The sequence below is a fragment of the Vanacampus margaritifer genome, chromosome 9 (assembly GCF_051991255.1).
Source record: "Vanacampus margaritifer isolate UIUO_Vmar chromosome 9, RoL_Vmar_1.0, whole genome shotgun sequence".
Classification (NCBI taxonomy): domain Eukaryota; kingdom Metazoa; phylum Chordata; class Actinopteri; order Syngnathiformes; family Syngnathidae; genus Vanacampus; species Vanacampus margaritifer.
The window spans coordinates 4,853,804-4,925,892 of record NC_135440.1 but is presented as its reverse complement, the minus strand read 5'-3'; the positions used below and the strand labels follow the sequence as shown (position 1 = coordinate 4,925,892).

The following is a 72,089-nucleotide window of genomic DNA, read 5'->3' as shown; positions in this document are numbered from 1 at the left end:
AGAAAATGTTTTGTTCCGTTCTACAAAGGCCCACTACTGCGCAAACGGCTGTTACGCCCAATTCCACCGGCGCAGTCTATGAAAATATCAAAACAAAGAAAAGTCCGCCTATGCTCAGTTTAACTGCACTTTGCACTAGACTTGCACTGAGAACGAAAATAGGGCCCAGAGTCTTCAGTGTTGCCAACTTAGCGATATTGTTCCTGTATTTATTTAAATGATAAATGGTACTTCATTTATATAGCACATTTCCACCCTGCAAAGCCCTCAAAGCCCTTTATATTCAATTACTCATTCACCCACTAATGATGCAGCATCAGGAGGAACTAGGGGTTCAGTATCTTGCTCAAGGACACTTTGACATGGTCACAATGCCGAGAGATGGAGTTGCGAGATGACCACTCTAGCCATGCCACCCCCAGTGAGTTAGTGAGTTTTCTGACCATTCCAGGAACTTCTTTTTTAAATTAATAGCTCCAACGCCAACTGTGGTCTACATGTTAGCAACATTCTTATTTACTGCACAGTGGAGAAAAGAGGGGAATCTTTTAGGACTGATTTGGGAATCCTAACAAGTAGGCCCAGTTCCATGATTCTTCTGGCAAACTTCTGACATTCAGCCTACCATCAATTTCTTTCTTTTCATGATATGCAGCAAATATTGGCTAGAATTTATACACTAATGCACAGTGACAAATAAAATGGCGCACATGTCCATATTTTATGTGCGCAAGTGTACCTGAGTACCACTTATGTGCACCCAGGATTATCCATCGTTCATCCTGTGGCATAAGATCAAGTGGATTTTCTCCTCCTCTGGGTTCCGTTATCCTTTTGTTTGTATTCACCCTCATATCAAACCACGTTTCCTTCACCTTTTTGTGTGCATGTGTAACACATTTTCCTTTTTGGCGGTGAATGTTTTTTGATGCCGTGGAAGCCTACAATTATTTAACGCGTGGTGGCGCCAAGCCCATTGTTTTTTTTTCTTGCTTCTTAATCAATTGAATCAGTGGACTGCCAGTCCTTTTGTTGCTCTACTTTTTTTTTTTTTTTTTGCTGTCCCGCTCCACCATCCATGGCCGATCAGCCCGCGCGTGTTACAAGATTTAAACCCAAGTTCAGAAATATTAGGTAGACATTCTAACCACTATTGCACATGACTACCACTACACTGTTGTGTCTATTTATATTAACAAATTATAATATAATAATAGCTAGTTGTTATCAATTAAATTACATAATATATAGTCAACCATCTGTTAAAAAATACTTTATTATCCAAGGGTATTAGCATTTGATTTATTAAAACCAAGCAGCAGTGATTAATTCATGTGTTAACTGTTTTTGCTTTTTTCAAAACAATGTGAAGCAAGGGGGCGATGTGGTCTGAATTACACCCCCACAACAGTAGGGGGAGCCCTAGAGAAAAATTAATATACATAATGTATTGTTTACAGAAACATTATATTTATTATATTAATATATTATTTATTAATATAATAATAATAATAATGATAATAATAATAATAATTTTAAAAAAAAATTGAATGGGCATCTCATGTGTCGGCCTCCTGATGCTGTATTCATATATAAGAGTTAGTTTTTCCCAGTTCCGACATGAAAGCGTTCGAGGCGAAAGTAAACAACCAAAATGGCGTATCGGATCGAAATTGTTTTTTATTTCGGTCCTCAAAACCCATTTTGACCTCCAGCAAACTTACTTTCTCACAAATTTGCTTAATTTATTGTTTTTATCTTATTTCATTAGCATTCCTTAAAGTTCAGTAGTTCATCGTATAATTTCATGCAGGGAGATAGCGGCATACTGTCACATACGTTGTGTTACGAGAAGTTATGTTGGATATTTATGAATGAAGACAGCTCGAGTAAATTGTGTTTTACCATTCAAGGTCGCCATTGTAGAGTGACGTCACTTGTAGTCCGTCGGTGAAGTTGGGGTACTTTTTTTCCCCCGACTTCACAAGTGGAATTTCCGAGTTCAAGGGGGCGTTCCCATACACACTTCCTGGTTTGAACTCGGAAAAGTCCGACTTTCGACCAGCCTCGAATGCAGCATTATACACACTACATTATATTTGTGAAGTGGCTTTTTTGTTTCCCTTTGGGTTTTATGTATATTGATTCCTATACAGAGCAGCCTTCCAAATTAAAAGCATGGATTTCAAAAAGATATAATTAAACATCACACACTAAACAGTTTGAGGATTTTTTAACATGGTTGATATTACTAAATTACTTGAAGCCCTATTGTATTGAATTTAATTATTTGCACTTCACACTATTCCTTAAAAAGAAGCCAACCACATATTTTGATTGGGACTTTTTTCCCTGGCCACTGGATTATTTGTTTCATCTTATTTAAGGATTTAAAACAAATAAAAATATTGTGGTCTCTAAACAAAATGACTTTTACGAGCAAATTGAAAAAATATAATTGCCATTAATTTCATTCAATTTTAAGGACATTTTCTATAGTTGGGATATATATCCACTTGGTGAGATATATATATCAGTGAGTACTGAAGATTTGAATATGGGTATCGATCTAAAAAAAAAAATGCTATCGAGCATCCCTATTATTTTCAATTAGTGGCAATGGAGTGGTGGAGGCCATAGTGGTATTATTTTTTTAGGCCCCAAATCCCTGTTAGCGCCCCCGACGATGAGACGGACAATGTGGACCGAGTACACGTAAAAGAAAGCGCTGATGTCTAGTGCGTACTAATGACTTCTGGTTCAGTTGGTCTGACAGTCTGATCTCTCTAACAGGCCGTCTGTCTGGACAGCATTGGGGGGAGGTTCCTCCCACACATAGACCAGATCAGATTCCTCCTACGCCTACACATGCACGCACGCAGACATGCACACGGATGAAAGTTTGCACACTGATGAACTTCCGTGCACAAATAAGTGGACACATGCGTGAACGTGCAGTCATACACACTTTACAGGATCTGCGATATAGATTAGCTGTCTAATGATCTCTGATTTTTACATTGATGAAAACAGATCAGCTGAGGGGCAGACAGCTGTTGCGTATTTCAGTGGGCGGTTTTGGACTAAGGTGAACCGGAGGTAGACGATTGGCAGGCTTCTGAACAATAAAACGGTCTCTGAAGAAGATGCCCTCATGGAAATTTGGCTGCTGAGGAAGTAAAATAGATGCTGGTAAGGTCATCGGAACAATGAAACAATATTACAAATGTGATGAATATGGAAAAACTGTTTCCCATCCAAATGATCACACATTAAACATATGACTGTGTTTTCTGGTAAGTAAAAGAATTAGATTGAATCTTTAATGCAGAATTGTGAGCTGTACACTGTAAAAAAAATGTGTAGGGGATTGTCCACCACCACTATGTCTGCTACACTTGTGGCTACTGACTGTTTAATTTTGACTTCTTGTAAAACTTTTTTTTTTTTAAAAGGCATTAAAAACAACAACAAATCTCTCCTTTGCTTGACATTTAATCCCATACAGAACGGCAATGTATAAATTGTCCAAAATCAAACAACAAAAAAACAACTAAATACAAGACAAAAGTACATTGAAAATTGTTTGCTTCTCTTAATCAGTAACACCTGTCAATGACAGTGGAAAATGTAATTATAACTGCCGACAATCCGCCCACATCTGGCTCAAGTCAGAAATAAAACAGACTGCCCCATAGTGGTCGGAGGCAGGGCCGGGCATAGGCAAACTAGGCACCATCTAGTGGAGGGGGTGCAAATTGCAGGGCATTTAAAAGAAAAAGAAGAAGATAAAAAAGGTTTTCCCCTCTCAGGTTTTCTCAAATTAAATATGTAAATGACCCTGCCATTATTTTTGTTTTTGCATTTTTGTATTGCAGAATTGCGTTGTTTTATTGTGCTATTATAATATAGTTGATACTATTATTTTGATGGATACAGGAAAACGTCTCATAAACTTAGTGGAGTAAATCAATACTTTTATAAACACTTTATTATCCTAAAAGTTAGAAATGCTATTGAGGAAACTTAATCCAAACAAAGGTGGAGACTTGGCAGAAGAACACACCAGATCAGTCTGCTATCTGCCGCTAATTGGGGGTGGAACAGTCAACTGCGTGGCCAGAAATCATACAGTTATGTTGGAACAATTTATGGACAATTGATAACTTTGTTGCTTCATTTGATTAAACAGACATTGGTGTATGCAAAGAATTCCAGAGAATCATTAGTGAATTTTTAACAAAGTCTTACATGCTCAATGACCTTTTTTTTTCTTTTTTTTTTACAGTGTCGGTCCAGTTTCTTTTTTCCTTTCCAACTATCGTCTGAAGCTCACAGAACTCGTCTTTGGAAAACCCTGTCAGTGTATTGAAGCCAGACAAGCAATAAACATAAATCTTTATTGTTCCAACAAAGAAATTGGAATTTTGATGGGTGAGCTGGAGCCTGTTCCAGCTGACTTTGGGTGAGAGGTGGGGTACAGCCTGGAATGGTTGCCAGCTAATCACATGGGCACAAACAACAATTCACACTGGCATTCACACCTAAGGACAGTTTAGAGCATCCAATGAAGCTAAGAAGCACATTTTTGGAACACGATTGGAGGCCTGGAGAAAACAAATAGAAGCACTGGGGCAACAACTCCAAACAGGCGGCCAGATTCAAACCCACAACCTCAGAACTGTAAAGCGGATGTGCGAACCACTTATTCACCATGACACTCCACTATGCACTCATCCCCAAAACAAACAATTTTTTTCTGAATAATCACAGCTAATTCAAATTTTCCCCATTTTTTCCATATCATGTTGGAATTAATTTTCGCCCACAAGATAAAACTGCAAGGCCTATTGATATAAAAAATATATACATATATATATATAAATACACAAATTTAAAAAAAGCAGCGTACAGTTAGTTCATTTCCAACTTGGTAAAATTGTGTGCGTGAACAGGAAACGTTTGTTGTCTGTCTTTACAGTGCTCTGTGACTGACTTTAAACCAGTCCAGGGTTTAGTCTAGCGATTTTTTTTTTCAACGCTGATAACAATACCGATTATTAGTCGCAAAGGAGGCCGATAACCGATATTTGGAGCGGATATTAATTTTAAGTGAAAGGGAAACAAATATTGGCTTGAATATTTCTAAAAAATACACATTCCAGTTCTTAATTTGAAATTATTGAACAACTTTTCAGAATTGCAAAAAGTTTTTTTTTAAATTATATATATTCTTTAATGAGACAATAGGCATATTCGTTTTAAAATTTGAACAAAAAGTTCAGGCAGTTCCCAGGGTCATCAGCGTGACTTTAAAAATGTAACTGAAAACTTAAATAAATAGCTCTGTATTAACTCTTTTACTGCCAAACGTTATCTAAAAAACAACCCCTACAGTGCCAGCTGATTTTGAGCATTTTCACTCATCTTTCAAGGCAAACTGAATATTGTGTGCTATGACTACATAAACATGGTGGATACCATATGAAAGATTGGATTCCATTCTTTCATTAGAAAAAAAAGTATGTTTCTACCTTATTCCATTCGTTAGTAATCATCATTTGAAAATAGGTAATTTGAGTGACACCAAGTGCAAATGAAAAAAATAAGGAGAAAACAAGCTTTTTGTGAAAAGTTACATTTTCTGCACAACAGTGACTTTGGCACTAATATTTTTTGTTTAGTGACGTTCTGTGAATTAGATTTAATGTGACAAATGCTTTGATCATTCACGTCATACTTGAAAACGTTCTAAGATCCTAAAATTCACTATGTTTTCATGTAATTTGATACACGGGAGCCCATTGAAAAGAGATATAATGCCGGCCATAGTTAGTGGCTGTTTTGGGATTTTTCCAGTTAATTCACAAACCATTCATTGCACAAGCCGTTGCACTGCGCAAAAATAGTTGACGTCAAATGACGTTGTTGGCGGTACACGGTGGGTGTGTCCTTAACGTCAATTGACATTTTTGGCAGTAAAGTAGTTTTAATTACTTTAGTAAATAAAGTTTTCCATCCATCCATCCATTTTCTTGACCGCTTTTCCTCACAAGGGTCGCGGGGGTGCTGGAGCCTATCCCAGCTGGCTTCGGGCAGTAGTGATTGGCTACCAGTTGAACTGGTTGCCAGCCAATCGCAGGGCACACAGAGACAAACAACCACCCACACTCACAATCACACCTATGGACAATTTGGAGTGTTCAATTAACCTGCCATGCATGTCTTTGGACCTTTGGTGCTTGCGTGGGTTTTCACCGGGTACTCCGGTTTCCTCCCACATTCCAAAGACATGCATGGCATAAAGTTTTCCAAAATTTTGAAATATCTGAAATGCTACATTTTTACTTATCTTTGTTTTAATTTCAAACAATCACAAAAAGTGCAGAGCGTACCAAGGGTCAGCAGCATCTCTTAAGTTAACTGAAAAATTAGCTCCCTGAGATTAACACGGTTTTAAATAGACCTTTTATCGGCCGTCACATTTTGAAAAAGCAGATACAGATATTCGCTAAAATGCCAACTATTATCAGACAGGCACGATAATCGGCCTGGCTGATAATCGGTCTATCCCTAGTTTAGTCTATCAACTGCTCAAAGTCAGTTGGGATGAGCGCCAGCTCCCGGTGGATTTGAACAGGATAAGGATATTTATTTATTTATGTTTATTTATCTTTGGCCTTCCTGGGTGGAGTTTGCATGTTCTTCCCGTGCTTGTGTGGGTTTTCCCCGGTTACTCCGGTTTCCTCCCACATTCCAAAGACATGCCATGGCAGGTTAATTGAACACTCCAAATTGTCCACAGGTGTGATTGAGAGTGTGGATGGTTGTTTATCTCTGTGTGCCCTGCGATTGGTTGGCAACCCAAAGCCAGCTGGGATAGGCTGCAGCGCCCCGCAACCCTTGTGAGGACAAGCGGTTAAGAAAATGGATGGATGGATGTTTATTTATAATTACATAATTGAAATGTATATGAATTGAAAGTACGGGAAATCACAATCACAAGAATTAAATAAAACTGACCATCAAAGACAGTGGAGCAGTGAGAATCCATTCTTGTTTTTGTTGTGAGACGGTACCCAGAGTTGAGTGAGATCTATTAATTAATGATGGACTGGCAGCAGGGATGTTCATGGAGCATAACCTTGTTGACTTTAGAGCATGCGTTTCCTCTGGTATACTCTCCTGCTCTGTCGGCTTGATGGCCAACTTCCTGCCTCTACTCAACCTGTCTCAATAAAACAAAAAGAACAAAGATATAAAACGTGCAGGAAGGAGGGAAATGCACCTTTAGGAGCATTCGTCTTTGTAGCCCAACTGGGATCAGAGCTATGCAAACACACCAACATGAAAACACACACTCAAGACACACGCGGGCTCTCTCGGCGGGAGTCTAACTGCTCCGAGTGGGAGCTGTGCTGCCGAGGGCCGGATGAAAGGAAACACTAAAGCTACAATGAGGCAAAGACAGGTGGCCAGTTTGGCCTCTACACACACACGCGCACACACACACACACACACACACAGCAACTCCTTCCTCTGCAACCCCCCTGATGTGCACACCTGCGAAAGTGCCGAATCCTGGACTCCACCTCCATCAGCACTCCATGTAGTTGGCCTGCTTTCCCCCAAATTACATTCACTCTTCTCTCTTTCCTCACCTTTTTTCTTTTCGTACCCTGAGCAAACATTGTGCCTGTTTGCTCGCAGCCTGTCTCACCTGTAATTGCTTTATAAAAAGCAGGGGTGTTTCAAAAATTTGATTCTCATAAAAATTGTGATTCTTATTTAGTACGATTTAAAATCGATTTTAAATGTAACCTAAATGTAATCCAACTCTGATTTTAAATGTCCCCAAATCGATTTTATTTCAATTATTTTATACTGTCTTGTTTTTGTTTGTATGTGCTTTTATTGGGAGCTCTGTTCATGTTGTACCTGATTTGGCTACTTAGGGGCAGTGTGGTTCAGCACGTTCTGATACTCTGTTAAGTTGTAGCCATATTAGAGAAGCTTCATTGCAGCGTAAGAAGAGCATATGCCGGTGAGTAATGTTAAGATGCTTCTCGGTATACGCGTTTTGTATGAATAGCCGTTCTTTTGAGTGATAGAAGTGCCGCGAGTAGCACGCTAATTAGCGTTACTGAGTCAGACTGGAGCAGATCATGATGATTCTTTGCAAATCTATAAATTGAAGCAGCAATCATTGTCTATCAAATCATTTGGAATTGAAAATCGATTCTGAATCAAATCGCAGACCCAAAAATCAGAATCGAATCGTAAGACAGTCAAAGATTCCCACCTCCTAATGAGCATACCACAGTTGGGACTTTGTGTGTGCGTGTTTATAGTCTGTTTGCATTGCAGTCCAGATTTATGCACACATACATTCCTGTTAGTGTTTCTGACTCATATTATCATCAATCATTGTAGTGAGCTTTGCAAGATGTCTTGTTCCCATTTTTTTTCTCCACTTGTAAAGAATCTTTTCACGCAGTTCAGCCTGTGGTTGAAGTTGATTTGGCCAAGAAGTATAAAAAAAAATTAAAAAGCGGCAAGCTGATGTTGTCAACGGCAGCCAGTGTCTTGATTCCTGATGTTCACATTCATTGTTATTCCGTTGGTTTTCCACATTCATTAGAATCCTCTTGATTGTCTAGACTCAGACTTAATGTCTGTCTGGAAAAGAGATTCCAGACAAAGTAAAGTCGTGTTTCAATCCAATAATTACTACCAATAATAGTTCTTTTAACTTTATTAATCCCCATGGGGGAATTCATGTGTACATTGATTTGAATTTTTTTTTTTAATTGGGGGCTACAGCATCCAGATGTCGCCGGGAGCCCTGGAATCTGACCCATCCAGTGTCACCAAAGTGCACAGACATATTTACAATCTCTTGAACTCTGAGGGGGTGTTCCACAACAGTTATTTTACCAAACACATCTAACCACAAGCCATTCTGTAGCAATGGTCGATTTGCGGTTTGGTTTATTTTGAAACATTTTGCAATGAGATCAATTGTATTTAGAATCATTGGTTCCAGTCATCATAATATGTTTATTTACTGTACAGGCAATGTTTTAAGTGCCATTTTGTGTTTTTGTCATTTGTTTTTCTAATATACACGTACATTATTTGCACATGTGTAGAGTATGGTTTTGTTTGTTTTTATTCAGGGATACATGACTATCTGAATAATCTACTAGTATTGGCATGATATGAGTAATAGTTTATAGAGAACAAAGGATTAGTCTAGATAAGTTTTTCCTACTCACTTTCAGGTAAACTGCACTGAACTAAGACTTCTTCAGAGGGTATTTTATTTTTTTGCTTTGTTGTGTGTTTATATTGTATAGAAATCAATGAAAAACTTGCTCAGACGTGATTACACTGTCTCAGCTGCTGCTCAGAAACTACATTAAAAAAAAACACATTGGCTTTCAACCTAGCATGAGATTTGTATCTGTTTTATTTTCAGATTCTTAACTCGTTTTGGTTGATTTTGTTACATGTCTCTTATATAACCACTTTTAGTACTCTTGTACAGCACTTGTTTTTAAGGTTCCTTGTTCATCATTTTTCATAGGTTAATTGATTGATATTAATTGTCATACAAGTAACTCTAGACATTAACCGGTTGAAATTGAAATTATTTATTGGTAATTGAATTAATAATGATTAACTTTGGGGGAAAAAACACCTCAACTTTAATCACAAATCAGGAGGGCTAATACAACTTCAAATTTTTTCATGTTAACTTTCACATACGTAAACATTTAAATAAACCAATAATCTAAGGGTTAAGGTGCAACACATGCACACTGTGTACAGTAACGCTAACTCTAACTTTTGATCTCAAGTGACAAGCATTTGGCAGCTAAACAGCTATCTACAAGTGCAAAAAACTACGTCTGACTCTGTGTTTTTTATATTTTTCTATGCCAGTATTTTTGTACAAATTTAGTACCATCGTTTTCTTCAATGTTTTTTTTGTTTTACTTGATATCCCAATTGTTTGGAAGTTTCACTATATATATTGTGTTATTCAACACAATACTGTAACAAAAGTGAGTAGTCAGAACAGGGAAGACTGAGAAAACAGAACATAAAGACCGATATCATTTGGAGCACATTGGTGATGTCACTGCCTGCTATGCTTTTACCACACGTTCTCATGTCCAGCTCCACATGTTCATAATTGTGAGGTAAAACCTGAGGGCACCGGTTCTTAAGCTGAACCAAATAGACATAATACAGCTGTATAAGTGTAACTTGAGCTACTTGTTCAGCAATTTCCCAAGACTAACAACATTAGTAAAAATAACTGAATTTATTTTGAATGGGGAAAAATAAAGAATGTATAATTCCATGAAATTTTGCAGGGTGCTATCGAGATTTACACTTAGAGAGCTATTACAGAATAACTCATTGATGTCTGGAATGGAAAGCAAAATCACACACTTTCTGATAATGGGAGCACCTCTGCCACCTACAGTAGTGGATGTGAAATTACACTTTATTGTAGTATGTCAACAAAATGTTTATAACATGTTCCCTGGGGTCACATGACCAAAGCATCACACCACGTGGTCCCCTATTTCAGAAGGGCTGTAATGACATGACTAAAATATTGTGCAGAGCACTACAGTTGTGTTTTGAAAGTCGAAGTTAGCTGTAACAAGTTTTGCCCTGACCAACCAATCAGAATACGGAAAAATGCTGAATAATTTGACGCCTGATTGCTAATTACATCAGCCAGCACTGTTGATGGCGAGATCCACTACATCGTGATAACTTACATTGATGTTTCTGCATTCGGCAATTTATTATTATATTATATTATTAGTATGGGATTTTTTTTAATGGGCTTTAGGTGAACTGATGAATACACACACGCTCGCACGCACGCACGCACACACACACGCACATACTCACCCACATACAAAAAAATATATATATATATACAGTATATATATATATGTGTGTGTGTGTATATATATATATATATATATATATATATATATATATATATATATATATATGTATATATATATTTTAAAAAATAAAAAAAAATAAAAATGAGAAAAAAAATTTAAAATAATAATAATTTTAAAAAGGAGAGCAATGATGATGTCAAATCGAATGAACAATACTGAGCTCTATTTAGAATTTTTTTATTTTTTATTATTATTTTTTTTAAACAGCACTGTTGATTCTGAAGGCCCTATCATATTATGGCAGCATATGGTGGCAGTGGATATTGGGGGGATTTTTTTTTTTTAATCAAACATTCCCATACTTTGCACACACTAAGAGCACTACAGCAAAGAGAAACGTTATACAAAGAAGAGAATAGCAAGTTGGCAATAAATTAATGTAATTATATTTAACAAATCATATATAAAATGAAATTTAAGTTGTAAACGTATGCCAGTGCTTCCAATAACGTTTTGGCCAGCAGAGAAGGCCTTGCTGGCTCAAACCGCCCACCGCTGTCACCGGGTGATTTTGCATGCGGGCACTATAATGTAAATGCGCAAAAAGAGTTGCACGTTTTACCTTATCCACAACTGACAGTTTGTATACATCAAAATACATTCCAAAGTTTGAATAACCTCCAAGCATGATTGTTCTAGCAAACTAATTGATACTGTGTTAACTAACGTGTTCATCTTTTTTTGTGTATCACAGAGCAAATAGTTGTGTGGAGAGCAGACCTGGGCGCAGGAACACAGAAAGTAGGAGAGCAAGACAAGAGAAATTAAGGAAAGGGGAGTAGGGGAGGATTGCAAGAGGGGCCAAGCCTTCCATCAGTAGCAACTTGTCAGAGAATTGCTGTGTTTCGCCAGGTCCCTCAGCTCTCCACTCTGTCCTCTCCAATAAGGCCCTTGGTTTAATGCTGGAAAATTCTCTCTGAGCTGTCAATCACCCCACTTTAATAAAAACAAAGTATAACATTGCGGTCCCTCTCGCTTGCTGGTCCCCTGGAGAATCAGAATGCGAGGTTTTGTCTGTGGAACTGTGAAAATCTCCCCTGCTTTTATTAGCAAGGCCCTAGTTTGACCAAAACGCTGGAACAATTTGGCCACTCTCCACTGTGTCTCATCCATCTGGACTGCATTAACACCAGCCACCTGGACCCAAACCAAACCTGAAATGAAGCGGGGGGTGTTATAAAAAAATAACTCCAGGTCGTCCATGTATACACGCACACAAGCACACCCATGCAGCTCACTTATCTTCACTTCAATTCTCTTGCACACACACACTTACTGTATATACATGTATCAGCCAATTGACTGATACTGTGCATATTTCAAGGCAAGAAAGTTGCACTAGCTGATGAGCTATGTATGTATTTTCCACTCAATTGTTGATCTTCTGATTGCTTAGTTGGGTGAGCTAATGATGACAGATGGCAGAATGAGGAATTGAGCAATTGATTGATGAGCAACACTTAGCAGCTAGCTGAGTGCCATGTGGCAGTCTACGCAACATTTGATATTAATGAGCTCCCTATTTCACCCTGAAAATGTTCCTTAAGAAGGTTTATAGGCATATTGTCTGTAACTAGTGGACTGACACCAAAGATTGGTCATCACATAATGTGGAAGCCAGATTTGTTAGCCAATGAATTTCTATTTTACTTCGACAAAATAAAAATATATTGCGCATGTGGCTTTAGAGCTCAACTGTTATCCCAAAAAAGCATTATAAATACATCTGGGACTCATTGTTTACCTGGGTGATATACAATATTCCATCATTATCTGTGGCAGGGCCACTGGTTTTATCCAGTCCTCAGGGAATGTTATGAGTGAGGTGTGCAGATGCCAGAAATGCAGACAATGATAAAGGTTTTACAAAAATGTATTTACAAAAAACAAACCCAACTGCACACAATGGAAAGGTAGGATCAGAAAACGCTGACCAAATGGCAAGAGCAAAAATGTAAACAAAAAAATGCACGGTAGAATAACGCTGTAATGATTTAACTTACAAAAAAACACTAGCAGAAAGAAGCAACTAGATAACTGTACTTCCAAAAATCCAAGATCGAGGCAAGGTAACAAGACAAGGTTGAAAGCGAGTTAAGAATCAGAGAGTCTAAGGCGAAAGCCAGTTTCAATGTATCCTCACAAATTTCTTACCATTTAGGCCGTTCATCCACACGATGGTGCGGTTTCGGAGCTTGAAACCGATCACTTTTGAAACCGGGCTCCAGAGTGGAAAGATTTCAAAACGCGCCCCGTATGCGTCCGTCTGAACACCATATGCAGGATATTCCTCTAGTGATGACGTAATGGTCGCGGCTCGATAATGACGCGTTGTCGCAGATTGATGACGTATGCTCCAATTCCAACAACAATGACAGATAGCGGTGTAGTAGTCGCTTTGCGCAGCCGCCTTAGCTTGCTTATACTTTTGCAGCAAAATATTTTGCTTCTTTATTCCCACGTCAAACAAGCGGTGTTGTACTTGAATCACCCGCCATTGTCACTTCTCCTGTGTTCGTCTGTTTCATGTTGTTTTGATACATATGCAAAGCCATGTTTGTTCTGTAGATTGCAATAAAGTTAGAAAAAAAAGTGTTTGTCTTCGTTGCTGACTCTTCTTCTACGCTTTTCGTTAACTCCCTGTGGCTGCGCTATGGCGCCACTCCAGACTTGGCATATACATTACAGCCGTCCTCAGCGTCTTCTTTTGGACACACGCAAGTCTTGAAATGCTCCTGTGTCTGCGAGATTTGTTTGAGGAACAAAGCCGGCTTTCCTTCTGTCTGGACGGGGCCTGGACTAAGTGTTGGTACCCAGAGGTGAGCAAGCTAATAGCCCAACAGCTGACGAGCAGGTTCAGTTCTCTTATAAAGCAGCCTGATTACTAAAGGCCTAGAATAGATACACCTAGATACACCAATCTGACGTTAGCTACTCCCTTAGGCGTCGGCCTAGACGTCGGCACGTCGCGTAGAAAAATTCCGTAAATACACACCGCATCGACCAAAATACCTAAATATGTTTACAAAAAAATATTTTAACTGCACACACCCGCTTACCAAATGGTAAGGGGAAAAAATGTCAAAAAAAAGTGCATGCAAAATAAACGCAGAAGTGATTTAGCTAACAAAAAACACATGCAGAAAAATGTGCAAGGAACTAGACAACAAATACTTTCAAAAATATAAGCTAACTGTTGTTACACAGAGGTGCGCAATCATGAATGGACTATATGCCATGGAGGAGGCAGGACTTCCCTCCGACTTCCGGGTTTTCACCCATCAACTTTGTCTCCGTTTCCGGTTTGCGACGTGTGGGTCGCGTCCCAGTACTTGCGCTTCCAGCCTTTGTGCCCCTCGGTTGCGTGTTCCCATTTACGGGTGTGAGGTGTGTAGTGTCTGTCTCAGTGTCCGAAGCATTTCAGATAGCCGAGACGCCCTCCCGCCGATGATGGTTCAGCGTCCTTATGAAGCAGCCTGCTATAATTACTAACACGCCGCAGCTGCGTTGTATGAGGATCCGCCCACCGTCAATCAAACTGGGCTGAAACACAGTACAAGCCTGAGCGATGCTATTTTATTTTATTGATTTATTTTTGCTGTACTGGAATACAGTGTAACTGCACTATCTACTATGGTAGGTGGGAGTCACACTTCCGTTATCAGAATGTGTTAGACAGGTGGGAATCTACAGTTCTGCTGTATGTAAATTAACAAAAACGTATGTACTGTATGTAAATTAACAAGAAGAGAAATTATTAATTTAATTTTTAAGAAAAAAAAAATGTAAATACATTTTTGTGTAACTCGGCTGTGTAGTTCACACAACACTAACATTCCAACCCAAACACATCAAAACTATACCATCATGCAACGAACTGGGCTGTAAGGCTATATATTTGTAAAAAAAAAAGTTCAATAAAATAAAATAAAAAATGTCCTTGGACACATGAGCACATGTTCTCATGGCAGGTGCGCATCTTAACAGCTGTGCCAGGTAAAGATATTTCCAGCTTTTCTTTTATTGATATTTTTTGAATGAAGTTGAAGTGCAGCGGATGTGCACAAGCTAATACAGGCACACAAACACACGTGCACACTCACACACACACGTACAATGCCAGCTGGTTTTATTCCAAAAGCACTCACAGCCTTCTTAAATCACCAAGGTAAAGTATCAGCGGAGGCAGAACTAAATGAAAAGAAAATAAACATGGCTGAGCATGTTTAGAATCCAGAACCCAGTATCAGTCTCCTCAGTGGAAGAAAACATGCCATAAATCACAGACGATCTTTTTGAGCAATTTCAGTAAAAAGAAACATGTCCCACTCCAACCAAAAATTGGGCAGGTGATTTATATCATCATGAGTTGTAAATGTATGCGAGTGAGAATTCTTGTCAACTTCTTTGCCCGCCTGCTTAGATGTGCCTCACTCAAAAGATGTGTGTGTGTGTGTGTGTGTTTGTGTGTGTTTGTGTGTGTGTGAGTGTGTGTGTGTGTGTGTGTGTGTGCGTGCGTGCGTGCGTGCGTGCGTGCGTGCGTGTGTGTGTTTGCCCATTTTTAATCCATCCATCCATCCATTTTCTTAACCGCTTTTCCTCACAAGGGTTGCGGGGGGCCCTGGAGCCTATCCCAGCTGGCTTCGGGCAGTAGGCGGGGTACACCCTGAACTGTTTGCCAGCCAATCGCAGGGCACACAGAGACGAACAACCATCCACACTCACAATCACACCTATGGACAACTTGGAGAGTTCAATTAACCTGACATGCATGTCTTTGGAATGTGGGAGGAAACCGGAGTACCCGTAGAAAACCCACGCAAGCACGGGGAGAACATGCAAACTCCACCCAGGAAGGCCGAAGCCCGGACTCGATCTCACGTCCTCTACACTGGGAGGCGGACGTGCTAACCATTTTAAATTATGCAAGTAATTAACTGATTAGAAAAAGAGGAGGATGAGCATGCACAGTGGATCAAAAAATGTCCTCATAACATTAAATGTCAAAAGAATTAACACATAACCTGTGCTCTTCGAATTTGGCGGGGGGGGGGGGGGGGAGTTGATTAAAAAAAAGGCTTTTTTATTAAGCAATTAATCGTGATAAATCACAATTCTAAGATGTGATTAATCTGATTTAAAAGTTAATTGTTTGACAGCTCCAATCCAAACACAACCACTAGACAAAAACACACACAAAAATGAACATAAGAACAAAATACTAAACACAACCATAAATCAAAAACACAAAAAACTGAACGAAACAACAAAAAACTAAACAACAGCAAAACACACACACACAAAAACAAATAACTAAACAAGTAACAAAAAAGTTAAACACAACAGCAAATTAAAAACACAAAATAAACTGAACAAAACAAAAAAACTAAACACAACAGCAACACAGGAAACAAAAAAAAACTAAACTAAACACAACAGCAAATAAAAAAACGGAACAAAACAAAAAACACACTGACAGTCTTATTGACTTGGCGAAGCTCTTTTGCCTGCTTCCTCCACTTGCGAACCATGCATTCGTTGATCCTGAATTCTCTCACTTCTGCTCGATTTCCATGTTCTTCCGCGTAACTGATAGCTTGCGGTTTTAACTGTGCTTTGTAAGCGTGTCTCTTCGTAGGTGGTATCTTTAACCAAACTAATGAACAGAGATGCATTCATGTGATGCTATTTGAAGCGCATGTGCTGGGCAATTACAGTACATATCCATTTTGCCGCCATTCCACATGCAGATGCATTTAAATTCTCTGTTCACCATATCAGATTCTGTTGTTCTCTGTAAACCAGATTTTTATTTTTTGTTACACTGAAAGGTCGCTTTTCCTACTGACCTAAAATAAAAGTATGATCCCATCATCTAAAATGACATTTTCTTTCAATTTTTGCTTCAGGATAAAGCCCTTTCAAATATGTGCTCCACACTTTTATCTTGTTCACTTTTGTTTACATATTTATAAAAGGAAACCCACCTTGAATGTAAAATTCCACCCATCCGTCCGTCCCTCTGTCCATCCATCTATACATGCATCCATCCATTATCAGAACCACTTATCCTCACTACAGTTTTATTTAATTGTCTTTACCCTGTTTTTGTCATTGGGAATGGTTTCTGCATTGCTAAGTCATTTCAATTACATTACATTGAATGCAAACATAATGCATATAAAATGTTTTGTGTGGCAGAGCTCAGAAAATAAAACCATACGTTCTTATTTTCATTTCATTCTGCAATACATATATTGTCTCACGCTATTTAATTCGAAAGATTGTGGATTGGGTGTGGAAATTGGTGTTAGATTTGCAAATAACAGAGTTGGCCAACATCTAATTTCTAATTACAGCTTATTTGATCTGTGCATGTGTGCATGAAGTCTGACTATATGATCTCAAACATCAGTTCTTTATTTCTTTTTCCTAAATGAAACACCTACCCAGACTTGGGACTAGAAAAAAATCTGGAGTCTTGTATTTTTACAAACCCTAATTGTGAAGGAAGTGTATAAGCAAGCAAGCAAAATTTGGTTTGAAATATTCGGACTGTGTTTAATTAAATGCATGAGGCAAGTTCCACAACTTCATTCGCAGCTTAATTGTGTATAACCTTTGTGGTCGGAAAAGCATTTCATAATCTCACGTTTTAAAATACAGAACTGAATTGCTATGGGCTTCTTTCCTAACGTTTTTATAATATGAGAAGGATTGTGTGCTGGCAGCAGTTCAAATGGAAAAAGTGGCATGTGCCTGAGATGTGGTTGGAAATATAACAAACAGGACAGTTGGCACTTTCTAGGTCATCTTTCAGCACACTGATGGTCATCTTATAGTGTACTGGAATCTGAGGTGTGTACTTCTTCTTGTAACTATCAAAATATTGACTGCGTAAGATGTTCCGTGATGAGCAGCAGAAAGTTCCTTAGGGAGCCTGTAAAGAAGTTTACTGGCATCGGCGTGTGTGTTAACCTGGCTTCTGGCCTTTAGTGATTTAGTTAATCCACAGTAAGTGCCATCAATTTGATTACAAATTGGGATTTGATTAGTGTGAGCACTGTGCCAAAAGTAGAAGAGATATGAATTAGTACACTGTTTTGGAGTTTGTGACCAAATGGAATAGTGTTTGGATATTAGTTGAGCTTTGAGTGTTGTGGAAACACTTTTGTGCATGTGCAACATAATATACATCACCCCCAACACCGGCATAACTATAAATCCGCATAGACAAGTATGAAAAAAAATAGGAATATAAAAATCGGCCCATAATTTAAAGAACTCTGGGGTGTGATTTGGGTTTGAGTGGCCCACCAAAATCGTCAACATGAATCCAAAACACAAGGCATCATGAAATCTAAGAGCATCCGCAATTGTCAGCAGTAATCTTGCGCAACGTCTGCAGCTGCCAAGTTTCTGACCTGGTTTTCATGTCCATTACACAGCAGTCTGTTTATTTTGAAAAGCTCACTTTGCTCTCTGGGAAGATGTCGTAGATGGAGCATAATGTATGTGAGGAAGACGATATAGTCGACGTGCAGTCGTGAGGTGGAAAAGCGGGATACGCCCTGTGGAATTCTGGTGCCACAGATTTGTAGCCACTTCCACGAGCAGTTTAGCCTGGCAGTCACGTCTGGGTTTTGTGGTCAGAGTGGAGGTCAGGGCACTCTGCAAAAACACAAGTCAAGGTCAAAGTCAAATTTGTTGGCTCTTCTGTCTTTCAGAGGATGGGATTACATTTTTTTATACTCTATCCTTAGCTGCTTTCACACAGGCCATCTAAAACCCAATACACACATATCGGACCAATTTTGAGATTGTTCTCGTGTGTAAAGAATGATTTTGTTCTCACTAGCATGATCTGAAAACTATATGGGCTGACAATCATAAATGTTAAACATTCTTAAACATTGTTAAACATTTTTACATGAAACAACGGATTTTCAATTAGGAAGCAAACTGAAGCCACGCACTTGCCCGACTTCACAAAAACCCAACTTTCTGGGTAGAGGATCGATCCAGTTTTGATCCATAGTTGGGTCATTTTTGACCCAACTGTTTTTAGGGTTGAAGGGGAAAAAAACATGGTTTGATATGTCCTCATGTAACCTCTTATATAAGGATATGTTGTTGTCCTGAACTGTTGTGTGAATCCAGGTGCCCAACAATTTGTAAATAAAGGGCGGGATCAGCCTGGGAACTCTTCCTTGTTTATACTACAGTTTTCCCTGCTTTGCAAAACATGCTTTCGAAAGTGTCTGAGAAAGGGCTTGGCTAGCCCTGTTTCCCACGCTAACTAATTAAAAGACGGAGCGGCGCACGGTCCGGACAGAATCAGCTGCGGAACACGTACGATTGCCCAGCCGTTTTGCAGCTCGTTCTACCCGGACCGTAGGCTCTCCGGTCTAGTGTCAAGGTAAGCGCTGATGATCATCATATTATGCTGCTTAACGTTGTAGTGTATTGATTGCTGTTTGCGGGGAATAAAATGTACAATAATTCTAGCAAAGCAAGTCGTGATTATTGCTGTTTGCGGGGTATAAAAGGTACAATAATTCTAGCAAAGCAAGTTGTGAGTATTTCTGTTTGCGGGGAATGAAAGGAATAATCATTCTAGCATAGCGCAGGTGTTGATTACTGTTTGCGGGGGATAAATGCTCGATTATCCTAGCACAGTATAAATGTTGATTGCTGTTTGCGGGGAATAAAAGACACGGTTATTCTAGCAAAGCATATCAAGTCTCTGTGTATTCATTGTTGCCGCCGACCACTCACGATCCTGCATAAAAAATATAAAGGTGAAGTAGTGTTTTCCACAAAACAAGGGTGTAATATTGAATGAAAGACGGGAGTTGGCAATGTACATAAGAACCATTTAAAAAGTTTTTTTTTAATGGACAGAGTCACTTTCCAGTGGGCGTGGCGGCCGTGCCTCAAGAAGTAGAGATGGTCATTCAGTAGCCAGAAGGGCGGCTGTTCGATCCTTGCTCTCCCCAAGTCATGTGTCGTTGTGTCCTTGGGCAAGACACTTCACACACATTGCACCCAGTGTCACGCACACTGGTGTCTGAAAGATGCGAATGTTTGGTGGTGGTCGAAGAGGCCGTTGGCGCACACTGGCAGCCACGCTTCCGTCAGCTTGCCCCTGAGCGGCTGTGTCTACTTAATTAGTTTACTGCCACCAGAGTGTGAATGCGTGAGTGCATGAATAATGTATCAACTGTAAAGCGTCTTTGAGTGTCCAGAAAAGTGCTATATAAATCTGAAGCATTATTATTATTACAGCAGGGGTGGCCACCATGGTGCTCACGCTTTTTGGTATTGTAGGCATGTTGCAGAAGTGATCTTTTGAAAATGTAAACAATGACAGAGATGGAAATGTAGTGTTACTTATGATATTCATCGGTTTCCTAATTATTGTGAGAAATCCTTATAATGGTCAATGTCTTCACATAAATTAATATCAACACCATTTCCTCTCATTGAAACCATCCATCCACACAATGTACACAAAACTAAAAAGCAGAAAAAACAACAATCGCCTTACGTTTTCCTCTTTCCTCGTTGTTGTTCTGATTTTTGCCTCCTGCTTGTGTGACGTCACGGAGAAACAGTCTCAAGGTGATCACGTGACGATGAAAACTCGTGACGTCGCAAAACTGGGTTCGTACACCGCAGGTCACGAGCGGGCCGGCTGAGAGGTCGGTTCCTGTGTAATTCCCTGCCCCCCTCACTATACCTGAATGTCCTGAAGTGGAAATGGGGGGAAATGATTCCAATATGAAACCATTTTATACATTACTATTCTTTTTAATGCATTAGGTCTGTAACCTTGCCAGCCAGATGAACTCTTGCGGTATTTGTACCGCTCCCGCTGATACATTTGCAGCCGACCTTTTTTAGGTCAGACCAATGAGGCGTTGTTTAGGCAGGACAAAACCTATTAGCACCAATGGTGGGGGGAAACAAACAAACCTAACAGACAAATGGATGCTGCAATTAATTATTTTCTCGCAGAATTACCTTGTTGAATTTAAACAGCGAGAGGCGTTTCGTGCATTTTTATCTGGTAAAGATGTTCGTGCTCCCCCCAAGACAAGATTTTCATCCGTTGCCTTGATTGTTCAAAACAAATGTGCAAAGATGCTGCATCGTCCAATCAGCTCGAAGTATTGTACAGCAAGTGCCGCCTTTGCCTCTGCCTAGTGATGTACCAGATTGATAATGTAAAGAACTCCCTCGAGTGAATCACATTTGTCAATCTGGCTGGCGAAGTTATTAGTTCTGGGAATAAGCAGGGTCTAGTGGTTGCTTGGTGCCATAGCTATGATGTTGATAGCAGTTGTTTAAAATAAAACAAAAAACAAAAAATGTGCATTTAAAGAGAGACTATTTATTTTCATAGCACAGGGCTGAGCCACCTCATTGCTATAAATTGTGATCAACTGATCTAACTGATCGACTCTGATCTAACCTAATCTGAAACATGGAGTGGTTGTGATGTCATTTAATGTGTATACTATCCAGTGCATGCTGAGTATTGCCCAATAACACCATAAATAAATCCAAGAGAAAGCAGGCCTTTTGTTGTTTTGATATTGCCTTGTCATAGGCCATCAATTTTGTAACATTATATATGTCATACAACCACTTTTCCAGCACATAACTTATTACTTAAAACAGTTTAATATTGTATTTCACCAAATATTTGCTTCTTTTGTCTTTCTTTTGATTGAGCTCTTTGCTCACATGCTGTATATTGGCTTAACATAGGATTTCATTGATGTCAGTGTGTCTTTTTAATGCTCTCCCTTTTTTCTTTTCTTTTCTTTTTTACTTTATGGTACATTGCAACAATGCACACATTCAAAATAAAGATGTGATTTAAGGGGGAAATCTGAGCCTTCAGAACATTTGTCTCCACCAGAAGTCTTACAGACTTACCTGCAAAGACTCAAATAACAATACAGACAAGATGGAGGAGAACTGGAGAAGAGACATAGATATGCTTACAGTAAAAAAAAAAAAAATATATATATATATATATATATATATTTATTTATTTATATACAGCACATTGTTCATTTGCTATGCATAAAAATGACCAGTATAGGGCGGCCACACACAGCCACTGTGAAATTTGTGCCTGTAATATTTGATAGTAATACATTGTTATGTTTGGAAATTGGAGAACACTGCAAAGATGTGGGCAAGAGAAAGAGTAGCTTCTGTTGACATTAAAATGAAATGACCCAGGCAGTCATACAGTGCAGTTGTGGAATGGAGATTCTGCCACTTGTCTTTGTACGGACCATAAAGCAAGGCTTCTCTGCCATGGACACTGAAGCTCCTTGTGAAATAGCAGCAGTGATGATGAGGCAGAATGGGATGAGTCTGCCAACAGAAATAAAGAAAGAGAAAATGGAGCTCTCTGTAAAAACTCAAATGCTCTCAAGTAAAAAGAACGAATAAGATCTCCGCTCCACTGTGATCCATCAATCATGCATGGGCCTCTATCTTTTGAAATTACAGAAATAAATTCATATCATAAATTAGATCCTGAATATATTTTCCTTGCGTATGCCAAATGATCATTACCATTGATATTTGCAGACTGTGTGAAATTGAAATGAGTAGCTCTCTATGCAAAAAAGGTAGTTTGGGATTTTAAAGAGGCCTGGGTGTGAGTCCAGTTCTGTCAACATAGGCACACAAATTATTGCTTTTATTCTGTCCATAATGTTTATAGACACATGTCATAGCAGGAATGTGGACCAAAGCCCAACGTTTAGATGATATCAATTAGATGTTGGGAAGTCCAGTTAAGTCTGTATTTTTTTTCTTAGGGGGTGGCTGTGGTACTTCCTCTTTGGCCTGGCTCCAACACAGAGGCCTCAACGCTCTCTGCTGTAGCTAAACTCAATTTTTAAAAGCTTTTTTGTTTGCTTCTTTGGCTCTTTTTCCCATTTGAATCTATCCACCCAGCTATTTCCATACTGCCTATCCGTTTTGGTGTAAGGCCCTGGAACCTATATCCCATTTGGCATGGGCCAAAAGGCTGACTACATCCTGAAATGGTCATCATTCACAGGGCAAAAACAGCATTACTGGGTGGGAATAAACCAATAATAAGTAAGGAGTTGAAGCAATGCAACAAGTTGAAGCAATGCAGCAAGTGAACCGCTATACATGTATATGGTTTGGAAAGTATCACCACAGTCAAACCTTTAATGTTTAACAGAATGGCAGTGTGCAATTTGTAGAGGTGTGCATCTAAAATATTTAGGAAAGTTTTGCCTCTTAATTCACACAAAAACACAAACTACTTCCAATGTATCTAATGTTTTTTGTTTTACTCTTTCGAATTTTTTGGGCCTTATTATTGTGAAATATAGATATTGAAGGTTTGCTTGTTGCCGCCACAGCAGGGCCCCATGATAAAAACAGATAACCGGCGGCCTTGGCTCAGGGTGTGGAGACGGTTGTTCAATAACCAGAAGGTCGGCTGTTCAATCCCCGCTTTTCCCAAGTATCGTTGTGTCCTTGGACAAGGCACTTCACACACATTGCCTCCAGTGCTACTCACACTAGTGTATGGAAGGTGTGAATGTTTGGTGGTGGTCGGAGGGGCCGTAGGCACACACTGGCAGCCACACTTCAAGAAGATGAGGCTGCTAAAGTAATTTACCGCCACCAGTGTGTGAATGTGTGAGTGCATGAATAATGTATGCATTCCGTTATAAAGCATCTTTGAGCGTCTAGAAAAGCTCTATATAAATCCGATGCATTATTATTATTATTATTAACCCAAAATCGAATTTACACATTGTAGGGTTACTTTTGGTTACGTATACTTCTATCCATTTGGGCATTTAACAAAAAAAAATAGTAAGACAACAGAATATACGGAGGAAACACATGCACACGAAGCACATTCATAAAAATCATATAAAAACACATAACATTCATTCCATTATCTTTTTATTCCTTTTGTGCAACAAGAGGGAATAAAACTGAACCTCTGGTATGCTTTATGTCAAGAGAGCTTATTGTATATTTGAATTATAACATTTTAATTACCTAATAGCATTGCTGGGAATCCATCAATAATGTGAAAAATGTCATTTCTCAGAGTGGTGTGCACGGAGATGCTCAAATTAGCAATTAACATACGCAGGTGATTGTAATTTGATGAGTGGTAATTTTCTTTCATTTGTTGACTACATAGGACAGTGTGCCAAAATGAATCTGGCCTTGACTTCGTTTAACTAGCCTGGCAAGTCACACCTACTTTCATAAATGAAAGAAAGTTGTTTTGGTTACTCGGCCGTTAAAAGCTTTTGAAAGCAATTTCAACCCGGCTCAAAACAAACCATGCAACCAAATTTGTTTATTTGCTTGAACGTTTTCTTCGTGAACAACGTCACTGTTTGGCACCTGAAGTCTATCATCACACGAGTCATCAAGTTTTTACCGCAATAATGACATAAGTCATTCACTACTGTCTCTCTTCAAGTAACCATGTTGAATTTACTATGTGTCTGCCCACCACTGCTGTTTACTCATGGACTTACATATGAATAGTATATATTTCATATGTTTCATCCGTCTGTACCACTCTTACACACATACGTCCCGCTTTTATTGACGTCATGTCTGCTCTTCGCCGATTGGATCTTTTCACTGTCTTTTTGGTAAGGTTTGCCCCATCTCAGAAATACGCATGATGCCGACAGTGACCAGACTCATCCGCCGGTTACAGCGATGAGTCTTTTACAAGTCGTTTACAAGCATCACCAGGTCATATTTTGTGACATTCCTCGTTTTCATGATTTGATAATCTGATTATTGAATTCTGCACAGTGAGGAATTCCCACTGAAAAGACCTGTTTATACTCATTTGCATATTTATATGGGAGCATGGAGAGGGAGGAGTCTGGTACTCTAACATGCGCAGTCAATACCGCAATGATTGAGATGTACGAAAGGAATGTGCTTAGATTGATGCATACGCATTGATTCATAAATCTGGATCATTTTGTTTGGTGCATGCAATGTTTTCTGGATTTGGCCGTATACCGTGTTTGGGTATGAAAGTCAATGGTGGTGAATGTCAGGGCCTACGAAAGAAACAGATGACCATTCACGCTCACCTTCACACCATCGCTGAGTTGGAACTGAACCCACGCTGCCAAGACCAAAGTCAGGCAAATGTTCCACCACATCAGTGACTGGCTTTATTACTTTTACCAACAAAAGAAAATGAACTAGGCATAAACAACTCTCTCTTAAAGTTTCAACTTTGTTTTTCTTTTTGCTTTACATTCCAAAAGTCAGGTCAAGAAACCAAGGAAGAACTTAACTTAAGATAAGGGAAACCACAATGTCATACTGTACATTAACTGAAATGGAATTTCAGCGAGGTGGTTTTCATTACCAGAACTGCTCAGGTTTGTCACTAAGCAGAATTAATTTATTATTTGTGCTGTTTGAGGATGATGCTGTGCATCACATCACAGCAGAGAGGGTATGAGACACAAGCATTGGCCTTACTAACTGTGGTCTGTTCTTCTGGTACACATTTCTTAATTTACCAAATATTCTATATTTTGTTTAAAAATGTAATAACTTTTGTTGAATGAAATTAAGAGTTGTTTTTATTTACTCAAATATTACAAATAAAAATCTGCGACAGAGTGAAGCCACAATAAGTGAAGCGCGAAATAGTGAGGGACCACTGTAAACATACATAAAATATTAGACTCACACAAAGATTGTAGGTCTGTGTTGACATGGCAAGGCAAAGTGACGTCCTTACTAAATTTGTCTGGTTCTGCTTCCTTAGCCAATCATAGCCAGCCATGAATCTCTGCAGAGACCCCCATCCTCCTAAACAACACACGCAATCAAACACGCGAGGAACAAAGTGCATGTTTCCGTCAGTTATCAGCTAAACGGGCGTCCGTCAGTGACGGCCTGAGAGGTATTTGGTGCTTGACCCAGTGATTGATGATAACACTACGGACAAAACCCACTTTCGTTAGTGCTCAGTCAGTCCTTCTTTCTTTTTTTTTTAGTTTCTTGTCATTCGTCAGCAAAACTGCCATTTGTCAGAGACGGACTGACCGATGGACTGCCCACTTCAAGATATTTGCTGTAGTTATGACTTGAGGAAAAGAATAATAACACAAACAATGTCAAGCAGACTGAGTGTTATCATTAAAGCTGCATTGTTCCTTCTGCTGTTTGATTTGAGTGCGCGTGTGGATGAGGTCCTCCAATTGATCTGGAAAGATCACAGAAGCATTGACGGATGCCCAAGTTGAATGACACATGGGTAGGGGGGAAATCGATATTGCAGTATATTGTTGTGCTCTCTGTTGCAATAAATATATTGTTACACTAACGGCAGTATCGATATTTTATGACGGCACACCAGCACAAAGCACACAATGGATTTACCCCGTCATTCAGACATGTCAATGAAGCTGGAAACATACTCAACGTAACACGCTGCCTACACCAAGGCTAACTTGAAAAATAAAGCTTTACCAAACAATACATTGATGCTAATGCAATTCCCTTGGTGGGCTTTTACTTTGAAGTCGGCCTGCGCAAAGACGTGGCCACCAGCTTGACTTCCTTTTTCAACATGTTAGCTTACATATCGAAGTTTTGATTTAAATTACATATTTTCTACCAACATTTTCACAATGCCATCACGAAAGTATATTTAATCGCTAATTTAGGATGCTAAGAAACCGCTAGTTAATTACATCGTCATTGTATGATGCGCCCCAAGTCTCCAACGTTAGTAGCTAGCAGCTGCCAGCAAGTGTTAGCATTAGTGTCTGGCTGGTACGGTGCCCTGAAGTGCAAAAAAGGGCTGGCAACAGTAATTAATGACACCTATCTGACTTGCTTACTTTACTTTTTCAATATCATAGGCCTAGGCTACTTTGTAATTCACTCTCCATCTTAAAAAGAAACCTCCACTGTCATGACAAGTTTGCTCTATATTATTGATTTGGTTGTTACTAACATAGCTTTGAGATTCATTTTTCAAAAATCATTTCCAGTTTAATACATTTTGTAGAAACTTTATTTGGACGTACTATATTGTTATTTACGTAGAATGGGGGCTGGCTCTTGAAGACATTTAATATTTTCAATTTGATGTTTTACTGTTTTTGAGTTTACTTATAGGCATATCAATGTGATATAATCATGAGTGTTTAAAATAATACAGTGGAGTAATGATTTTGTGAACTTTATTTTATCCTCTCACCCTCAAAGCTATTGAAGATAGGAATGTGCATGATGTTATTTAGAGCCTTTTGGCATTGGAGTCTAAAAGTCTGGGGTTAGATCCTAATTGCATTTGTTCCCCCAGTCAAGAAGGGGAACTGTATGTAAATGTCTGTTTACTAATAAGATTACACCTTTGGCCAACCTGGAGAATCAACATGTCTGTATGTAAACGTCTGCTTACTAACAACATTACACCTTTGTTCAATCTAGGAGATGACATGTCTGCCCTTTGTTCAATCAAGAGCCGGGAGGAGGAACCTTTTATCTTTTTGTATAAATGAGTCGATGTTCTGTAAATTGACACACACTTGGGGGGATCCACGTTGCATTCTGATGTGATTGTCCTGACTGTGTCTTTAGAGGCCTCTAAATAAATTCTTGCAAGAAAACTTCTTCATCAGATCCTGAATACAATTATTTTGGACACGCAAAGATTACACTTAATATAGTAATTTAATATTCCTTCACTCTCTGCCGAGCAATGAGAAACATCTATAAAGAAAGCAATGTAAACCTCCGTAGCATTCCTAAAGGTAATGTTGTTTCTTCTGAACGTTGGTTGGGCGGGCCATAGGGGTCCATGCCCGCCCACCGAGATGATTATGCCCCCTATTTGAGGCATGGATCTCAAAAAAAAAACTTTTTTATTATTATATTTTTCATAGTAGCTAATTTTGTGTTTTAAAATACTAATGTTGAGTTGTTTATCACTAAGACATTAAAAATATAAAGAAACAGTGGTGTGATATTCTTTGATTGATGGCCAGTCTTATCTGCAACAGCCAATCACGCTCTTACTGAAAATAATGTAGGTATACGCTGGCTTATACGCGACAAATACGTCAATGTTGTTGTTGTTGAGTCATGTGCATTTTTCAAAGTGAAGCTGCAAGTTTTTTTGTTTGCTATTGTGTACTGTGACAATACATGTCTGTATAACATGTACATCCTTGTAAATAAGGAGTTTCGAGGAAGCTGGGGCACACGACCAACATACGGCAAGTGAGGAGGGACAAACTACATTAGTATCGGCAACTAAAGAGACACTTGAAAAAAGAAACACAGGAGGCTGGGCTTCTAAAATGAGGTTGGATTGTGCTTTCCTTTTTTTGTTTTAAATTCTGCTGCAGACACCGTTCAAACAGGTGGCCCGTTCAAAGCGATATGTCATCGCATCCGCTATATTGGATGTGGCAATTGTATTTGCCATTAAATCAGCAAACAATTACGATTGCGTTACAATAGGATAATACAATCAAAGGTAATGGTTCCTTATTAATCCAATGAGTTGTGGCTTGATGATACATCTCCAAGGAAAAAGTGAACGAGGAATCTTTACAAATAGCTTCACTTTGCCACACCTAATATGGCTACGCCGTTAACTGTCTACTGTATGTGTATGTACTGTAAATGCTGTCTATGATAATACTTGTCAGGGGGCACCATTCAATGGATGGATGCACGGCAGTGCTACGTGTGTTCATCCAAATATATGGGGCAAGTTAATACTGTCTGTAGGGTATTCATAATAATTGGGCCTCCCCCCCATGCATTTCATATGCCCCCCTTAAACCTGGGCTCTGGCGACGGGTCTGGGAATGATGAATGACGGATTGACGATTACAATGTGGTTCAGTTAGAAATATCAACGGACTGACGATAACGGAACTGTTGACGATTGACGAATGATGGACGCTCAAAATTCATTGACACGCCCACCGTTGGAAATTATGCCTACAACTGAATTATAAGTGATCTATAATGAGACTATGTTGGTGTCAGTACTCAGTATTAAATGCAGTACAAGCTCCACATTGGAAAAGACAGCCATCCATCCTTCTCAGCTCCTTATCTTATTCAGAGTTGTGTGAAGCCAGATACTATCAAAATTGATTTCAGGGGAAAGGCAAACTATATGCTGAACAGTTATTCAATCACAAAGCACATGTAGAGACAGAAAGCCATTAACATTTACCTCGTACGAGTGGGAATTTAACTGAATAACAACACCATGAGTAACTCCCCCATCCGGTGGAGCTGAGCTGCCTTTTTTGGCCTCAGTAAATCGCTACTCTGATCTGTATGTTTGTGTGCGGCAGCTGGCTAGTCCTTACGGAAAAAAGTGAGCAATGCATGACACACTTTCTATCAACACAGAATATGGATGATGCAGCACTTTAACATGGCCAGAGGTCAGCAAACATTTCTTGGAAAATGATAATACTTGAGGCACACTTCACCATCATCTTTTTCCAGTGCGGTCCAACCACTTGCAACACAATACCTGAGTGGTAAATATCAAATGGACGTCCAGTGACAAGCTGAAGTCACTCTTGGTTTTCAGCACTCTGAATGACTTCCCAAAGTGTGCTGGTTGTATAAGACCACTTTTACACCATGTTGCCATGTTATTTCTAACATCAGAGGTGGCAAATCCAGGTCCAGAAAGCAAAAACCCTGCCACAGTTTGGCATTAGCCTCTGGTGCTAGCTAGCGCCCTAGCAGGTAAACAAGCACCTTGGGAGCTAGTTAGGGAGCAAACATGAAGGGACAAACACAAACCATTGCAAGATTAGAGGTGGCAAATCCAGGACCAGAAAGTAAAACGCTGCCACAGTTTGGCTTTAGTCCCATGTCCTAGCTAGCTAGCTCCCTAGCTGGTAAACGGGTGCCATAGGAACTAGCTAGGGATCTAGCACCTGGGGCTTAAGCCAAACTATGGCAACGTTTTTACTTTCTGGATCTGGATTTGCCACCTCTGATGTTAGAAATAACATAGCAACATGGTGTAAAAGTGGTCTTATACAATCAGCACACTTTGGGAAGTCATTCAGAGTGCTGAAAACCAAGAGTGACTTCAGCTTGTCACTGGACTGTCTGTCTGTAATGTTGTTTTCCACTTCAGGTGCACCATTGTGGTAAGGTTTCTTTCAACCTTTCACCATCACAACAATGTTTTCTTTTCATTGATCACCAATTAGCACCCTGGCCTGTCAATCCACAATTTAACAGCTAATAGCTTAACCTTCCTGCAGCAAATGATCCGTTCCTCCCTTTGAGGTTGGCTTCAAACCTTCAAGTATGACGTTGGGGCACATTTAAAGCTGGAAACCGCCAGAAGTGCTAAAAATACCGCTGCCAGTCTGGTAGCCACGAGGCTCCGTCACACATTCATTACCACACAACCTGAGGTTAAGAGGAGAGGAGTGAGTAGGGGATGTGGTCAGAAAAAGGCGTACAGCGCGCGCGTGTGTGCGCGTGCTTAGACAGAAAGAAAGTTTAGGGAAGTGGTAAAAGAAGAAAAGAGGAATGGAAAGTGAAGATATGAGGTGATATGCGTGCAGAATGAAGAATGGTTGTGGTCAGATACATTAGCATTATATATTTCTTCTGGTTTCCTGTCATCCACAAATGACGGCACTCATTGGCTTATTATTGAAATCTTACCTCATTTCATTTTTGAAGAATGTTACTAATGAAATCAAATTTTGATAATTCCGCACCTTCTCCTCATCCCTCCGTCTATCTTGATCCAGTCTGTCGGAGATGGTAAAACATTTTCTACTTAAGTAAAAGTACAATTACTTGAGTTTAAAAAAAAAACTTTGGTAAAAGTACTCACTCAAATAATTACTCAAGTAAAAGTACAAAAGTACAGGCTCTGAAATGTACTTGAAAAAAAGTATTTTTACCGTATGCTCCTCCTACGTCAATTTGAAAGATATTAGTTACAATGGAGCAAAAATGGGGATACATTTGCCGATTAACTCTGTGATTTACCATCAAGTTCAAATTATCCTATTGGCGCGTATGCCCTCATATTTACGGGTTGTTCTTATCCAACCAATGGAACGTCATGTGATCGTGTGTCGTAGAGCCAATCACAAGCTGGGATGTAGGGGGCCATGCGTAACGCTTCATATGATTGGTGGAGCCAGGAGACATTGACGGCTGCTTTTTCTTCAAGTATTTTAATCGTTTTTATGCATTTAAAATTGTTTTGAAAATGTATCAAGAACAGAGGTGACCAATTCAGGTCCAGAAAGTAAAAACCCTGCCACAGTTTGGCTTTAGCCCATGATGCTAGCTAGCTAGCTCCCTAGCAGGTAAGTGAGCACCATTGGAGCTAGCTAGCTAGCACCTGGGGCTAAAGCCAAACTTTGGCAGGGGGTTTTACTTTCTGGAACTGGATTTGCCACCTCTGTAAGTAAGAAGTACAGATACTCATGTTAATATGTAACAGATAAAAGTAAAATGAAGTATAAAAAATAAATAGTCAGGAAAGTACAAAATACTGAAAAAACTACTCAAGTAAAGTAACAAAGTATTTGTACAGCGTTACTTCCCATCTCTGCTGTCTGTGCTGTCGTCTCTCCCGTCTCGACGCTTCCATCCAGCATCCTTCTCTCTCGTCTGATTTATTCCCCTGCTTCTCTCCATCCGTCCGTTTGTCTGTCTGGTGTGCTCTGTTCCAGCTGCAGAGTCCCTCTTGGACCATCAATCCTTCTTTTCAACCCATACCTGGCCCTCCATCAGTAAGCAAACACACAAGGACACACACTCGTGCACCACCACATGTACACACAGTACATTCATGTCATGCGCACGCATGCATACATGTACTGCATCTATGCAAGCATACTCAAACACACATGTGCACATACACAGGACGCCAGAAGGGCAACTCGATCTTTTGTCAACCTTGGACGGAACCACACAGATGGTGCTTCCAGGTTTGGGTCCGAATGTGAAATCAAGACTAACAAGGTGATCTGTGGCTGTGCAGACTCCGGCCCAGCCAGTTCTGCTTCCAAATCTCAAATTTCTCTCCTGGCCTGCCCTTCAGTCGATAGCACAGTTAGCAGGAGACAGCATTGGATATGAAAACAAACAGAAGCTGTCCATTTATGCAAGGAATGCAGTTATTAATGACATGGCATACAAGAGGTTGTTAGAATGCCTTTGACCAATGACACAGATGGAGTACAGGAAACTGGTTCATTAAAATGTGAATAAATTACTTATTATCATTTATTTATTTCATTGCCTGTAGTTTAAGCAAAGATGAGAGTATTTAGGGGGCCACTAATTACTTCCCCCTCATTTCGTATATGCAATGTGGAATAATTTCACATTTCTTGATTTGTTATTGTTGGCGGTTCAATGGTAAAACTTGAGACGTACATGGGGTCAAGGTTTAATTTGGTGCGGTTTTCTAACCTTTCCAAACTACAAGGAGCATAATTGGTGTGATCGCTGAAAGTAGAAAGGCATGCAGAAATCTAGCAAAAAGGACGTGATAGAACATTTGACAAATATGATACTTAGCTGTTTTTACCCCATTAGTTTTAAGGATTAACAGATAATAGCCCAATAAGTTAGTAAGAAAATATACAGTACAGTATGCAGTATGTGTTGATCCACAAACTTACCCAGGTGAACCCATACAGGTCAGTATATATATCAACTTGTGTTATTTTTAACACCGTATTATCATCTATTTGTGGCTGACTATGTTTTATTTTAGGTAATCTGTGGTGTATATTGAAAATTCAATACATTTCACAGTTTCTGAAAACATATCTCACGATGTCAGACTGTCTCTTCTGCAACAGCATATTCTCACAATAATTAGTAATAGGACTTGGATTGCATACAATAGACAGCAAAAGACAATTCATAGTTTCTGGGTAGGGGGGTATGATTACTACTACTTTGCAATAATGTCAACAACAAAAATTTAAGCAGTGATGCTATTTTTGCTCACTAAATTTCCAGTTGTACAGTATTTCCTCAAATAGTGGTCTCAGCTCTATCAGCCACCGTACCCCGGTAAATCGCCATCTTTGCCACCCATTTAAACGCCTCAATTATTGTCCTCAGGAAAGCAAACAGTTGAATAAATTTAGTGAGAAGTTTGAGAGAAAGCTTTCAAGGTGAACTCAGACACACACAAAAATGTGTTGAATAAACACATTTGGATTACTGAATTTAACTCATGAGAACACTGTACAGTAGGGCTGGGCAATTAATTTTGCAAAGGGGCCACATTAAAAACTGGAAAACTTGCTGAGGGCCAAGCCAAAATGTTCCCCTCAGCATTATTTTAATGTATTAAGAAAAAACATATTGCCTTATTTTAATAAAATGTTACCTGTGTAGATATGTATAGGTTAATAAGATGTGTCTTGCTCAAGGACACTTCGACATGGTCACCAGGGGTGACGATCAAACCACTGAGCCACACCGCCCCTGTGTACATGCATTGTAAAGAGGCCTGCAACAATATATTCCCTATGAGTTTTTTGAACACATCCCTATTTTGAAACATCCTTCTAAATTCTGAAAATGGTTTGCATTGCAGTCCCCATGCTATTAAACAATTACTGTAACTATTGAGTCCAAATTATAATTGTATATAAATCCAAACACATAAGTGCCATTTAATGTCAAAATGACAAAGTTAGGGGAAAAAGAAACAAAAAGGTAGGTGAAAAGCAAATGCATGCTGAGAAGAGATGAGGCATTTAAACATCTAAAAACTTGTAGAACAAAGTGAAGTGTGATTCATGCTTGGCCAATTGCCAGATGATGTGTTTAATGCAACACATCTACAGTTGGAGATTTACTAAGTGGCACATGCTGAGGGAGTGGGACAGATGAGGAGTGAAACAAAGGCGGGGGGGCCGCATGCAGGGCTGAGAGTTGATGCACTGATCTGAGGGAGGACGCAACGAGATGAGCCCACTGTCAAGGAGAGCGCAAATTCAACTTAGACAAATCAGTTGAAGACAGAGAAAAAAATATACTTGAAGAGAGGAGAGAAGAAAAGACACAAGTTGTATATATATATATATATATATATATATATATATATATACACCGGTACATTTTTGGACAAGGAGAAGGAAAACAGCCATTTCAAAATTATTGTGTGTGTGTGTGTGTGTGTGTTCATTATCGTTTGTATAATTACCAGGTGAGCATTGAGAGATTAAAGAAATGTCAAACTCCATCAAGATTCGACAAGATTATGTTTTACATGTCTGTCAGATTACAATTCATTACTAAAATATTTTATAAGCAATACATGTTTTGGAAACAAATCAAAATGCAGTGTGTGCACTGTTGTACTGCTACAAATGGTAAACTCAGCCATACACACGTAAAAACAGTTGATAGAAATAAACATTTTCCATTGTTGTATAATATAGAACATGCTCCATGAGTATTATCCTTATTTTTAAGATACGTTACTACAAATTTTCCTATAAACTATACTATCTCTAAGACTGTGATGGTTATTGATTAATAAACCAGGTTGATGATCAGAACTTTAACGGAAGTAAATCTTACTTTTTTTCCCTACCCTGAAAGTATTACTAAATAAATAAATAAATAATCTGTGCAGTTGAAGAAAATATATTGGTAGTATTTGTCAATGCATTTTTTGGAACACCCTGATTTATAAATGTGTACATTTTTCCACCTACAACAATAGTAAATGTATATTTTCTGCTTGTGCCTACGGAGAAGTAGTAGTACTAGAAGTATCAAGTGTATAACCAATACAAATATGAGCAAATTTAATGTTGCAATTGGTAACTTTCAAAAAATGTCTACGCCTCAAGAATTATTCGTCAATTTCTAATTTGGGTTTTGGAGGTTTTTCATCTTTCTTCCCTTGCTGGCCTCTCTACATTCTCTTTTGGTTTATTCATGCCTCGTGGGGCCCACCTAATGTTTTTGTACTCTGAAGAGTAATTTTACTTTTGCCATTGAATTGTCTTACTGCTGTGTTTTGTAACCTAAACGCTGTCTTCCTCCAAATGACTTAATCACAAATTAACTAATTAATTTCCATTGTGCTTATAGACAGGTACATGCACAGACAGGTACATGCACAGACAAATTGGGGGGCAGATGCTCACAAAAAAAAAAGGGGTTAATGCAAATAAACAGCAGTTTCATGTATTTGTTGAAAACAAGGTAATTTGCAAGATGTCAAAAGATGTCAAGCCAATAATTTAAGGACTACGCACAGATAGAAGTCTGTAATAACAGGTTATATTGGAATTACCATTGTGACATACTAACGATGTGTCAACGTTTCTACAAGCGCTCTGAACAGCAGGGGTAGCTTCACCGCTCCTACCAACAAAATATACAATGTATGGCTAGTCCACCAATTAAATAAAACAGTGGTTTTCAACTTATAAGGCACTATTATATACTCTGTAAATATTTACACTAGACTATGAGTGACATTCTACTGATGTATGGGTAATCCAGAAATGTAGTTGGTTGATGGAGGCAGATATTTAAAATATTTACTTATAGTGTAAGGAAGATAAAAACAATATTTTGGTGCCTCAACTCACAGTAATTTGACAGTTATATCTTCAAATTTTACAAAGGTAGCTATTACACTGGTCTAAAATTTTATTTTAGTAGTTCCATAGTATAAAGTATGCATTCAAATGTTCAAAGGATCCAGTGATTTAAGTGTGAGTGTGGGACTTCAGTGTTAGTCAGTTAAAACAAATGATCTGAAGCTGTTACTAGTGCTGTCAAGGTTAAAGCATTAAACCATTGATTAATCATGAAAAAATTATCACATTAATCATGTATTAACACACACTATTAATTTTGACCCTTTAGCTTGACAGCGGATGGTTATACGTTAAAGGTAGCACAGGTTGTGTTTGAACAATAAACATAACGACATATGCATTAAAGTAAAGCATTTGATAAATGTTTGCATACGACATGCAGAATATTTTTTCTAGTCAAAACATTGGGGTCTTTTTTTTTTAATTATGCAAGTAATTAACTGGTTAGAAAAAGAGGCGGATGAGAGTGCGCAGTGTATCAAAAAATGTGGAAGACTCATGACATCAAATGTAGCAAGAATTAATACATAACAGGTGCTCTTCAAATTTGGCAGGCAAAAAATGTTGATAAAAAGCCTTTTTAATTAAGTGATTAATCATGATTCATCATCATTCTAAGATGTGATTAATCTGATTTTTAAAATAATTGTTTGACAGCTCTAGATTTAACTTTTTTTGCTAGACACTGTCTCTTTGTAGTGTCTATTGCTAAACATCCTTAATTTATAATTTTTTATTTACAATTCAGTAATGCCTTTTTCCTTTCTTTAAATATTTATTTTAAAATAATGAATGGATGCAAACTATTACAGTTTATTTTATCAGCTTCATTCCGCATGTGAGCCTTCATTTCACTCATTTTTCCACTGTGTTTTGGATCAAAATTTGAAAACACACTCTTTCCTTTATATTTATTTTATGACACATTTGCTTCTATTTTCAATTATTCTATTTCAGATCAAATAGAAACGTATTTAACTTAAAGGCTCTTTTTTTTAAACAGCACTGTTTTTTGTTTGTTTTGTTTTTACAGTCATCTGGCATGCCACTGTGCACACTCATTTTATGGAATCTAGCATTCCATTCACTCCATATTTCAATGTTCTCATTGTGAATGTTGTTTCCATCTCTAGTATATTTTAGCCGCAGCCCGGTCAATCCACAGGCTTTCCTGAGAAAGTATTCAGGTTGACGTGCAGAAAGACAGAGACAATTCACGTCTCAAGCAGATATAACCTGACTGTACAACAAATAAAGCAAGCACATCTATACTATAGGTAGGTGACTTTTTTTTAAATTAGAAAGATTAAATATTTCTAGGTCTCTATATCAAAGTTTCTTATTCAACATTGTTGTCATTTTTCATTGTATTTTCCACTCTACGTTTTCAAAAATAGCAGATATAAGAATAATTGTCATGATGAATGTCTGAATGTGGGCTAAATCCTGGCCCCCAAAACTTTTCAGCAGACTTTGTGGCTGAATGATGGAAAGCAGATCCCGTTATGAGAGTAACATTGCATTTAGTGCCCATTTAAATGCTTATAATTCTCAGCCTATGCAAATATTATCAGAGAGGTTTGCCTCTTTGCCTGAGGGGGGTCAAGGGGTTGTGTTAAGGCTACCAGTGTGATGAACTGTTTGAGCTTATGTATATGCTTGAATCCCATTCAGTGGAATGAGGCTATAAAGAAACATGACCTTATATGTGATTTTGCAGTATGTTTATAATTATTGGTGGTATGTAAACATAAAAATTGAGCTTAATGATCCAACTTTTATACCACTGACAATAACAAAGCATGTGGAATGGATTTCAGTAGTTGGCGGTATCATGACAAATGGTTTGTTTTTCCAATGTTGTGTATGAAGGAAACCCCAAATTTTAATATGTTCACATCTGCACAAGCATATATACATACACCCCCACACCTCGGCTCAGACTGAAATTTCCTGTTAAGCAGTGGCGGGAGATGAATATGAAAGATTTGTCATTGGCCAAGTGGCTCATTTCAACTGACAGTTTACAAAAGGAAGCTTAAATATCAATAAATACTATGTTGTGCTGCACAGGGGCTTTATACCAAGAAGACATAAAATAAATTAGTAGTTATAAATGATAATATACTATACTTGGATGAAGAGTCATCATGACAGATTCAGCAGTAGGTTTTAATCCTTCATGAAACTAACACATTGAATTATCTTATTTCTATAAACACAAAGTGGTCAAATGTTTCCACCACGCTGGCAGATATGTTTTTTGGTAATATTTTTGTAACAAATCAGTTTCTTTACAGTATATGTGTGGTATATTATTATTATTTACAGTGGTGTAGAAGCATTATGCTTCTAAGGATTTGGTTACTTTCTTTAGCTACACGCTAGACTGGATCTCATTATTGTACTGCTGTACATAATGAAGAGTCCATTGATGTATATTTTATAAATACCAATGATAAAGTTATGGTGAAATTATCAAAATAATTGTCAGGTGAAGAACAGTATTTTTTTATTGTTGTGTTTGGGGGATTTGTTTTTTCTTTTTTGAAAGAATAATAATGATTGTTGAACTGTTCTTCTGGAAGACATTTATTTTTAAATAAATAGTTTGTTCACTGAAGTCACTGTTTTAATGCAATACAATATAAGAGAATTCCTATAGCTTTTAACTTTATCATATACTGTAACTTAGTGACGCTGATCATGAACGCTTCTTACGTTGTGTTCAAGACAAGACCGCCCTCTATTGAGTCAAGAAAAAATAGCATGTAATAACGGCCAACACCCTTAACGTGTAGTTAGTTATACAGTGGCAGGAAACTATCACCAAACATTTTGTTTTTGCAATGCAACCCATTACAAGGATATTTACCTATATAACTCTGGTTGGGTTTTTCCCAAAACATATTTGTGGCATATATTTTAATAAGCCTCCTCGCCACTGCGCATCTATGGAGCATATATTTATTTGATGATTGTTGTGAATGTAAACTAAACTTTTATTCTTACAGTCAATGAATTAAAAACCATCACTGTCACATCACATGTCATGACCGAGAGGTCATTGTTTTTACACCAACTACAGTCATGGTTTCATGAATTAAAATGCACATTTATAATAACCTTGCCTAACATACTACATAATACAAGTATAAAGAAGTAAAAAATAAAATGAAAAAACATTTAAAATGTTGAGGAATTACCATCGAAGACATCGCTACAGAGTGCATTTCCAACACAAGATCTCTGGTACATAAAACAGATGACTTACAGAATTACAGTACAACTCGCTGGAAATCGCCATGTTTGTGACTGGTGTTGTGTGTGGCGTCATTTAGAACCCAAGTGCAGTAAAGCAGAGCGAGGAGGCAGAGGAATGGAGTCCAAAAAATTAAAATCAAAACGGGAATTGGAACCAAGAACTGGCGGCAAACATGAAAAAAACAAAAGTCCATTATCAAAACATAGCAAAATTAGGCAAGTGGATGGCAAGTGGATGGCAAGTGGATGGCAAGTGGATGGCAAGTGGATGGCAAGTGGATGGCAAGTGGATGGCAAGTGGATGGCAAGTGGATGGCAAGTGGATGGCAAGTGGATGGCAAGACGAGGGGCAGCAACAAGACGCGACAACGGCATCCCTCAGACAATGGACCGACACAGGAGGCTAAATACACATTACACAAACACTGATTAACATAAGACACACCTGGGCAGAACACAGGTGGGCGCTCATTGGTGGACACACAAGGAGGGCGGGCAAACACAGGTGGACATGATAATGCTTGATGAGACAAGGGAGGCACCGAAGGAAAATATAACAAAACACAGATCATGACCGAAACTAAAGTAATATGATAACAAACTCAAACTAAACCCAAAACATGACAGAAGCAAATAAAACTAACCAAAACCATAACAATCCCAGTTGACAGAAGCTTTGCTCAACCCTTGGATATGTGATGATGCTAGCGTGCAGCTAGCCTGCCCCATGGCTTGTCATTAAGAACTGGAAGGCATATACAGTGCACAAAGTGTTATAATTCCGACAAAGTCTACCTGATTTGGATGTAAAATTAAAGTTGACAGTCTACAGATAAAACACATACTTTTTGTATATTTCAAATCCATTATAGTAGTGTTTAAAGTCACTGGCAAAAAAATAAAAAATAAAGTTTGGCAAAAACGCACCCTGCAAACACTGAGGATGGCCAAAATACCACTCTTGATGTGGGAATCTTCTGGCACCTGCTCGTACATCAAGAGATATCTTTAATTGGGTTGGTTGCTGATCAGCATGCACTCCAGAAGTTGACCTCGCCCAGTCAGAAACATCAAAACAAATTACAAGCAGGAACATTCCACAGGAACCCGCCAAAATAAAAGGTAAGAAGCGCAAAAGGGACACAGTCACAAAAATACAAGTCAGTGCATGACCATCACGTTAAACACAAAGCTGATATATTTATTTATATATATTTATTCTGTTCTATGAATGGCAACAGGTGGAGACAAGTTGTTGTTTTTTTATATTTCACCATCATGAAGAGCATTTATTTGTTACGCCTGCCGCGATATGTCACTGGCATGCATAGAAAAACAAGTGAATTTTAATTTAAATAATAATACAATAATGATAATAATTCATAATTATGCTACGAACATAACATACACTTTAACTTTAAAGTGCGTAAAAGATAAAAGCCACTGCCAAAACCTTTGTCACGACTGTACATAGCCACAGGATGGCGCCATCGCTTAATATTTGAGTTCTGATAATTACAGTAAATCATTCATCTAACACAGTACAATTATGAGCCAATCCCTGATGTTGTTTCTTCTTGTCATCTAATTTTCATTGTGTTATTTTGAAATGACGGTCTATTTTGTTTTGCCGTCGTTCGTTACTCTAAAAGGGAAAAATGGGGGAGGAGACAACACTTGAAAGACGCAATCCCTCGGCATTACATGGGACTATAATCTTTGAAACAGTCAGTATTTCACAAAATATCATTCGGGCAGACAGACAGACAGACAAAGTTCCTCATTCTTTCTCCAGAAATCAAACCGTGACCATTTGACAACAAGAGCGGAAACGATGTTGTTCTGCAGGGATTTCCCATGCTTTACATATCCTGCTGCACGTAGCCTTGCTCAAACGTGTCATGTGACACTTGTGCAAACGAGGAGATCTGTGACAAACCAGTAGTAGACAGTAAACCGTCAACTGCTTCTATAAACTGCATGTTAATCAAGAAGACCATGTCAGTGCCAAATTGATATCTTATTTCCTGTGATTTTACACATTTTTATCTATCATCTATACCTGCACCCTTACACAGTCCCAGCATTTTAAATGCACAGGGGACTGTGACAGATATTTTATCAACCTTTTTGAAGCTGAGAGCTACTTCTTTGGTACTGATACAAAAGGCTACTAATTTGATACATGCAACATTTTTTTAATTAAAAAAAAAAATTGACTATTATTATTATTATATGTTATTATTAATGATGTTTGATGTTTTCAAGTGATCACTTCTACAAGATTCCTAGAAAATCCCAATGTCCCATCACTGGTGAGCTATATTTAGAAGAGAATATCCCACGGGCACCATGCTGGTGAACCATGCTATAGCCAAATATTAACAGTTTTGGTCTCCTTTTTTACTAATCTGTATGATTCATGCTATTCCAGTCAGGGCCATCAAGGTCTTCTTTGCTGGCCTAACCACTGACCTGATCTTCCAGTCAATTATTTTCATTTTGTTGCATTTCCCTTGACTGCAATGCTGCAAGTGCAGTGCAGTGCAGTGCAGTGTGTGTGTGTGTGTGTGTGTGTGTGTGTGTGTGTGTGTGTGTGTGTGTGTGTGTGTGTGTGTGTGTGTGTGTGTGTGTTTTAATCCAATCAGATTTCAGTCTCTGTGTTGCCATGTCAATCTAATCTTCCCTGGACCCTCAGTAGTGCTAAATTACTGACCATTGTAATTTAAACTGTATTTGCAATGGGACCATTTCTTTAAAGTGTAAAGTTGATTTGTGTTGAGTTAAGCTTTGACCAATCAATTTTAGTTAAGGTTGACACGACTTTGTGGTCAACACAGGTAATAGCATCCCTTGTGAATAGACTATCATTTTTCCCCCCTTCATTTAATTTAATTTTATGTTTTTGTCCTCTTACGTGATAAGTATTGATGTCAAATTGAAGCAGACGTGGCAAAGTTGCATGCTGTTTTGAATTGACAAAACTGCACATCCGAGCATTTCTGAGATTTCCGCAATACAATGTAATGCGAATCCTTTGCATGACGAAAACAAAGGGCATATTGTATTGTAAACAATCAGAGCAAAATGTATTTTTTGTGCTTTTCAGTGCGGATAGTTTCTCATACATCAGTGAAGATTGGCATAGCACCTCATGGTTGGACCACTGCATAGCCACAACAGATGCATTTGAATCATTGGTAGACATGAAAATATTCTATGAAATTTCAACGGCAGATCACATTCCATTTGGAATGCAAATAAATTGTCAGCGTCTACCCTCAACTGAGATTAAAAAATAATGAAAGTGGTACATTCCATGTGGATTGGAGCTCCGTTTCGAGAGAGGAAATATTCTCTTACTCTTACTTAATTTTTTAAACCAAATGTTATTGCCCAAGGAGGCTGTGATATGTAGGGATGTAAATTACAAAAATTCTAATCACAGAGATGCTATACTTGCTATGTATGAAGATGTTGTCAAAGTGTTGCTTAAGGCAAGTGAATCTTTTCAAAAATTAAAACATAAAAAGAAAGGACGAGCAGAATGGAATGCACATGTGGCCAAATATTTTGGAAAGCCAAGGGAGGCTTCTCAGGAGTGATTTCTGGCAGGAAAACAGAAGCATGGGCTGGTATATGAACAGAAACGCGTCGCAAATGCCCAATATAAGTACGCAGTGCGTTTTATAGTTAATAATGAACGTGCTATGAGAGCTGACTCATTAGCGAGGAAACTTTCATGTAACAACACTTATGCCTTTTGGAAGGAGCTAAAACATATGAATGCCAGTAAAATTCCTTGCCATGTGCAACAGATGGCACCTCTGGAGTTGATAACATCTTAGAGCTGTGGCGTCAGCAATACAGAAGATTGTTCAACTGTTTTCCGCATGAGTCGTATGATCTGTGTGATGTTGACCATGCAGACGTAATTACGCCAAATGAAATCCACAAAGCTGTTACTAAACTGGCTGATAATAAAGCATGTGGGCAGGATAGGGTTACAGCTGAACATCTAAAGTTCGCAAGTGCTGGGTTAGCACCTCTGCTCTCCATCTGCCTTATAGCTCTGGCCAGCATTGTGTCAAAAGTTCTGGAAACAATCCTCTTGGACAGGATATCACAGGTAATAAAATCTACAGATAATCAGTTTGGGTTTAAGGCTATGATGGGCACAGACATGTGTGTTTATGCATTAAAAGAGATGATTCAAAAATACAAACGGCAAAACTCATCAATTTTTATGTGTTTCCTGGATGCTTCTAAAGCATTTGATAGGGTGTATCACTGAAAGCTGTTTATGAAGCTGATATACAAGGGTGTTCCCAAATTTATTGTGCGCTTGTTGATTTACTGGTACAGTAAGCAAACTATGCAGGTTAAGTGGGGGAATGCTGTGTCTGCCCCATTTAGGGTTAGCAATAGTGTCAGGCAGGGTGGGATTGTTTGTTTGACATCAAGTACAACACGACTAAGAGTGTGATTATGATTTGTAGAACTAAGGAGGACAATCACATGAACTATCCTGATTTTTATTTGTTGAATGTGAAATTAAATGTAACATATAAGGTGAAATATATTGGACACATCATCACTGTCGATATGGCAGATGATGATAATATCTAGGCAATGTAGGATATTGTATGCCCGGGCTAATACGCTGCTGCGCAAGTTTGGTTCATGTTCTGATGATGTAAAGTTGTTCCTGCTTAAATCATTTTGTACACTTTTGTATACAGCTCACATTTGGCGTAGTTATAAAAAAGCTAGTATGTACAGGCTTCAGGTGGCCTATATTGATGCTCTGCGAGTGCTTTTAAGAAGGCCGCGATGGACTAGTGCAACTGACATGTTTGTCTCTTCTTCTTTTTTTTTGCGTGTTTTGTTTGTTTTTAAGAATGGACCCTGAGTCTGGAATAAAACTGAAATTGAAAATTGAATATACAGTGGCTTTTATTAGCCTGCGGCTGTGCCGTTGATACAGTCTCTTTGAGAATGAGCCACACCGGAAGTCGCGATCCACGACAATTACGTATTTCTGGCCAAATAATACTGAAGCGTGAAAAAGGTCCATTATGTCGGTTAATTGCCATTAATGTTTCAATTCTAATGTTTAATTATTTATTGTAGAACTGGTGTCCTCTTTATGCTTGTGATCTGCCATTTTACATTTTCTCTTCTATTCCAACAACGTTTGGTGTAAAGTACGTGAGGGTGACGGTCCTTCGCTATGGCGGACCGCAGGAGGGACGTGTGCGGTGCCTGGTTCAGAATGAACGCTGGCAGAAAAGGATGACATGACGTCACGTCGCCAGGGAAACCCGACCGGCTCAGCGAGTCACGTGTCATGTATAAAAGAGAAAGGCGGTCCAGTGGGTTGCGCACTCATATTCAAGGAAGCATCAGTGTTCGAGGTAAGCTGTAAACATATTTTAGCTCTTAACGTCCTTCACACTGTTAACCAGCACGCAACGTATATTTGACAACGTTATGGACGAATTAAACACGTGGTTTGTAACGTCATAGCAAAGAATGAGCCTTTAGGTTCAAAAGCTAGCTTTTCTGTCGGTGCAGTGCAGTTTGGCCTTTGAAAAAACGACGACATCATGTTTCCCAATATCCTTATTTGGCTCGCGGAACCTGCCCTTGTTCTTTTCTGATACTCGTTATCAATTTATACTGGCGCGAAATGATGACTGGATGATATTAAGAATAAGAACGTTAAATGTTGCATTCTGCTTGATGTAATTCCGATTTCCTTCTGGAATGGAGGATAGCCCAAGGATAGGAGGGGATGCGGTTATGGCGCCAGGCTACATGTTGTGTAATCCGTGCGTTGTTGCAGCATTTGGTTTTAAACAATGTTTTTAAATATTCCAAACGGGGTTTCTAATTTCGACGAGATTTTTATGAATGTAATACGGTACATGAGTGCATTCGTCTGATGCATGAGCAGCCTTGCTACGTGACATTGGCAACTCCTTTTGCTGCATCTTTGCGGAAGTGAATTTACGTCCATGTTACATAACCTACCAGACGCAACCATTTATTACAGCGAAGTACCATGCAATAGCGATCGTTTCATCGTGCTAAAATGTGCAGAATTATCGTCAAACCCTATAATTTGGCAGTGATACTGCTGTGAGGTGCAGATGGTTCAATATGTGCGAAAAGAAGTACGTGCCTGTGTTTTTTTTTTCTACATGAAACCTGATGGTCCCGCGCCATTGGATGCTTGTGTACGCACATTTAAGTGATGTAGGAAATGGATAGTTAATAATATTATGTAATTCGTTTTAATGTCAAATGATGACACAGCAGCATATTTTTGTTTGAAAAGCTCAATATCACACCCAACAATACACATATCCATACTCGTTTGAGTTGTTTTTATAATATGATCCTATAGTGATCTTATCCTCTGTTCAGATGCAGCCATATAAGGCCTTGTCTCATAGCTGAAGGTCATCACTCCACCTTGCTAAGGTCGATGCAGGCCTGCTACTGCCATTACAATGCAGAGCTACAGCAAATTTATTCTCATATACCAATAAAGTTGACATGAGCTAACTAAACAGAATCCACAGTACAGGGCGTGACTGAAGGTCATCATTACAAGCTTGCAGTCACTGCGGAGATGCTTGGTCTTGTCGATCCAATATCAGTTAGCAGTGTGACTGATAACATGTTAGTGATTATTTGGAAGATTTGTTCCACGTATGACAAGCATTGATATGGTTTCTGTATTAAAACTACTTCATGAGATGTAAAACATGTCTGTAATCAGGTGCAACTTTTCACAGGAAGTGCTATTTTATTAGAACTGGTAGTAAGACTATTTCTAGTGCAAATTGTTAGTTGAAATATATGCACATCCCATATGTTCTTTATTTTCTACCAGTGATAAGAAGTGAAAACTAATATTGCATGCCAAATGTAATATAAACTCACATAATGGTTCTGTTAACATACTTGCAATATTGTATTATATAACATAACATAATTGGTTATTTCATCATGGCTGGTTTACAAATGCTGCATTCTGGTAGCGTCCAAGGGGGCAGTGTTTGCCTACCTGCACCTCCTCTGCAGTCATCACATGACATGTCTGCTATTGAATCCTCTGCAGGTTAAAAGGCGCACCTTTCATTTATACGTGTGTGTGCGCGCGCGCGCGTTTTTGTAACATGAATGTCTTGCTTTTTAATTCAACGTACTTGGTTTTTAAAAATTTGTTGTGTTGCATATTTGCCAGGGAACAATGTCCAGCCACTGCTGGTCCCAAGCCTGGGGGGAAAAAAAGGATGGATTGTGTCAGGGCATCCGGCGTAAAAACTGCCAAACAAAACATTTGCATGGCAAGCCAAAAGTCCTAACAAGAACTAAGCCTTTTTGGTGGCTGCTGCTCAAGCACGCCACTGTCACAAAGAGCAGACGTGTCAATTGTGCGTCGCCGTCTGCAGGAAGTGAAAAGTCTGCTGAATGTACAGCCAGTGTGTGTTTGTTAGCGTGGCGGCGGGATAGTGTTGGACAAGAATGTGGCAACAGGGTGAGATTGCTACAAATGGAAACAGGGCATGAGAAAGTAGTGAGAGTTCTCACATGTATAGAAAAGAGTAAAATTGTCACCAAAGTCTTTGCCTTGTTCTCTGGGAGATGGGTCACAAGTGAAAACATGCCCTAATTAGACGTTCCTCATGGCCTACAGCCAGTCGGTTTACTGCAATGGAAAAGTACTGTTGGATAAGGGGTGTGGCAGAAGTAAAGAAAGCAAGATGAAAGTTTGAATAGATCAGAGAGGCTGAGTGCAGGAAAAAAAGCTGGGGAGTGGCATTAGTTTTACCAGTTGTGTTTTTTGGTATAATCTGACATTCTGGCATTTTAGCTCCTGCTGATTATCTTGGTTGTCTTATACAACAGACAATGGTAGAGTGTTGTTTGGCATAACCCCCTTTTCCCAGCCAAGGCCCCTCCAACTCTCACCCATTTTCCTCATTAAATGGGTCACTGCTCAGGAGGAGGTCAGTGTGCGCCAAACGAGGTGGACAGGGCTGACAGAGCAGTAAAAAGGAACAAATAGGTTGTTGGAGGTCGGGTTCTGAATTGGAATAATTAAAAATAGTACAGAAATGAGAACCAATGACTCTGAGTCAGCAGGTGGAGGTAGATCTAAGTACAGAAAAGAAAATTTGTCCTTGAGATAGAATATTCTGGACTTGCAGGAGTAAAGTAGTTGATTAGGCTTCCAGTAATATCAGAAAAAAAAGATGGATGTCTGGAGACCATTAGTGAATAATTGCAGCCTCCCCATCTACATTTAATGAGTGCCATCAGGTTTTAAGATGCTGTTCACAACATTTGGCTTTACTTGTCTGCTAGGCACAATGAAGCCCTCTCTGCACTGACTGATGTAATGTGTGCGAGCAATTGTGAGAGCTCGTGTGCAGAATACAGGATCGATCAGTGGTTGTCATTCCGTTGAATTCAAGGTGCAAATTACAGTTCTTAATATACTGTACTCCAATAAACACAATTTGAGATAAGATTCTATATCCTACATTAGGAGTGTTTAAAAAATCGATTTGGCGATATATCACGATAATGCAGCGCGCAATTCTCATATCAATTCACTATGTGGCTGAATCGACAATAAACATATTTTTTTATGCAAATATTCAACAAAACCTCTTACTTAAGTTTAGGATTCACATTTTAAACATGGAGGATTGTTATATTGATGCAACATTAAGCCACTTTTTCACCGGCATCCCAGTGGCCGTGCTAAATACTTTAGCCAATGCTACCACTATTGCTGTCAACAGTTATAAACACGGAAACACTTCCCGCTATCTCCGGGTAGCTACAGACCTGTACAGGACGCTGTGTGCAACTTTGCAGTCCAATCCCGAAGACGATTAGCTGGTGTGAACAAATGTATTTATTTTTAACCGTTGCTGAATATGTGAATGTGTTAATTTTAAATGCGGCGCACCTCGTGCCACCACACGCATCCGTGCCCGCCTGTGCGAACTACATTGACTTAAAAGTGCAATCGCACCGCCAGAAAATGCTGAACCCTCATTTGGTATTTAATGTACCATTAGCCAACATGTCTGCCGTGTGGGCACATTTCAATTTATATTGTGCTTGGTTAAAATAACAGTGCTAAATCAATATTTTATATTATAATTTTAATCAATTATGATAAATGCAATGACAGTAAAAATTGGGGGGGGGGGGGAATTCGGCGTTTAGGTTTTCGGCCAACCATTTTTCATTTTCGGTTTTAACCAAAACATTTCATTTCGGTGCATCCCTACTTAATATTATATTTCAATGCTGTTCAAACATGAAACAACCTGTTTGTTGAATACAGTGGCTCACAGTTCTAATAAGCCTGAAGTTTCAGATAAATACATTTACATTTACTGATTAGTATTTCCTAAATTAAATTTGAGAGAGAGAGAAATCGCAATCAATTCGTGTCGGGATTAATCGATATTGAATCAAATCGTGACCTATGAATCATGATACAGATTGAATTGGCAGGTAGTAGGCAATTCACACCCCTATTCTACATACACAGACAATACAAAACAAACAGGGCATTCATTTCAAATTGACAGTGTAGAAAATGCTTAAACATTATGATTCCGTTACTGGTTCAGCCTGTAATATGCAGTGTTAAGGAAAGGGGGAGGGCCCACTACATTTAATGCCGCTCTCTAGTTGTATGCACGTGATCTACCCATTCATATCTGTGCCTGTGGTAATATGAGTAAAAATAATGTTATGAGTAGGGTAGCGTAATTGTTGATATATCGTTGGAAAGTTAAGATCAAGCCCTTCTTCTTCATTTCTGAAATACGGTTTACTGTGACTCATTTTGCTCTGCCGGGTCACAAAAACGTATCATTTATCAGACCTTTTGTTTGAAAAAGATAGGTATTGAGAATGCTTAGGCAGGACCAGCAAGGAAGGACACTTCAAGGCAAGAGAGGTGATTGTTGAGTTTTGTAAACACACAAAAGGTGATGTCACGATAGAAGACAAGGACGGGAGAATACAGCCACACTACTGGCTTATGTCCTCTCTCCTATAATGACCTTGTTTGTTCTCGTGGGCAACATAACACAAAATGGTGAACACGAGGTTTCAGTTCAACCGGACCAAACAGAAAGGCAATACTTTTTAACACCTTAATTCTTCACGCATTTAAAAATGTTTATCCACATCTCTTTATTTGACGTGTACCCATAATGAGTTTAACAGATGAACAGCTTGTCTAACATTAGTGGCACACACAACAGTTAAGGAGATTATAGCAATGACATCCAACCAGTGTCAAGGACAACCTGCGGTGCCCTGAGTTACCTGGCACACACACACACACCTACACATTCAACACAATAGTTGCTCACAAGGCTAATGCATGTTGTCAGTGCAACAGGTTTATCAAGAGTTGGAAGTTTCAGAAATAATTTTGCATTTATAAACATTTCATGATCCTAAGTTTTCTAAAACACAGCAGTCTTGTTAACACACTCACTATGTATTGAATGAAAGCTAACAAATAACTTCTATTAAAATGGGAAGACAAAGGCATAACTAAGCACAGGACGTGGCGTCTATGTCCCTCTACCATAGTTTATCGGGCTCAACACAAATGAAAGGGGACGTAAAACAAAACAAATGGAACCATGGGGAAGGAGGATCACATAGCTGAATGGATGCCAGCCGTCGTGGCTGGTCTGATCTGATTGCAGTGTCCCATTCAGACCTCTTTCCTTGCATTTCTTCCTCCCTTTTCATCGACACCACCATTGTTTTCTAAACATGTCCATGCAAGATACAATACCACCACTTGCAAGACAGTCATTGTCAAAACTTGTATGTTTCCTACACTGCACTGAAACACTCCCTCACATTCAACTTCCTGAGAGGAATACATATCACTTTGGTGAAGTGTTCAGTGTTCACCCTACTCACACTGTCTTATACATAACACAATAACATAACATAATGACATAGCATAACATAATGGTTTATATGTATTTTATATGTGTTTTGGCATTCAGTAGACAACATTAGGCCTGCAACTATTGAATATTTTGTTATTCGGTTAGCCTACTGAAAACTATCAAATAAATATTTTTTTGCTTGGCTAAAGAACCGTCATTTTTCTCGCATTAATGAACGAACAACAGTTTTTCATTTTCGGATAATCAATACCATTTTTTTCCACTTAAATTTAAACTGCATAGCAGCAAACTATTTTCTTCTCTAGAAACAGAGTATGGGACGAGGTGATGTTACGGAGGCAATTTTGCCAAAATTTGAGTAAGCCTGGTTTGTTAAAACAAAAAAACAAAAAAGATCAGTAGGACCTGCAAAAGTGTGCAGAGTATCAACTGCCTTTGAAAAGTTGTCTGATGACTCTTGCAATGCGGCACTCGCTTGGCGGCTAGATAATAAAACATTAATGCTAGCAACAGGCACAGTAGCTCAATATCGGCGTAATTAGTTTAGTTTGTTTGTTTAGTGTCCTTAATTAGCAATTGAACATTATTTCAGGATGATGTGTTGATGTTGGTGGCAACGGTTTATTTTATTACGGCAATATTAACTGGCCCCAACTACAGTCAGGAAGACAAATCAAGACAGCTGCCACGCCGCCATGCCCTGCCAGGAACAACTTCAGAATAAAAGCAACCAAGGCGCATTGATGGCAATGTATCCTTTGGTAGGGATGTAACGATATCCAAATGTCACAATACGATATCACAATATGAACCTCATGATACAATACTTATCAGGATAATGTGGGAAGGTTTGTTGATATTCGAAAAGCACATGATACTGTATAAAAAAAGGTCATATTGGGGGGGGGGGGGTCATTATATTGTGTATTGCAGTGACAAAAAAATTGTCTTGGACAGTCATTTTATTTCAAATATCTCGTCTATAGAATGCTAAGTAGCTGAGGATTAATTATGCATGCACTTGAAATGGTGCGGTAACATCAACTTCCATGGGTGGCCAAAACAAAACATGCCTAATTAAAATTAAACTGCACTAATAAACTAACCACCAAACGGTGTTGGAATTGCCGTTATTACATCCCTATTCCTTGGTAAGCTTGGTAAGTTTTTTTTTTAAGTTGGCATTCACACCGCGTGTTACCATCATGCATAGCATGAACAAGTATTGCTGCTGCTGGCTTGCTCCCTAAGATGCACACCAAATTAACGGGTACTCGAGGCAAAAAAAAAAAAAAGATACTCACATTACATGAAGACTGGTTTCACCCCTAGACCACAGTCACATAAAGCTTTTTTAACAAGTCTTTTATTTTTCTTACCAGGTAACCACCAAAAAGCAGCAGCCATGCCGGATCTTTGTGTTGGAATCAATGGGTATGTTACAAACACACATTTGGTTTAAAGATGTTTCATAATGGTTCATGCTTTCTGCAGCTCTTCTCACAATCAAACTTAACAATGTCATCAAAATGTGCTGAGGTTGCATGAATTATAGCCAGTCTATGAATGTCGTAGCTATTACAAGATATTTGGGAATGCAGATTCATCTTAGATCCTAGGAATGATAGTGAACTATGAATGTCTTTGTCTTTTTTTGTAGTTTTGGTCGTATTGGCCGCCTTGTGATGAGGGCCTGCCTTCAAAAAGAAGGCATCAAGGTTGTGGCCATAAATGACCCCTTCATTGACTTGCAGTACATGGTGAGTAAGATTTAAGACATGTGTTTGGCCCATTTGGATGTAACATGTAAGATACTGAACCGAGCTAAAGCTTAGAATACTTGATGAAACTGTACTTGCATTATCGTAATTGTCCTTCTGTTAAAATAGGAGTCCACTGATCACAAACATGCATATTGAACACTATCATTGTGCATACCTCTTAGGTCTACATGTTCAAGTATGACACCACTCATGGCCGTCACAAGGGTGAGGTGTACGCAAAGGATGGCAAGCTCGTTGTGGATGGCCAGTCGATCTCTGTCTTCCAGTGGTAGGCACAAACTTCGAAGTGAAATTCATTACTATTAGTACTAGTATTATGGATAAATATTTAGATCCCAATACAGGTAATTTTATACCCACATAACGATGTACAGTGATCCCTCGCTATATCGCGGTACACTTTTCGCGCCATTCGTGGCCTCGCCCTTTCGTGGATTTTCATCCGTGACCGTAACAGATTTTTATATGTGACCATAACTTTATGTATCGCAGGTTGGTGCGGTTTATTATTTTTCTTTCTTCTAAGTCGGACCAGTCAAAAAAAAAAAATCGGTTGGGTTTATGGGACTGTCTCACAAAACCGTCTCCATTAACATAAAAGATAGTCGCCCCCCAAATCTCCGATTCCCTCAGCGGGTGTGTTCGGAGATAGTCTCTGAGCACACTACACTCAGACCATTCGGAATCTGAGAAGGTTGTTCAAATGTGCCGTTGGGTTATTCACAGTGCCAAAAAAATAACGAGCCAGTGCATGCAGTTGAGTTCAGATGAACAGAGAGCACTCTTCAGCATGCAGTGACGAGGACGACAACCTGGCAGCTACTAACTAAGTCATAAGCCTTTTAGATCCCAGTTATTGAAAGTGAAAACAGAAGTTGCCATGACTATCGTTCTTCTTCCTTCTTAAAATGTCAAATCAAAATGAAGAAGGAGGAGAAGACGCAGAAGAAGAAGACCGGAAGGGAGAGGTGGGGTTGGGAATTCATGGCAACTTTCGTTCTCACTCTCAATAACAAGGATCTAAAAGGCTTATGGATCCACCAGAATTGTACCTTTTGGTGACAATGACTACGTTTACATGCAGTCAATATTCGGGTTTAAGTCAGAATTCCGGTTTGTTAAACAATCGAGGTAACAAGTTTACATGCGTGGCGGACCGAGTTACTCTAGTTTTTTCTGTGCTCGATTGGAATATCCCGTTAAAACCACGATGCACGGACAACGTAATTACATAAATAGCGTCATTTCCGCTTTTAACTTGCTACGATCAACAAAAGACATTTATATTTGTCACTCACCAGGCTAAATAAAGTCTGTCATTGGTTTCCTCCTCGCTCCAAAAGTGTGGTTCTTTGCTGCGAGCGTCATGTTTGTTTACACCGGCTCGAGTATTGCCGGTGGGTTACACGCCAGAGGCACGGACGTCTATACCGGTATTTGTGTGTGTGTATTTTGATGTGCATAGAAGCACAAACTGCCGTTTTCACCAAAGAGACACAAAATAATGGGAAAATGCCGCGGAGAAATCATTACAAAAGCTCTTTTCCTCTTTATCTGACTAGTATGAAGCCAGCTGAGATCCCTTGGGGCGAGGTTGGTGCCAAGTACGTTGTGGAGTCCACCGGAGTCTTCCTCAGTCTGGATAAGGCATCTGTATGTATACGTGAGCATCCAGTGCACGCATTCACATAATATCTTCAGTTTCTGATGTGTGCCCTTTCTATCCTGGCCACAGGCTCACATCCAGGGTGGGGCTCAACGTGTGGTCGTGTCAGCACCCTCACCTGATGCTCCCATGTTTGTCATGGGCGTCAATGAGGAGAAGTATGATTCCTCCTCCATGATGATTGTCAGGTAATACGTTGGGTTCTTGAAGATTTTTTTGGTGCAGACGTGACTCATGACTCTTCATCAAAGATCATGTTTTTCTTTCTGTTCACAGCAATGCCTCCTGCACTACCAACTGCCTGGCCCCTCTGGCCAAAGTCATTCATGATAACTTTGGCATTGAGGAGGCACTTATGGTAAGCTACAGTAGATTGGTCTGCTTGTATTGATAGTGTTCTCGTCAATTTTTAAAGAGATTGAAAGTGAAGTCTTTTTTTTCCTTGTTGTAGACTACAGTCCATGCTTACACAGCCACTCAGAAGACAGTGGATGGACCCAGTGCCAAGGCCTGGCGTGATGGCCGTGGGGCTCACCAAAACATCATTCCAGCCTCCACTGGTGCTGCCAAGGCCGTGGGCAAAGTCATTCCCGAGCTTAATGGGTAAAAGACATGCATATTAAGCAAACCCCTTCGCTCCTGGCTGTTTTACTGGATTTTTGGGAATGAAGGTCCACAGAATATTCTGTTCTATTGCCATAAAAACATGGAACCTACCCAAAGAAAGATTAGTCATTGTTGACAAACCTGTTGAAAACACTGGCAAAGAGAGCTTTTTGCAACATGGCCCTGGCTGAGCTCTTATACTCTGCTGCCACCTTCTGGTCATTTTTGGTGATAACTACCATTGCTTTAAGCGACCTTTTCATGTCAGAAGCTGTATCAAAGCTTTCTGTATGCTATAGCATAAAAAACGTATAACTATGTTTTGGGGAGTGCAGGAAAAGGTATTTTAAAAAACGTATTTATACGTTTTTGGGTTTGAATGAGTTAAACACATTACATGAATCACTCCTTGCATTTTGTTAACCGGAATAAATATGTAATGAATTGTACTGGTGTTCATTTGTCTCCAGTAAGCTGACAGGGATGGCGTTCAGGGTGCCTGTGGCTGATGTGTCTGTGGTGGACTTGACATGTCGCCTGTCCACGCCTGCTTCTTACGCGCAGATTAAGGAAGCTGTCAAGAAGGCCGCTCTTGGGCCCATGAAGGGAGTGCTTGGTTACACTGAGGATCAGGTGAAACAAATAATGTCGATGTCTGAAATGTTTGACTTGCCACTGACTCCCTGTACTGTTTTGAGCAGGTGGTATCCTCTGACTTCATTGGTGACACCCACTCCTCCGTCTTTGATGCTGGTGCTGGCATTTCCCTCAATGACAACTTTGTCAAGCTAATTTCCTGGTTAGTTGTTTTGTGTGCATTTGTCCTCCACTTGATTCAAATTAGAAAACAATATATTTTATGAACTAATTCTCTCATTTCCGTGTTCCCTGCTGCAGGTATGATAATGAGTTTGGCTACAGCCACCGTGTTGCTGACCTGCTGTTGTACATGCACAGCAAGGAGTAGACGATTGGCCGTGCTGAAAGCAGAAAGGGACCACCCCAACCATGCTTGTATCCCCTCCTTTCTCTTTTACACACAGGCTCAACCCATAACCCTGTCATAGCATCACAGCCCCTTAGCTCTTCTTCTGTGCAAGTAGAAAGCAGAAATGATGTGTTAAGTGTTCTGATTTAATCTTGTCTTTCCACTTAATGATGAGATGATTGGCTGCTGACAGTATTTGTATCTGTGTGCCCCTGTCCTCGACACCTCCCACCACCCCATTAGATGTGTTGTTATGGCTCAATACTGTCGTTAATTGTTGTATCCATCTCCATGTTGGTGTGATTCAAAGGCTTATTCACCAGTGGAAGGAGGAAAGGCAGAGTGACTAACTCCTCTTATGACAAAAATAAAACTTGAAAACATTTAAGATGTCTACTTGTCTTTTTTATTTATAGATACAAGTGTCGATGTAGATGTATGTCAATGCCAGGTTTCACAGAAAAGTCTAGTCCCAGACTAATAATGCTATTTGAGCTGGCCTAATTTTAAGTCACTTGCAAAGATGTACAGTATCTTAAAATGGTCATAGAATTAGCCTGTTCTGGTTTAAGCAAAACCAGTTGCAAGAGTTTGAATTAGAGCTACTCTAGGACAAAACTGAAGTTTAAATTAATCCTGCAAGGGGGCAGGTTTAACTTCAGTTTAGTACTGTTTTGGAAGCATGGAGTATTATGAATATCTAAATGAACAACATTAATTGCAGAGGCCAGCCTTGTGGAGCGGAGTAATCCATTAAATCAATTTGATGAAATAACTTTCAGAGATCACTTTCATAGGTGGTCATTGCAACAGCTGTGCTGCACAACTTGAATGATCCAGGTGTTCCCATAATGGTCGCAGATTTTTTAAAACCATGAAATGATTATGGCTTGTTTTTGCCTTCATTGTGTTTTTGATGTACAACATATATAGATTATGTGCTGAAAATGTAAATGATAAACTAAACCATAAGTCGTGGTGACCAAAATAAACTTGAGAAAGAGAAAAAAAAAATCACAATTTATTTCATTACACATCTTTCTCATACATCTTAATTGGAACAGCTCTTTTTTCTAATTTAATATTCAATTCAAATTCTTATTTCTCTGTTATGCTGTTCTTTCATATATTTTATTTCCTGCTAATGAAATTCCAAGGCTAACTTGTCATGCATGGACATCCTTCTTGGTCTCTGGAAGGAGGTGGCAGCATTTTTCCAGGATGCTATACCATTGTGACACACTCAAATACAGACAGTGGAATAAGCTATTAACTAATGCACTTCATATAGTATAATTACCATTTTGGTTCAGTTCTTCTTGTCCACCGTCTAAATGGTCATCATCTGGTACTGTAGTGTAGATCATTGCCGTTGCTGCAACATTCTCTGATCTAAACCCCTCAAAAAGACCAGGACCCCCCCCCCCCCCCCCCCAAAAAAAAGAAAAAACATGGGGGGAAAGAAGAAACTTTGAGAAGGGATCACATGTGGAGGGAATCCCTTTTGCAGGATGAGTAAGTACATGTCGAGCCTTCCCTCACAATGGACAGATGTTGCAGTGAGTTTCCTGGCGCAAAATGGGTCCCACTACGAACGACGGATGATGGGCGGCTCTGGTTGCATCTTGTGTCAGTTACAGCACATAGTTTCCGTTTTTGCTATTATTTAGAAACTCAAAAACGCGCCACTTCCGGTGGCGGACTGACGCTTCGTGAATGATCGCACACAAACATATTTCTTAAACAATAAATGCCATTAATGTGGCCCGAAACAACCGCATACGACTGTTTATGCCACTGGCCCACGGCCCTGCCATGTATATGCAATATAATGATGGTGGGGGAGGCGGCGTCTTGGTGTGCATGAGGACACTGCACGACCAGCCAAGGCTCTATCTGGTGGTGATTTATTGCCATTCCTTGAGTCCCAGCGGAAACTCAGTCGGAGGGGTTTTAATGTAGAACGACACTAACTTCCGGTTGTCATTCGGTACCGCACGACATTCTGCTTCTCCCTCATTTTTGTTGTAAGTAACGTCGTCCCAATATTACATTTTGTACCACCAACATATTTACATGCTAAATGTTTGTGAATACATTGAGGTGGATATATGTGTGTATCATGTATATCGTGCACTGTGTCAATCTATGTGGCTGAATGGATTTGTCCGTGTAGTATTAAGGTGCCTTCTCCAACCAAAATTCCCTACCGCGTGAAAAATAAATTTTTAATTCTAATATTCACAATCAGTCCAGTGGTGTGGGCAAACGTGGCGAATGTCCTTGCAAGTATGTCGTATGGACTAATACTTTATTTTCTTTTGTTTTAAAATATTTCTACAGGCCAACGGATTATTTGACCTGCCGTCATGACTCTCTTTCATTTTGGAAATTGCTTTGCTTTGGCGTATTTCCCTTACTTTATAACATACAAGTGCAGCGGGCTGTAAGTATTTACTGTATTTTAAATCTGCAACTATACTTAATACACCCATAACACGTTTACAATAAAAGTTTGTTTATTCTATAGGTATGTGAAAAGAAAATTCAAGTTTCTCCACTCAAACTTGTTACATTGGGAAAGAGCTAGGAAAATAAAAATAAATAACTATTGAGATGCAGTTTAGTAGTTAATAAGTCTTTTATGACCTTCCCAGCTTGGATGACACCATGATGATTATTGGCAATATTAGACTCATCAAAAAGTATTTATTCAGTAAACGTTCTTTTTTTCTGTTAAAAAAAATATCCCACTTCTTAAGAGGTGTATGAAGTGAGCATTATGAGGCATAATTTGGCCTCTGGAGCCATTTCAAGATGTGTTGAATTATCCACAAACAGTGGGTGATGGTGAGTGACTGAGTCACTGGCGCATTTCCCTTACTTTATTTCATACATTCATCAAATAGCCTGGGCAACTTCTTTCGTGGTTGATAGAATGCCATGCAAATGTAGACAGTTGACATTCAAATATCAAAAGATAAGTCAACTCATCTTTCACAGCATCAATGTCCAAGTGTTTTTTGGCCTTTGACCACGTCATCAAGCATTTCTTCACATACCTATATTATACAATTTACCCATATTGAAACATCAGTTGCTATTTACAATCATGTTTGGTAGTTAGACATGCTCTTTTCGCATTTCAATTCCTTGTAATAGAAACAAAATGGTCTGCTAATCAGCATAGTAATGTCAGACCTTTGTATGGTTCTGTAAAATCCTCTTAGTATTGTGCAAATGGCCGCACCTAATTAGCCTAATGTTAACAAGCTATTATTGGCTTTATTTTAATATAATTTTTAAGACAACAATCAAACTTGCTTTTCATTTTCAGGCTTTTGTCATTGTGTAATAACGTATCATCTTCTTCATTCTGTGCGTCCGATTGTTAGTTCTGAGTACAACGCATTCTGGAGGTGTGTCCAGGCTGGCGCTACCTACCTTTTTGTCCAGCTCTGCAAAGTGAGTATACACTATAATTTGGCATTCATCTTGGAGCTAACTGAGGAAAACGTGTTATAAACTCTCACGTCAGCTAGATCAGTGTTTCTCAACCAGCAGTCCCAGGACCCCCAATGGTCAGCAGTGTAATTCTTTTCAAAAACTCCTATGACATTTCGATAAATAGTATTGTTTTACTCAGGTGTGACTGAAACCTTAAGCTACTTAAACTACAGAGGTCATCAGGACTTTTTCCCCTTCAGTAATTAAATTTGTTTTGCAAGTGTAATTTATTATACAGAATTTAAAAGATCTTGCTCCCATTTGAATTGTTAAAGTTACTGCATGACACTGTTAAGTTATGCAAACTTAACATGATCTGCATTATTTTCAAATTATGACATTATATAAATATGACATAACATTTTAGTGGGTGTACACCAATAATTTCTTAAGAATGCTTTTAGCTAAAGCTAATAATTTGACTACATTGACTCAGGGTCACAAATATGCAGGGGGACCTCTAAAAGGTTGATAACCACTGAGCTAGATGCCACCGAAAATGTATTTAATGAGCACATGAGATCCATGAGAACACTGGTGCTAATGGTTTTTACTATAATTGTGTTTGCCAGATGTTGTTCCTTGCAACTTTTTTCCCCACCTGGGAAGGAGGAGCTGGAGTTTATGATTTTGTAGGGGTAAGTGCCAAAGTGATATCGTACTCAGTACTCACTAGCCGCAACATTAGGTACATTTGCACAAAGATGAGATTGAAAGCAAAGGTTTCAACAATTAGGCCTACATAAAGACTTAATTGGTTTTGTGATCCCGTTTGTAACCTGAAATGTTCCCCAATGAAATGAATAGAAATGCAATGAATCCATTCCAGCCCTAAAAATAAGTTACATTTCTGTTCTCCATTTTGTGGTTAAAATTTTGAAATAAGGGAATTTTATTCACATTCTCATTATCGCTAAAGGTGCTTTATGGGGTTTGTCACCTTTTTTTTTTTTTACTCATGACTGCCACCTCTGGCCTTAAGTGTAACTGCAGCCTGTTTCAAGCTTGTGCAGGGTGCGAGTGCGAATACGTGCGCTCGAATAAACTCCAGATTTCTTAGAGTCTGAGGTGGAGTTTAGGCTGTGCTCGAAGCCGGCCCTTTTGTCTTATTTTTATTTTTCCAGTTTCCACCCCAATTTGTGTCGTACGCTAACACTAAATGTCTGCTGGGATGAGCATGACGTCACCATTCACCACTCCATCCCTCCCCACCCGAACACACTTAGGGTTAGGGTTAGGGTTAACCCGAACGCAAAGGGAAGATACAAGCTAATAGGCGCAATCACGGTTAAAAAGTCAGGGCTCTTTTTACTCATCTGGGCATTGCTGGTGCATACATAATGTACAAAAAGCTTTTAATATTAACATTTTAAACTCTTCAGTGCAACTTTAGTGCATGGGTAAAGATTTCAGTCATTTTCAAAATGAGACGGGGTGCACCTCATAAACAAGTCCCCATGGGGACTGCATGTTTACTCTTTATAGTCCCTACACTAAACTGGCATTGCTTTCACGCATTGAATTTATTAATTTCGAAGTACCACCATAAAAGTTCTTGAAAAAGTATTGCATTTTAATATATAGGTGAGGTCTTAAATTTCATGCTGTGTGTAATGTAAAAACATATCGAGAGAGAGAGAGTCGAGTCCTCCACACACTACGCGGCTAATTTAAATGTAGGAGGGGAAAGAGGATGTCTTAATCGCTATTTACTGTTTGGAACTTATTCACTGAAGAAAAGGAAAATGGTTGAACTGTCAGCATGCTGCTGCGTCCTGCTACGGAGGAGCTAGTTGCCAACCCTCTAGATGCTAACGTGACTCAGAGTTCCACCTTCTTTACATATCACGCACCGATGTACTATTTAAACACCATGTTAACAATGAAAATGTCAAAATTGGCGATTGGGATAAAAGTTCGTTTTGCGTCGTCGTCGCGTAATTAGGTCATAATTGTGTGTGTGCTCTTTGTGAGAGACGAAGGCAAGGTTATTTGGGAATTCCAGACACCCTTGTCCGTTCCCATTCGACATTCCATGGACCCGTGAACGGCGTACAGTACAATGTGGGGCAAATGACGTCGTGTGAATACTACTCTACTCTACTATAGTACTCCTCGAGAGCTACTATCCAGCCTGTTTTCCATGATTCTTTCCACTAACACACCTGATTCATGAATGATTTTGGATTCAAGTTTGTGAAAACGCATTTAAAATGACAAAACACACAAATTTACAACTTATCCAATATAAAATTATTCATAGAACATACAATACTCAATATATGATTAAGAAAATGGGACTCTCAGACTCCGACATTTGTCTCCAGTGTTTACAAAACACTACAGACACTTATTTTCATGCTTTATGGTTATGTACTCCGGTTATGTATTTCTGGACTAAAATCTTTGAAAAACTTTCCGCTATCTTGGACTGTAGGATACCTTTACCTCCAAACTTGTGTTTGCTAGGCGACCTAACCACAACTGACTTACCACATAAACAATTTCAATCTACACTTGTAGCCCTTACTATCGCAAAAAAAAAATCCTTGTTAACTGGAAAAATAAACAAACTGAATATCGACCAATGGTCTAACCTCCTCATAAATCACATTTTAATGGAAAAAATATCTGCCTCAAATAAAAACCAAATATCAAAATTTATAGAAACATGGTCTACGTATATAGAATATCTTAACCTAATTCTGGTTCCTTAATTCTGCCTGTTAGCGAGAGCCACCACATCATGATAACTTACATTGATGTTTCTGTATTTGGCAATTTGTAACTAATGGTTGTGTTTTTATAGTCAGGAAACCAGTTGCTGCCAACAGGATCGAGCAGATTTACCTCCAATGGGCACTAAGGGTTAATATTCGGATTCACTGCATGCCAGGGAGTTCATTCTATAGGTGCTGTCCCCCCCTGGCTGGGCGTGGGCGGGTCTGCCCCTCTGTTGGCTGCTGGGTGGCGGCTGCGTCTTGGCCGTTCCCTGGGTCTCTTGGGGGGGGTGCTGCGTTGCGGGGCTCTCCCTGGTGTCCGGGGCGGCGCCTCCCCGGCATGATCCGTTGCTCTGGGCCCGGCGACGCGGTTCGGGGCCTGTGGGCCGCCGGGGTGCCCCGTGGTCCCCTCTCCCCTCCCCCTTCCTCCCCCTTGCTGCCTCTCCCTCCTCGTCTCTCCCCGCCCGTCCTCCACCTCCCTGTCCCTTCTCCCTCGTCACCCTTCCTCCTCCTCTCCCCCTCTCTCTGCGGCCCTGCCGCTGCCTCCTGCCCTTCTTGTCGTCTCCTTCCCCCGTCCCATCCCCCTCCCCTGTCCGCCTTCCACCCCTCCCCTGGGCCAGGGGCTCCATCCGTGGCCCGGGTCTCGGCGCTCCGGGGGCCCTTGGTGTTGTGCCCGCCCCGCTCCGGTGGACCTCCTGGCACCTCGGGCGGGCCCAGTATGCGGAGGGCGAGCCCTATCGCCCCGCCGGGCTGGTCCCACATGCCCGCCGGGGTCCCGGTGGGGTGGATGGGGGTTTGGTGGGGGTTTGGTGGGCGGGTGCGCCTCCCGCCCCCACCCGGTTGGGGAGGGGCCCCGCTGGTCGCTCCTCTTAACTCACTGCACTAGTTTTGCACAATACACTTTTATAGACATATAGGGCACATAACACACTTTGGGGGGGTTGGGGTAGGGTGGAAACACCGTCTTCGCCCTACAACTCCCCTCCAATTTTAATGCACCACACAACTGTGTGTGGGCGGGGGGGGTGGCATTGGTTGGGGCAGACCGCAGTATAGAGCAGTGCTGTCCGTGTCCCCCCCATTTATTTTTTTAATGCACCACATACACTCACTGACATGCCTGGGAGGCGGGTGGATCGGAGCAGAGGGGGATATCAATTCCCTCTGCTCCGGTTCACCTGCTCCCAATTTTAATGCACCACACACACACACTTGTATATACACTGGGTGGGGTCACATTCAAGGTTTAGGGGTAGAGTTCGCCAGTCAGCGAGCTGGTGAACTCCGGTGCCCCCATCTCCCCTTATGCCCCCGGTGTTCCTTATGCTCCGCTGCCCGGCCCCTCTTCGGCGCCAGTGCCTGGGTGCGGCGGATCCCCGGGATCTGGGGGTCGGGGGCTGTGGGGCTGCCGGTTGGTGGGGGTGGGGTCGGGGGGAGGGGCGACTTGTTTGGGGGGTGGTGGTGGTGGAGATACTGGGGTGTCTGGGGGTTTGGGGGCGGCTGGGTTGGGGTGGATGGGGGTCGTGGGGGGAGCGGGAGCTGTGGGCCGGTGGGGTTCCTGGCGGGTCTGCAGTGCCCCGTCCTGCTGCGTTGGGTTGGGGGCGCAGGCCGCGTTGGGGTGGGGGGCGCTCCTGCTCCTGGGTTTGCTCTCCGGCCGCGGCCTGGGGGACCCTGAGGTGTTGCGCTAGCTCTGTCCTGGCGGGGGTTGACGGCTCCCCTCTTTGGTGGAGATTTTCATGCACGCCAGATCCACCACACCAGCATCTATCGAAACTCAGACACAATCTTCCTCAGGTCATTGAATCGGTGGAGGCTGGTGTCTGTGGATCTCACTCCGCTTCGTCTGTCCTTCCTTCCTTTCCTCAGTCTCTCCTTTGGTCTCTTGAGGTCACCCTGATTTGTTGAAATTTAGATGTCTCTTGTGGTTGGTGAAGGACTCTGGTTGGTGGCCTGGTGGGTGGTGTTTGGTCGGTGCTGGATTTCACTTTCCTTTCTTTTCTTTGGTCCTTTCTCGGGTTTCCTGACGGCCTCACGACTCTGGCTGGAAGTGTTCGGTTTAGGGAAACGGTATGGGATTTTTTATTTTATTTTATTTTATAGGTGAACTAATGAATGCACGCACGCACATACACATATTCACCCACATACAAAAAAAAATAAGAATACAAAAAAAATTATATATATAAAAAATAATAAAAAAAGGAGAGCAATGATGATGACATGTCAAATAGGTAAAATTGCCGAATGAGCAATACTGAGCTCTCCAGAAAATAAAAATAAAAAAATAAAAATTATCAGGATCGTCATCAGGCTTCTGCAAAGCTTGCTTATGAGGTGATCATTAGAGTCAGCTGCGCTGAAGGAGGGAGACATGAAAAAAAGGCTGCATAGGGGCTTGGACACCACTGATCTAGAAGCTTCGTTTCACATCTTTTTTTGCCCAATTTTTGCACCTGTGAATGGCACACGTGTGCACCATTGTGAAGCGGTTTGTGAAAATCCGGAATGAATAATCAAATGAATGAATCAAAGTAACTTGTAATAAGCAACACGAGTACTCTTTAGTATTTCCTTGCGTTGTCTTGCTGGCCACAATTGTTTGCGACAAAATAGTTTGACCCACCAAATGGCTGCCGGGTCGATAGATGATGGTCGGTGATGTCATGTGAATACTGTAAACTCCCGATATTTAAAAAAAAAAAGAAGTTTTTTTTTGTTTGTTTTTTAATTCTCATATTGGGTGGGGGGTAATTGTTTTTGTACATAACGGCTGTGACCAAAAAATAGGCTTTGTCATGTCATGTCATGTCACATGTCATTGTCGTGTGCTCCTATTGTCTCAGCAGCACAAAGTATCATGGTCTACTCTAAATGCTGTGTTTTGGCTAAAGTGGGCAAAAAGTAATGATTTTTGATGGAGATGTTAAAAAATAGTTTCTGGTTTGAGTAATTTATGGATAATAACTGCCGCAAAGGCCAAAACATTCATAATTAAAATAAAACTGCACAAATAAACTAACCACCAGAGGGTGCTAGTACTGCACACATGGAATACAACCTCATCTTTTTAACAGATGTGCTGGTTTTAATTTCGTGACCTGACGAAAATGATATTGTGGCAATTTTATAATGCGATGATGCGCAGAGGGTGCGTCCCAGCTTGAAACAAGCGAAGAATGGAAGCATTGAAGCTGCTGAAACAGAAATGTTTGATGTGCTGCTGTGCGAATGATTCATTTTTTCAAGAAAATTTTGTGCAAAAGTTAAATTGCTTGTAAATGGGGACGTTCGTACCTCGAGGTCCCGCTGCAATTCTAAACTTGCCTGTTCTCATCATACTGCTGATACTGCTTACACAGCAAGCGTTTTCACTCTTGGGAGCAAAATCTTCTTTTTTAGATTTATGTAACTCTAAATACAAAACAAATGCTCAACAAACCAACAAAAAGCCTTACAAACATAATGTCATATCCTGTATTTAACTCTTTGACTGCCAGACGTTTTCAGAAACGGGATGTCGCCAGTGCCAGCCGATTTAAGCATTTTGACTGATCTTTCAAGGTCCACAGAAAATGTTGTGTTGGGACTATGAAACACACATATTACCAAATGAAAGATTGAACTCTCATCTTTCATCAGAAAAAAAAAAGTTTGTTTCTACCTTATTCCGTTCTTCAGTAATCAACAATAGAAAATGGTTAGTTTCACCGAAATGCTCTGTTTTGAAACAAAAAACGGAGAAAAGGAGCTTTTTGTGAAACGATGTTATTTCATGCACTCTAGTGAATTGTACACTTCTTTTTGTCCATGAATGATGTCACAAACACCTAAACAGTGCTTTACTTCTGTAAAACGCTTTCACCAACAATGAAAAAGTGTTTTTAGTTTGCAAAATACGTTTATTTCCATTCAACAGTGTAACAATTTGACAAAACAATTTTGCAAACTATTTACAAATGTGTGCAACTGTGGTACTACTTACAATTATGTGGATGTTTCAAATACAGTTTTTCTTTTTGTAACGCTCTCTTGCGTGCAAGGAGAGGGAGCAGGATTCGCACAACAGATTACTTTCACTTTCATTGTCCGTTTCGCGTGCAGACGTTACACTTTCTTGACGGCCTTTTTTTCCGGGGAATAAATAGCAAGTAGCAGACTGTACCCACTCCTCCGATGAATATGCATTGGACTCGGGGCACTCTTCCGATTGAACGTCCGCCTGAGCGTGCTCGGTTGTGCTCCGCGTTTTCCGGTGTCAGCATCGCTAGCCCATGAACCTTTATGATGTCGTCATAGCCGCCGCGTCAACGCTTCCAACTTCGCCGTCAACCTCGGAGTCACCATCATCATCGATGATGATCATCGTCGTCATCAATGTGCTCTTTAGCGTTGAAAATTCCCAACTGTGAGCTGCTTGCAACATTGTCCGCTTCCTCCTCCATCTAGCTCCGCCTAACGTCTTCTACTGCCGCGTCAATGCTTCCAACCACGGAGTCACCATCATCTTCATCATCGTCATCAATGTGCTCTTTATCGTTGGTCGATGCTGTTCGTCTTTGAAAAAAAATGGCTCTAGCGTGAGCTGCTTGCAACCGCCATTATGGCTTTTTCAGCCATTGTCCCCTCAACACTCTAGCCCCGCCTCACGTCTTCTGCTGACGCCCACCCGATCTTGTCAAAAGAGAGTCATCGCTGCCCTCTAGGGGCCAAAAATAGTCATTAGGCTCACTAGACCTGCTTGAAACTTTCAGCACAGCTCCGCAAGGCTTCCCTGCACCCGTTTCAAAAAAAAAAACTGGGTGGACGTCTTTTAACGTCTTTGGTGCTCCTCCGTAGGTTTTCGCAGAACGTCATTTAACGTCTTTGGCAGTAAAAGAGTTAATAGTAATAATAGTGTCATAATTCCCTATTTTGATTAAAACTTATTCAAGTGATTTATTGGCAATATGTTAATGAGCTACTAACTAGCGCTTTACTGCACTGCACTGCACTGCACCATACTCAAAAGATATTTTAAATATTTTGTTTACCCAAATGCAAAATATTGTAAATGTGTGTATCAGGAATTTATGAAAGCAACAGTGGACCTTGCAGACCTGTTGGGCCTCCATCTTGTCATGTCACGTAATGCCGGCAAAGGAGAATACAAAATAATGGTGGCCGCTATGGGCTGGGCAACTGCAGAACTTGTAATGTCAAGGTAAGCACGTCCTCCTCTCCTCTCCTCTCCTTTTTTTCAATAATTGACATCACTTGGTTTTATGCCATTTAGACACAAAGTTCAGTTTCATCAAGCAAGTGTTCATATCAAATTGTCTGCTTGTGGTTGTGCAGATGTCTTCCTCTCTGGGTCGGAGCCAGAGGGATCGAGTTTGACTGGAAATATATCCAGATGAGCTTTGACTCCAATATTAGTTTGGTGAGTGTCTGTCATTTATGTTCTTGTCCACTTGGATTCTCTTTTTGTCACTTTCTTTTTGTTCACGCTAGCACTGGCAACACATTCCCTCTGATTCAATTTTACAACCATAGCAACGTGTGAAAAGATAGTTCCTCTCTGTGGTCAGACAAGCAAATTGTCAAAATGTTTTGATTTCTCTTTCTTTCTGTCTGTGTACAGGTCCATTATATTGCCATGGCAGCAGTCGTGTGGATGTTTACGCGCTATGACCTTCCCAAGAGCTTCAGGCTCCCTGTTACTGTGCTGCTGGCACTGTGTGTCTACAAGTCCTTCTTAATGGAGTAAGTGCATCCTCAATATGCTCATTGTTGAATTAACACGAAACAAGAGAAGAGAGCATCTGACGAGCCGTTCATTGGGATTTTCCCACATGTGGAAGTTGATCTTGTGTCCATCAATGCTGTGTTCCTCTATGCATTTCCATCCCAACACAGCAAAGAACGGTTTTACTATTCGAAAGAGTTGTTTTAGATAATGGTTAACTTGGAATGCATTATATTATTTAGTACACTCCAAAATGCATTTTTCTGAATGACAAAGATTTTGAGAAAATTGATTTTCAAAGTATTAAGGCACAAAAGTTACTGGTGAGAATACTCTGTCCGAACATTCACCATTCAAAGGTTTCAAAAATACGACTAATTTAAATAGCACTGTTATATTTGAATTGGAAAACAGGTAGCCTGTAGTATGAATTGTTAAGTATGTGTACTTTGAACACTTGTATGTTTTAACTTGTTTTCCACCTTTGTACATGCAGATTGTTCATCCATGCCTTCCTCTTGGGCAGCTGGACGGTGTTGTTGGTGAAAGCTGTGCTGACTGGTGCCATCTCTCTCTGCTCGTTATTTCTCTTTGTCACCCTGGTGCACAGTAACTAAGTCCAAAACTAGTTTTATGGACTGGTCTAACATCCAGGCCACCAACTGGTAATGAAGCCAGTTCATCCAGACTTGGTTTTTTTTCTCAAATTGTTGATTTGGTGGATCTTCAGTGGAGCTTATTCTTTTGTGGTGGTTACAAGTAACATCAGAAGACTTTTTCGTATTATATCGACTGAAACGCTGAGATTTTGTGAAAAAGTGTATTTTTTTTATCATGATCACAAATCAAGCCATTGTAAGTAACATTAATGTTCTGTCTTTGTCTAATGACTAGGGGACATATTCTCCCGGGTACTTAAGTCAGAAATGGGGCGCTGCTCTGCATCTATTTGGCTACACAGATTCGCCCATTGACGCTCCTTCTTGAAATGTACGCAGTCTTGGTGGAGCGATATTTAAATGACGGCGTCCCCTGTCAAATCTAGCGGTGTTGTGCGTATTCTCACAAAGACTTACCAGTAAGCATCTTTCCTCTTACTCGATCAGGAGGTTATACTAAGGACTAGCGCCTCTTGAAGTTGAAACATCAAATTGCACGTTTTGATTCAATTAATTATTATTTTCGGCCAAGTCATGTCGAGCGGCTGCTGTCTCGTGCCTTGGAGTTTTTTCTGAAAGCGCATCATTCCAATGGTGGCAATTGTAAGTTATATTTTGAAACATTTGTTTTTATGTGGCATATTCCAATCGTGAAATCCACCGAAGTACTACACGCTCGGATCAACGCTTAAACAACGGCCGGCTGATTCACTTTTCAACTAATGGAAGAGCTCCAAATATAGTCACAAGCACAGCACTCTGATTAAATTACTTTTATTTATGGGTGTCAGCCGATTAAATTTTTTAATCGTAATTAATCGTATTACTTTTATAGTTAACTCTTGATTAATCACAAATTTTACATCCGTTCTAAATGTTCCACAAAATGTACAATAAAATATTTTTTCTAAGTTTTCATACTCTTAACATAAAAGTGGGGGAAAAAGGTAAACTAATAGAAATATGGCTGCATCATGTTGTTATTGATACAGTAATTTCGTAATAATTCATAAAATTTTGTTAAAATTAAAAATATGTTCTGGACGGTAAAAAACGAGTGTGATATTGATTTGTGTTGGTTGAGGTCACTTTTCTGCCACACTAGATGGCAGTATTGCATTTGTAAGACATTGGTGACAGCTCGGTGCATTTTTCTGTTCATATTAAGAGCTATTTTATCTTTAACAAGAAGTAACTTGTGAAATTTTGCACATTTTTAAAATTGTAAAATACTACTTGACCCCAGTCTCCACAAATATATGCATTATTATTAAGTTTATTAAAGTACTGCTAAATTTTGACGTGGACGTGTCTGCTGCGTTGCGACTGAAATTCCCCCAGTACAGGCTTACCAAGTAAGGGGCTGTCATTAATCGAACTTTAAATTAACTCAAAATTAACACCCCTACTTTTATATTCAGAATGTGAATAATACACATGCTTCTTAACTATCCCGTTAAGATGGTACGCACGTGTCACTGCTGACGATTAGTATATAACTTCCCGATCCATCCTCAAGTCACCCTCACATTTGAAATGCCAAATATTATTCCAAATGGATCTGTATGGAATATACTTGCCTCAAGAGAACTCCACAATGCGGGACTTGCAGACATCCCCCCATTTCAACAAGTCACACCTCTGGTGGCTGTGTGAGTTTTCACCTGTTATGTAGGTGGGGGAGTCAGACGCCGAGAAGGGAGAATCGCCACGCATTGAAAGTGTGTAAGAAATTGGTTTATGAGCGAACGGGAGAATATGCCCCTAGATTAACAACACATTTTCATCATGTATTTGCGTGGACACTATATTTGTTATTTTATTTATATACAACAACTTGTCAGCACATGTTGTATGTCATGATATAAGAACTGAGAATAATGAGCAACGAAGTTACAATTTTTCATCACAGATAAATAAATATGACCTGTGTGTGATGAATCCACCTGGAATGAATTTAGACCAACAGCACCATTACCTGAAAATTTACCTCAACGTACCAAAACAAATTTAAAACATGTTACCCGTAATGTAGTGTCATAATACGTATGTGAAGCAAATATCTGGGACACGTTATTTTAAAATAAATTATGATAGCCATCTGTTATTCTTCCTCAAATCCGGATTAAACAATATTCCACTTGCCAGATGGCCTGTATACTGTATATTTTTTGTTGGGAGATGTTCTGAGATGACATTCCTACGAGATTTAAATAAATGTGACTTGAGTTTTCTTCTCTTGATTAATTAAACTGCACAGGGTATGAGGGATTTAGTTTTTCTTAGTGAACTTGTCAGTAGGTTACTGTAAATGTGGCATTTCTCTCCAATAAAAGACAATTTGATCCATATCTCGACATATTTTAAGTTGAACAATTCGGTTCTATTTGATGCCTTCATCTTTTAAATCAGTATCAGCTTTCCTATTCAAATCGTTTTTTGTCATCCCTAATATTTACAATTGCAAATTCTAACACATAGCCTACCCATTTTTCAAATCTACTGGCCACAACATCAGGTACAATCTCATGGGATCCTTTACAAGAGTTTTGCAAGATCTCACAAAAGTAAGTACTTACATTTATGCAGATATTTAATTAAATCCTTTCATGGGACAACACTGAAGTCTGAAGAAATGACACTTTGACAGTTGACACAATGAAAAGTAGCCATTGTACAGAATATATAACAGTATAAAGTTATTGTTCTCCCAAAATAACTAAAAAATACAGCCATTAATAACTAAACTTCTGGCAACAAAAGTGACTACACCCCTGAGGGAAAATGCCCAATGTGTCAACATTTCCAGTAGTGCCCTAACTCTCTTGGGCATGGAGCTCAACAGAGCTTCACAGGTTGCCATTGGAATCTTTTTCCACTCCTCCATGACGACATCATTGAGCTGGCAGGTGTGTGAGACCTGACACTCCCACTTCCATTTAATGACGCCCCAGAGATGTTCTATAGGGTTTAGTTTAGGAGCCGTGCTTGACCAGTCCATCACCTTTACTCTCAGCCTCTTTAGCCAGTCAGTAGTCATTTTAGAGTTGTGTTTGGAGTCACTATAATGTTGGAATCCTGCCCTGCGTCTCAGGTAATAGATGGAGCAGATCACGTTCCGTTTAAATATGTCACAGTACATGCTGATGTTGGCATTCATATGGTTCCCTCAATTAACTGTAGCGCCCAGCACTCTCACCATGCTTGACTGTAGGCAAGACGCACTTGTGTTTGCGCACCTCACCTGGTTGGCAGCACACACGCTTGACACCATTTCAACCAAATAGTTTATTTTGTTCTCATCAGACCACATGACCAGTAATCCATGTCCTTAATCTTCAGAAGAGGCTTCCTTCTGGGACGACAGTCATGCAGACCAATTTGGTGCAGTGTGGGGCCTATGCTATGAGCACTGAAAGGCTAATTTTCAATTCCCTCCCTCCACTTCCGGGTTTTCACCCATCAACTATGTTTCCGTTTCCGTTTCCGGTTTGCGCCGTGTGGGCCGCGTCCCAGTCCTTGCGCTTCCGCCTTTGTGTCTCTCAGTTCTTGTCGACGGGTTCGAGGCTGCGAGTGTGTAGTGTCTGTCTCATTGTCCTAAGCATTTCAAATAGCTGTTGGGGGGCGCAGGGGTGGGGGTGTGAGTGTTGGAACGCGGCCAGCGGTGGCCGGAAACGGCGCTGATGTGTAAAACCCGGAAGTCGGAAGTCCGTGGCATCTGCCTGATTCACTACAACAGACCAACCAGAGTAAGCCAGCTGCATCGTTCTTTTTCGTCTTTAGTGAACCGGAAGTACAAATCCGGACATGAAAGTGCACGCTCCAAAATTACGCGAGACCTTGTATGCATGCAAAATAAAAGCAGAAATGACATCTTCAATTATTAATATCAAATACAAACATGAATTTATGTAAATGACTTCATATTGTAAACACCAGAATAAATAACAATTAAATTAAACTGTGGATACACTTACATTACCAAATGATTACCCGAGTGCGACCTCTGCTGCTGCTCACTGCTCCCTCAGGAGATGGGCCAAATGCGCAGAAAAAACTTACATGATCAAGTGGTAACCTGTTTTAATTTTAAAGGGCGGTATTTTAAGCCCTTCCAAAGTTAACTATATGTATATAATGATTAAAACTTACCTTTGACGCCATGGCGATGTAATTTATGACATTTTGCTGGCTATTTTTCTATTTATATTTATACATTTTGGCTATAAATAAAACGCCCGGTTCAGTTAAACCCCTCCCCTAGTCTCATCCTAAGATGGCTACTGCACGCACCACCCACAAAACTCTGGAGCGCTGCGTTCAAACACTGCTATGCCACGCAAGACCTTGCAGTACAACCGCCTCTTCTTTAAATGTGGAAATTGGATAGATGTTCAATTCTTCAATAAACATTTGAAATACAACGGCTCCTTTGCCGCAAGACATTGTAGTGAGTGGAGGGGGACAGAGTAAAAAAA

The 72,089-nt window shown here is 39.7% G+C and overlaps 3 protein-coding genes across 4 annotated transcripts; 2 read left to right on the top strand and 1 right to left on the bottom strand.

The window, feature by feature from the left end:
• Nucleotides 1-17,454: 17,454 nt before the first annotated feature.
• LOC144057317 (uncharacterized) lies at nt 17,455-40,041 on the bottom strand. Of its 2 annotated transcripts, XM_077574745.1 has the most exons (5): nt 38,982-39,095; nt 25,771-25,892; nt 22,316-22,397; nt 20,551-20,751; nt 17,455-18,671 (listed from the first exon to the last, which is right to left on the bottom strand). In XM_077574745.1, exons 2-5 carry the CDS (start codon nt 25,864-25,866, stop codon nt 18,631-18,633), a joined length of 420 nt encoding a protein of 139 aa, XP_077430871.1. In that variant the 5' UTR covers nt 25,867-25,892; nt 38,982-39,095; the 3' UTR covers nt 17,455-18,630. The 2 variants fall into 2 exon arrangements, with proteins under 2 accessions (XP_077430871.1, XP_077430872.1); XM_077574746.1 differs by lacking the exons at nt 25,771-25,892; nt 38,982-39,095 and adding an exon at nt 39,899-40,041.
• Nucleotides 40,042-44,278: 4,237 nt separating this feature from the next.
• Nucleotides 44,279-55,388, top strand: gapdhs (glyceraldehyde-3-phosphate dehydrogenase, spermatogenic). The gene is made up of 11 exons (XM_077574744.1): nt 44,279-44,388; nt 51,339-51,390; nt 51,617-51,716; nt 51,902-52,008; nt 53,303-53,393; nt 53,476-53,594; nt 53,683-53,764; nt 53,858-54,009; nt 54,483-54,645; nt 54,714-54,811; nt 54,910-55,388. Exons 1-11 carry the CDS (start codon nt 44,322-44,324, stop codon nt 54,977-54,979), a joined length of 1,101 nt encoding a protein of 366 aa, XP_077430870.1. The 5' UTR covers nt 44,279-44,321; the 3' UTR covers nt 54,980-55,388.
• Nucleotides 55,389-56,873: 1,485 nt separating this feature from the next.
• tmem147 (transmembrane protein 147) lies at nt 56,874-69,844 on the top strand. Its single transcript, XM_077576293.1, has 8 exons — nt 56,874-57,027; nt 57,344-57,446; nt 58,396-58,465; nt 59,080-59,145; nt 66,291-66,427; nt 66,562-66,646; nt 66,848-66,969; nt 67,449-69,844. The coding sequence occupies exons 2-8, from the start codon at nt 57,370-57,372 to the stop codon at nt 67,567-67,569; spliced, it is 678 nt and encodes a 225-aa protein (XP_077432419.1). The 5' UTR covers nt 56,874-57,027; nt 57,344-57,369; the 3' UTR covers nt 67,570-69,844.
• Nucleotides 69,845-72,089: the final 2,245 nt, after the last annotated feature.

Bases quoted from the DNA above. Each gene is read 5' to 3' on its own strand.
- tmem147 (XM_077576293.1), top strand. From the start codon at position 57,370: ATGACTCTCTTTCATTTTGGAAATTGCTTTGCTTTGGCGTATTTCCCT. The intron at 58,466-59,079 runs GTGAGTATACAC...TGTGTTTGCCAG, and splicing joins TTTTTGTCCAGCTCTGCAAA to ATGTTGTTCCTTGCAACTTT. The intron at 66,647-66,847 runs GTGAGTGTCTGT...GTCTGTGTACAG, and splicing joins TTGACTCCAATATTAGTTTG to GTCCATTATATTGCCATGGC.
- gapdhs (XM_077574744.1), top strand. From the start codon at position 44,322: ATGTATAAAAGAGAAAGGCGGTCCAGTGGGTTGCGCACTCATATTCAA. The intron at 53,595-53,682 runs GTAATACGTTGG...TTCTGTTCACAG, and splicing joins TCCTCCATGATGATTGTCAG to CAATGCCTCCTGCACTACCA. The intron at 54,010-54,482 runs GTAAAAGACATG...ATTTGTCTCCAG, and splicing joins GTCATTCCCGAGCTTAATGG to TAAGCTGACAGGGATGGCGT.
- LOC144057317 (XM_077574745.1), bottom strand. From the start codon at position 25,866: ATGGCTGGCTATGATTGGCTAAGGAAGCAGAACCAGACAAATTTAGTA. The intron at 22,398-25,770 runs GTGAGTCTAATA...TTCTGTTGGCAG, and splicing joins CACAGACCTACAATCTTTGT to ACTCATCCCATTCTGCCTCA. The intron at 20,752-22,315 runs GTCCGTACAAAG...TTTCCACTTCAG, and splicing joins CAGAGAAGCCTTGCTTTATG to GACATTCAGGTATAGTGAGG.